Raw genomic sequence first — 72,089 nt, 5'->3', positions numbered from 1 at the left:
TCATCTTTAACTATTGGCTGGATAATTTAAACATGTAAGGGGGGAACAGTGCCCTGCTACAGCTCCACATTCAAATATCACTAATCTTTCACACTCATATAGGCTTTCTGAGATGGAAAGAAAGATATTGGAACGGGGATTGTCTTTTATCCCCACCCCCCAAATAATGGATAGGATGGAGCTTCGTAGGGACCTTCACCTATACCATAGGAGACTAAAATTGTTGGATCACTTTTAATTATGTAACTGACATTCCCTTTGTGCCATTTACAGATCCCTCTTTTTGGGAACCTAGAGTACAATCTATATCTCCATCCATTCAGACGTTGATCAGGAAGGATCTGGATGCATTTAGGAGGTTCCGACCTGGTCCAGTCACCAGGGGGAATAATACGCAATTGGAGCTAGATACTATTAAATCGTTTTGGTCCAATCAGAGTATAGTCATTAAACCTGCGGATAAAGGATCACAGATTGTAATCATGGACAGAGTACAGTATTTGTTGGAGGCTACCAGGCAATTGAATAATGTGAAAAATGATGTCCCATTAGACCACTATTCAATCTGAAACTCAATAAATGATTAAGAGGATATTGGTGGAATTACTTGAAAAGAAGTGTATTTCTTCCAAGCAATATACTTACCTGTTGGGTCCCGAGGTACCAAGACAATTCTATCTTCTTCCAAAAATTCATAAACCTTTGGAAGAGTGGTCTGTGCCCTTTCAGATCCCTAGTGCCCGCCCAATTGTTAGTGACTGTGGATCAGAATCGTATTGAATTGCTGAATATATTGATTATTTTATTAATCCGTTATCCCAGAAGCACGCTTCTTATGTTAAGGATACATATGATTTTGTTGACAAACTTAAAGGCCTCGAACTACCACTAGGGGCGTTCTTATTTTCAATAGATATTAACTCGTTATATACAAACATTGAATCCTCTTTGGGACTGCGGGCGATAAAACAGGCATTTGACAGGTTTCCTGACCCTCAGCGCCCGGACAAGGAAATCTTAGATCTGTTGGAGTTGAGTCTCTTAAGGAACGATTTCAATTTTAATGATGTGTTTTATCTTCAGATCCATGGGACTGCTATGGGTAAGACATTTGCTCCTGCCTTTGCCAATTTATACATGTGTTTATGGGAAGAGACAGCTTTTCTTAAATGCCAGATCCTTCCTTTTCTATATCTCAGATATTTGGATGACATCTTTGGAATTTGGTTGAGTTCTATGCAGGACTTTGAGGGTTTCTTACACATCATCCTGCCATTACAACCCCCCACAATATACAAAAGGAAAAACTAGAGTTTTTGGACACTCAGGTCTTATTTGTACCTTCTGATGGGTTAATTAAATCATTGGCCACTAAAGTCGTCTTCAAGGAGACTGATAACTTGCCTTTTTTGGAGCAAGGCATGCATATCATCCAAAACATACTTTCAGAGGGATTATTAAATCTCAGCTGATCCAGTTCAATAGAATCTGTACATCGGGTGAGCATGTGGAGGAGGCCATAACCATTCTTTTTAGAGCCTTGGGGCTACAGGGATATTCCAAACGTTTCCTTAGGGGGATAAAGGTAGAAGTACGGGAATTATTTGGCAGGGAAGGGGGATACAATAAAACAGTGGAAACACATAATCTGATACCATTTGTTACAACATACTCTGGGAGTTTGAGTGGATTTAGTAGGAACTTGAGGTCCAATTTCAGGGAGGCTCAACAAGCGGTGGAAGGACTGGTAGATTGTAGAGTAATCTCAGCGTATAGAAGAAACAAAAACCTCGGGGACAGTCTGGTCCACTCTGCCTTCCAGATGAAAGATGCACCTAATAAATTGGATGAATATTTGGGGAGACCAAAGTATATTGTTAATGCCTTCTCGGGGCTGGGGTCCCTCGTAAGACAGAGGATCGAATTGTCCACTGTAAACTTGATCTATGGAATTAAGTGCAAATTGTGCCAAAAGATTTACATAGGAGACACGAAGAATGCACTACAGGTCAGACTGAAACAACATCTATACCATATGACTAAAGGTAATAAGACTACGGTACTGTATTTACATTTTGGCATACATGCAGTGGACGGTTTGAGTATGGTCTGGAGACAAACGGGAGCTGGTCCAGGACACAACGACAGGGGATGGAAAGAACCTTAACCCCTAGCTCCTAAATCCTTTCCATAATTCCCAACCCTACCTTAAATCCCTAGACCCCCATACCTAATCCGAATCCCTGACTCCCTACATCTGTTTCAACCCCTAGATCCTCATACCTAACCTTTCCTCCTAGACCACCGCTCTGACCTTGGCACCTGGCCTCTATTCCTAGTTTAGAATCTCTGGTTCTTAACCTAAGCCCTATTATAATTTTTGATTTTGGCTTTCTTTTATAGCCCTTTTTTAGTCATCTAAAGTATGTTATACACAAGTCTTACCATTTATCCTAAAGGGGTTGCCTGTGCCAGTGCACATCAGATTCGTCTGTCATTTATCGAACCTAACCCTAAAAAACAATCCTTCATACAGGGATAGACAAACTGAATACCGGCCCACTTGTTATGGAACCAGATACGGTGGGTGGAAACCAAGGAGCTACCCCTACTCCAGGTAACCCTCCACCCCATCACATCCACCGGACACTCCCAAACGCCATGTATACAGGGATGGACATCACACACCGAAGCTTAACATTTGGGGCACACACCTTAAACCAATCTCCAGACACTCTACGGCTCGAACCCAACAAGCAGATCAGGTTGAGCAGCATACCCAACCCAGACCAATACCTTTACACACACAGCACCATAGAACCGAAACCCCTATACTCGGCACCACTCCTACGAGTACTGAGAGCCTAGCAGAACAGCAGGCCTCTACGGGCACCATCCCGAACCGCTCGGACAACCTGGTCTCACCAACCAGTTACAAAACCGGGGAACCACAAATCCCCTCCAGCCTTAACACAACAGCACGGACACTCTCCAAGCTCATTAGAGCAAGACCACCTGGAGACTATCAGCTTCTAACTCTCAGATAACGACCTACCTCCTGGTTACCTCCACAAGGCTAGAACACTCATGGCGGCCTTCACACCATCAGGAGCATCCGATACCACACTGGCGGCACTCTGTATGGCATCCTCACTCTGGATAAAAATCAGCCATGAGATCCTACAACGGCACTACAGGGAGGAAGTATCCAAAAGATACGCCGCACTCTGCAACAGACCATGCCCCGACTGGCAGGAAGCCTGGTACCTAAGCATCATTTGGGCCCAAAAGCTCCTCAGCGAACCACTCCTGGACCGCCTCCTACAGGACATTAGGGACTCACTCCCCAACTTCTACGGTAATTGGCTAACAAGGGACAACAGCCAATTCAAGCCACCACTTAACCACTGCCAACCTTACAGCGAGGACGAGGATGATGCAGCCACACTAGCTACGCACAACAGGAGGCCCTCTCCATCTCCACACACCAACAGACGCCTTACATCGGAACAATACCCCCTCGAAGGAGGTTAATACGCCCCCTTTTTGGGAATCATCACCCCACACCACTCCAGGGAAAAATATTTCCCCAACCCAACACAAAAAACCAAGGATACTTCCTACAAAAAGCGGCTTACCTCCACCACACCCAGAGACCCAGAGACCCAGCCATACCCTGACCAGGGTGGCACAGGGAGGGCCCCCGCCGGGAAACACAAACCCTCCTAACCCACCCCGAGATCATACCCTGAACCAGGGTGATTGAGGGAAAGGAGCAGAGGGAAAGTGCTAAGGTGACCTCTGATCGAAAGATCCCATACCCAAACCAGGGAGGAATGTCATGAAAATCAGCAGGAGCGGGTTACAACTAAGCCACGGAAATCCTCGGCTAGCCACGTACCACACAAAGACAAGAACCATCCTCCCCAATCAGCAGGGATTAAAGAGACCATAAACAAATGGGCAGCTACGGACAAAAACCTCCCCACCTTCCAGATGCTTACCACCAATCCACCTGCACTCTCAGGACCACCACTCTCACCACTACCACCACCCCCACAACACCTGTTGGAGATTAACATCATCGAGGACGAGGCACACAAATCGTAGGGTCTGCTGTCCGGACCTCTGGCAGTCTCTATGGGGGTGCCACAAGGTTCAATTCTTGGACCGACTCTCTTCTCTGTATACATCAATGATGTCGCTCTTGCTGCTGGTGAGTCTCTGATCCACCACTACGCAGACGACACCATTCTGTATACTTCTAGCCCTTCTTTGGACACTGTTAACAACCCTCCAGGCAAGCTTCAATGCCATACAACTCTCCTTCCGTGGCCTCCAATTGCTCTTAAATACAAGTAAAACTAAATGCATGCTCTTCAACCGATTGCTGATGCAGCATCTCAGGTGGAAAAACTCAACATCCTCTCAACCACCCCACACCAGAATAACACTCCAATCACTCCGATCAACGAACCCTCCCACCCCTACAGACAGATTCCTTCTCTCCAAACGACACCGCACCACAGGAAAATCCCATGGATTTGGGGTAACTTCCACTCCCCAACCCTCTACCAGCAGGACCTACACGTGGTGTGGTCACAACAATACAGGAACTCAAAGTCCTTCTGTTCACCTGATTTAGAATTCCTCACAATCATATGTCGACCGCATTATCTACCAAGTGAATTCTCTTCGATTAATCACAACCGTATATATTCCCCCCCAAGTAGACACATCGATGGCTCTGAACTAACTTTATTTGACTCTTTGCCAACTGAAATCCATATATCCTGAGGCTGCATTCATTGTAGCTGGGGATTTTAGAAGGCTAATCTGAAAACAAGACTCCCTAAATCATATCAGCATATCGATTGCGCAACCAGGGCTGGTAAAACCTTGGATCATTGCTATTCTAACTTCCACGATGCATATAAGGCCCTCCCCCGCCCTCCTTTCGGAAAAGCTGAGCACAACTCCATTTTGTTGCTCCCTGCCTACAGACAGAAGCTAAAACAAGAAGCTCCCACGCTGAGGTCTGTTCAACGCTGGTCCGACCGATCTGATTCCACGCTCCAAGACTGCTTCCATCACGTGGACTGGGATATGTTTCGTATTTCGTCAGACAACAACATTGACGAATACGCTGATTCGGTGAGCGAGTTCATTAGAACGTGCGTTGAAGATGTCGTTCCCATAGCAACGATTAAAACATTCCCAAACCAGAAACCATGGATTGATGGCAGTATTCGCGTGAAACTGAAAGCGCAAACCACTGCTTTTAATCAGGGCAAGGTGACCGGAAACATGACCGAATACAAACAGTGTAGCTATTCCCTCCGCAAGGCAAACAAGCTAAGCGTCAGTATAGAGACAAAGTAGAATCACAATTCAACGGCTCAGACACAAGAGGTATGTGGCAGGGTCTACAGTCAATCACGGATTACAAAAAGAAAACCAGCCCAGTCACGACCTACCAAATAGGTCCACAGACGATGCAATCTCAACCACACTGCACACTGCCCTAACCCATCTGGACAAGAGGAATACCTATGTGAGAATGCTTTTCATCGACTACAGCTCAGCATTTAACACCATAGTACCAACAACTCGTCATCAAGCTCGAGACCCTGGGTCTCGACCCCGCCCTGTGCAACTGGGTACTGGACTTCCTGACGGGCCGCCCCCAGGCGGTGAGCGTAGGTAACAAAATCTCCACCCCGCTGATCCTCAACACTGGGGCCCCACAAGGGTGCGTTCTGAGCCCTCTCCTGTACTCCCTGTTCACCCACGACTGCGTGGCCACGCACGCCTCCAACTCAATCATCATGTTTGCGGAACACACAACAGTGGTAGGCTTGATTACCAACAACGACGAGACGGCCTACAGGGAGGAGGTGAGGGCCCTCGGAGTGTGGTGTCAGGAAAATAACCTCACACTCAACGTCAACAAAACTAAGGAGATGATTGTGGACTTCAGGAAACAGCAGAGGGAACCCCCCCCCAACCCCCCCCCCCCCCCCCCCTATCCACATCGATGGAACAGTAGTGGAGAGGGTAGTAAGTTTTAAGTTCCTCGGCTTACACATCACAGACAAACTGAATTGGTCCATCCACACAGACCGCATCGTGAAGAAGGCGCAGCAGCGCCTCTTCAACCTCAGGAGGCTGAAGAAATTCGGCTTGTCACCAAAAGCACTCACAAACTTTTACAGATGCACAATCGAGAGCATCCTGTCGGGCTGTATCACCGCCTGGTACGGCAACTGCTCCCCCGACAACCGTAAGGCTCTCCAGAGGGTAGTGAGGTCTGCACAACGCATCACTGGGGGCAAACTACCTGCCCTCCAGGACACCTACACCACCTGATGTCACAGGAAGGCCATAAAGATCATCAAGGACAACAGCCACCCGAGCCACTGCCTGTTCACCCCGCTATCATCCAGAAGGCGAGGTCAGTACAGGTGCATCAAAGCTGGGACCGACAGACTGAAAAACAGCTTCTATCTCAAGGCCATCAGACTGTTAAACAGCCACCACTAACATTGTGAGTGGCTGCTGCCAACACAGACTCAACTCCAGCCACTTTAATAATGGGAATGGATGGGAATTGATGTAAAATATATCACAAGCCACTTTAAACAATGCTACTTAATATAATGTTTACATACCCTACATTATTTATCTCATATGTATACGTATATATTGTACTCTATATCATCTACTGCATCTTTATGTAATACATGTATCACTAGCCACTTTAAACTATGCCAGTTTGTTTACATACTCATCTCATATGTATATACAGTACTCGATACCATCTACTGCATCTTGCCTATGCCGCTCTGTACCATCACTCATTCATATATCTTTATGTACATATTCTTTATCCCTTTACTTGTGTGTGTGTGTATAAGGTAATAGTTTTGGAATTGTTAGCTAGATTACTAGTTGGTTATTACTGCATTGTCGGAACTAGATGCACAAGCATTTCGCTACACTCGCATTAACATCTGCTAACCATGTGTATGTGACACATAATTTGATTTGATTTAAAATCACAATTTCTGAGGTACCGCAGGATATGCACCCAACCCGAAGACCTCAAAATTGCCACGCGCACCCTCTCCAAAGCCCTCACCAAAATCAGAGGATACTCCCGCTCGGAGTTGAAAAAAATCTAACAACACTGGGGGACACACACGAATGGGACTAACTAAAGGGAACCACCATATCATACCCATCATCACAACCTACAACTCACCCAGCTACCGAGTGGCTACTCTCATCCAAAAAAGACTCCAGCACAAACAACTACTCCCTCTTCACATACCCATCCTGGCCTTCAAAAGGAAACAAATCTCAGGAATTCCTTGGTCAGCAGCTACCTCCAAAATAAACCACAGTGAAGAAACCAAACAAACTCTCCGGGACCCACGGACCAGGGCCGACCTCCCGAACCCCTCCAGGTCCAACACCACCACTACGGAATGGACCACCACTGAGGCATCAGTACTGTGGAGGAACGTCCAAACACACACTGCACTTGCACCTTACACACCCCACATCCCATACAAAAGATAGGGGGTCATTAAGACCAAAAAAATAGACCCCTTATATGCCCTTTAGAGTACCTTGACCACGGACCCTAAATAACACTTTACTTTAGCTACTTTACTAGCACTATAGCACTATAGAGTTACCGTGACCACGGACTCTCAAATTCTTACCTTTAGTTACTTTAATTCTGAAATAATATATATATATAGTCATGTTGTTTTATTTTTCAAGTCTCTTGAACTCGGGGTTACCATGACCATGGACCCTTGACGAAAATAAACTATAAAATAGAACACAAATTACAAAAATTACAAACTAATAACCCTCACCAACCCACCATCCTTCCAAATATACTTCTTTTAGAGACCCACCAGCACCCCCGACGGACGAGAACCTTTTTTCTCCAACTACTCTTGGGACCCCGACCTTGGTGAATCCCCCGAGGCGATTACACCCTAAGTAATTAGGCTCTTCCATACACCAAGCAAGAAGACTGGATGAAATGGATGGACCGGACTCCTCCGGGGCATTATGTTCAGTAGCGCGTGGCTCCGCCTAGCGAGTTGGGGTACCTTTTGGGTCGGGCGCCGCGGCAGGAGTATCGCCTCGGCCTTGTAATCCCTGGGGTGCCCAGATTATGTCTGGCGGAGAATTGGATCACACAGAACAAATTTTCACTGGGGGACCCCTTTCCCCGCCGCACTAAGCCTGGACAACCGATCAACCTTTTTACCTGGACTACGAATAAATTCACTGTCTAGAGAGGATATACCTCTGGAAACGTTACGATCCTGGAAGGGAGTAGCTCCACTGGTCACTATCACCCGAACCACTGAATCACCTACGACCAAGATGGTGGGGAAGGAACATGGCAATCGACTATGACTCCTGGCAGACGTACGATACAAAAGCCAGATGTTTGCCTGATCCTAAAAAAAACAAAAATACACCTACCGAAACGCAGGATGGAACTCCAAGGGCTGATGCATGACAGCTGTGAAGAGGGCTTGCCTTCTGGGTATTTGTCTGCTCAAACCTATGGCAGTTCAATGACTTACCATTCGACAGGGACACATGGCAACCAACTGAGGTCCGGACCTGCACAAGGTACGCAACTCGACGGTTTTGCCTGATCCTACGCCGAGTATACCCATACAGACCAGCTGCATTCTAAAAACTATACCTTACCCTAACCTTAACCATTCTAAAAACTATACCTAACCCTACAGACAGAGTCTATAACCCAACCAACGGGTTAATCTACAAGTTGGCAACCATGGGGTCTACTACTTTGGCCTACTACTTATACAGTCACATTCTGCTGTTGTCTATATACAGTCACATTCTGCTGTTGTCTATATACAGTCACATTCTGCTGTTGTCTATATACAGTCACATTCTGCTGTTGTCTATATACAGTCACATTCTGCTGTTGTCTATATACAGTCACATTCTGCTGTTGTCTATATACAGTCATATTCTGATGTCTATATACAGTCATATTCTGATGTTGTCTCTAGACAGTCATATTCTGATGTTGTCTCTAGACAGTCATATTCTGCTGTTGTCTCTAGACAGTCATATTCTGCTGTTGTCTCTAGACAGTCATATTCTGCTGTTGTCTCTAGACAGTCATATTCTGATGTTTTTTGACTCCAGTCATATTCTGTCGCCTATAGACAGTCATATTCTGCTGTCGCCTATGGACAGTCATATTCTGATGTGATATTAGACAACGATAGGACAAAGTGACAGTAACAGACGAGCGTAACAAAATTAATCATAATAATTATTATATAAACAAACATCCAATAAGAAATGAAAAAAAAACTATAACGAGACATTGGATCACCTGCCGTAGGCTACATATTATACATTACGTGTGAAACATTATGTGAGGATTCTATATAGATTCAATCAATGAGATGTGGGGGGAGATTCTCCATATAGTCAAAAGGTTGCCAAATTCTGTAAAATGTCTTTAACTTATTCCTCATGCATGAAGTGATTTTCTCCAAAGGGATACAACTATTAACTTCCGATAGCCACATTGCAACGGGCAGGGAGGAATCCAATTTCCATTTCAAGGCAATACATTTCTTGGCAATCGCTAGCAATATTTCTGTTAGCTTTATAGTATGGCTTTGCCTAAGATTAGTGTTAGTAAAGTTACCCAGTAGACAGATCTCAGGGTCTAAAGGGAATGCAACCCCGTGAATTGAGGATATGGTATCGCATACCCCCTGCCAGAAACCGTGTAGTTTTGAACACTGCCAAGTGGAATGGAGGAATGTTCCTTCATCTGAGCCACATCTAAAACATAGGGAGGAGATATCAAGGGTTGAACTTGTGCAGTCTAGATGGGGTGATATAGAGCTGATGGAGGAAATTAAACTGGATCAGTCTGTATCTGGAGTTCAATGTGGATGTAACACCATCCCTGCATAGGTCACTCCATAGATCCTCATCAAGATCAATACCCAGATCTTTTTCCCATCTAAGTCGGGGTTTATCTATCCCAGGCAGTGTTAGTCCTGAGATAAGAGCATCGTATACACGGGAAATGGTCTTGAACAGTGGTTGGTCTGCATGGCAGAGTTGTTCAATAGGTGACATCTTAGGTAGGTTCCATTGTCCCTTGAGAGTCACCCTAATAAAGTTTCGTAGTTGTATTCTGGAAAAACATAGGGATCAATCTATTGTTCCATAAAGGGGGTTTTAGGGGGAAGGAATCCTCCTCGTCCGAACAGCTCATGCAGTTTGCACCATGCCAGGACAGAATGTATGATTAAAGGGTTGTCTGTGATTGTTTTTATAGATTTTCTGTCCCATTTGTAAAACAAATCTGCCCCAGTGTCATCATTTACCTCAAGCTTTTCAATGTTCAACCATGAGGGAGAGGGACCATTGTCAAACCTCTGAGCCAGAAACCTAGACTGTGCAGCCCAGTAGTACAATCTAAAATTGGGGAGGTTTAAGCCCCCTTGACTGTAATCAAGGGTCAGTTTATCCAGGCCAACCCTAGGGGTTTTGCCATGCCAGATAAACCGTCTGGTCAGCTTGTCGAGAGAGGAAAAAAAAATGCTGCGGGAACAAGGATAGGGAGAGATTGAAACCGATATAGAAATCTGGGCAGGACATTCATTTTAATTACATTGATTCTACCCAGTAGAGTGAGAGGTAAGTCCATCCATTTACAAAGGTCAACCTCCACCTTTTGCAACAAACTGGCCAGATTGAGTTTATAGAGGTTGTTCAGATTACCATCCACCATTCTGCCCAAATATGTGAAGCCCATAGGCGACCATCTAAAAGGAAACTTGTGCTTGATGGTATGATGGTCAAAGACAGACAACAGTAAGATTTCGCTTTTATCAAAATTGACCTTATATCCAGAGAAAGAACTATAACACTGTAGTAGGATCTGCAAGTGAGAGAGGGAGTGTTCTGGGTTTGTTAGAAATAAGATAAGGTCGTCCGCAAAGAGTGATAATTTATGGGTATGGGGGCCCACCTCAAAGCCATGTATGTCAGGGCACGTTCTAATAGCCTCAGCCAACGGTTCGATGGCGAGGGCAAAGAGGTGGGGGCTAATTGGGCAACCTTGTCTGTTCCCCCTATAAAGAGGGAAAGAGGAGGAAGTAATCCCATTGGTAGCAATCCTAGCTTTAGGAGATTTGTAGAGTGATTTGATCAAATTTACAAACACAGTACCTAAACCAAACTTTTCCAAGACGCGAAAGAGGTATGGCCATTCAACCCTATCAAAGGCCTTTTCAGCGTCGAGGGAGACTGCGACAATAGGTATTTTGTTTTTGTTAGCAAGGTGAATTATATCAAAGAACCTTCTGAGATTATTGGAGGACAATCTTAATTATGAAGCCAGTCTGATCTGGGTTGGCCAACAGGGGAAGGCATGACTCCAGTCTCTTAGATAGCATCTTGGTGACCAGTTTACAATCTGTGTTAAGGAGAGAGATTGGTCTATAGGAGGCGCACTTTAGCGGGTTTTTCCCTTTCTTGTGGATTACAGTAATCACTGCTTGAGAGAAGGACTCTGGAAAGCAGTTGTCTTCTCTGGCTTTTTTAAGTACCTCCATAAGGTAGGGGACCAACAGCTCCCTAAATTCTTTATAGAACTCTGGAGGTAAGCCATCCTCCCCAGGAGATTTATTAGAAGGTAAGGATTTAATGGCCTCCAACAATTCAGGAACTGAGAAGTGTTCACTCTGGCGCTCGCTATCTTCCCCTGACAGGCATGGGAGGTTGAGAGAGGAGAGAAAGGAGTCGATCTCTGATAGATCATCGCTTGATTGGGAAGTGTAGAGGTCTTCATAGTATTTCTTAAAAGTATTATTAATTTCAGTAGAGTCGAAAGATCTCATTAGAAGAGTTTCTATGGCATTAATTGTCCTCTTACTTTCCTCTGCTTTCAGTTGCCATGCCAATACTTTGTGAGCTTTCTCTCCAAGCTCGTAATAATGCTGTTTTGATTTAGTGATGGCCCTCTCAGCTTGATATGTGTTCAGAATATTATATTGAAGTTTTTTATTTACCAAAAGCCTGTATAGATCTTTAGTCGGGCCTCTTTGGTAGGTTCTCTAGCTCGGAGATTTCAGATTCAAGGGCACTCAGTTCCGCACCGTGTTTTTTCTTCAGCCCTTTAGTATAGGAAATAATCTGTCCCCTCAGATAGGCCTTCAATGTGTCCCAAAGAATGAAGCTGTCAGGAGCAGAGGGTTTGTTTGTCAAAGTAAAAATATTGATCTGCTCTTTGATGAATGCACAAAAGTGTGTGAGTGTAGTGAAAAAGTGAGTGTAGAATTTAGTCTCCATCTATATGCTCCATTTACCTTGGTAGGAATGGAGATTGATAATACCAGAGGAAAATGGTCACTAAGCAATCTGGGGAGATACTCGACATCTAACACTCTATGAAACAGTTGTGTCGAAAGTAAAAAGTTATCTATGCGTGTGTGTCTTGTGTGGGTGTGAATAAAAAGAGTAGTCCTATCCTGTGGGTGCAACTGTCTCCAGATGTCTAGTAAATTGAGATCTTTCATGAATGACATGGTGAGCTTGCCGGCTTTGGTAAGAAGTGAGGGTTTATCAGAAGACCTATCAAGAACTGTATCTAAGCAAAAATTAAAATCTCCTCCAACCAGTAGCCATCCTGGTGGTGCTTGAGCAACTTTTTTTTAATTTTATTTTTTTATTTCACCTTTTATTTAACCAGGTAGGCTAGTTGAGAACAAGTTCTCATTTGCAACTGCGACCTGGCCAAGATAAAGCATAGCAGTGTGAGCAGACAACAAAGAGTTACACATGGAGTAAACAATTAACAAGTCAATAACACAGTAGAAACCAAAGGGGGAGTCTATATACAATGTGTGCAAAAGGCATGAGGAGGTAGGCAAATAATTACAATTTTGCAGATTAACACTGGAGTGATGAATGATCAGATGGTCATGTACAGGTAGAGATATTGGTGTGCAAAAGAGCAGAAAGTAAATGAATAAAAACAGTATGGGGATGAGGTAGGTGAAAAAGGGTGGGCTATTTACCAATAGACTATGTACAGCTGCAGCGATCGGTTAGCTGCTCAGATGGCTGATGTTTGAAGTTGGTGAGGGAGATAAAAGTCTCCAACTTCAGCGATTTTTGCAATTCGTTCCTGAAGGAAGACATTCTGATCATATGGTCATCAAAGTTAGGAGCATAAATATTCAATAGGGTCCAAGACTCTGAAAACATATGCCCCTGCACCAAAACAAACCTGCCAGAGGGATCAGAGATGGTGTTGTTGACGCAGATGGGGATGTGTCTACTTATCAAAACAAACCTGCCTGAGGGATCAGAGATGGTGTTGTTGATGCAGATGGGGATGTGTCTACTTATCAAAACAAACCTGCCTGAGGGATCAGAGATGGTGTTGTTGATGCAGAAGGGGATGTGTCTACTTATCAAAACAAACCTGCCAGAGGGATCAGAGATGGTGTTGTTGACACAGAAGGGGATGTTTCTACTTATCAAAATTGCAGTTCCTCTTGCTTTGGAGTTAAAAGAGGATGCAAAAACTTGTCCTGCCCATTCCCTCTTCAATTTCTTGTGTTCACTGGCTGTAAGATGTGTTTCTTGTATAAACACAATGTCAGCCTTTAATTTCTTACGGTATGTATAGACTCTTTTCCTTTTAATCGGGCTGTTAAGACCTTTTACACTGAATGTGACATATTTTAGTGGATTAAGCATTGGTTGGGTTTCAAATATGTAACTGAATAGAAATCTATCATATGCAGATTAGGAAATGTTTCAACTTTGATTTGAGCACAAAAGTGACCTGTGTGTCTCTTTAGGAAGGAAACAATAAACATAGAAAAAAGGAAGAAAAAAAGAATCAAAATCCCGCCCTGATTGTCAGACTAAAACAACAATCCCAACAATCAAACATGAATACACTTGTAGAGATACGTTGCTGCTCGCTTGCCATCTTGCTCTTACTAGCTAAACCTTGGCGTAAACTAAAACCTGCGAGCTCTCTAAATTGAAAACAAACGTTGTGAATAGATATTTATGGCTGAATATTTACTGCCCACGGTAAGGGCTGCTTGAGTCTCTTTTCGAAAGATTAACATAAATGAGGGGGAAAGCAGTGGGCCTAAGCCCACTTATTGCTTCGCCCAGTAGATATGGACTAAACCAAAATATACTCTGCTGTAAATGTAATAGAACTCAACCCGGGAAGATACGGTTAGTTGAAAATGTACAAATCAATTATAGTGACTGGGAGATACCAGCAGTTCAATCCGGATAAGAGAAAATAAACTAACTGCATTTTATCCCCCAGAGAGACTGTCCTGTCTCAGACGTTGCTCAGTTCTTTGAGAAAAGTGTGCACTTCTCCCGGTGTGTTGAAGAGATGGCTTCGGCCTTTGTACTGAACTTTAATCCGCGCAGGGTGGATGAGGTAGCCGGTGATGTTCTTCTCCTTCAGTGCTTTGGCGGCAGGTCTGAACTGCTTGCGACGTCTGGCGAGATCCGCGCTCATATCTGGGAAAAGGCTGACCCTCTTTCCATCGATGGTCCCCTTTGGCTCTTGCGAGTTGCAGTATCTTCTCTCTGTCTTGCAGGAACCTGATCAGGACGGCTCGTGGGGGCTCATCTGGCCGGGGTTTCGGCGCTGATGTTCTGTGGGCGCGTTCGATTTCCAGCGGCTTGGTGAAGTGGATTATGCCTAGGACCTCCGGGATCCATTGAGTGAAGAAACGGACCGGGTCACGGCCCTCGCTGTCCTCTTTCAATCCCACCACACGGATATTACTACGTCTACTCTGGTTCTCCATCTGATCTACCTTGTTTTTGAGGTAGGCATTGTCCTTTTGCAGTTGTCAAGACCTGGTCATGTCTAGTGATGGTATCTTCAACTGTGCTAATGCGCAACTCTGCCTCAGTCATTCTCAAAAGGAGATCATTCATGGAGGATTTCAGGTCGTCAATGGAAGAATGGAGTTCAGCCGATTTCTTATCAATTTTCAGAGAAAGACCTCTGTTACCATCCTGAATTTCCCGGAGGAGAGTAGCCAGCATGTCGGCAGGCTGGCAAGAGGCTGCTGAGAGCAACAGTCTGGAACTGTCGTCTGAGGGCTAATGCTAATCTTGCTAGCTGTAGCGTTATCATTATCTTGGGAATCAACAACGTTTTGGTCGTCCTTCTTGCCTCTGGGTCGGAGGTCCATGGCTCTTTGGGAAGGTAAGTACTTGACAATTTATCAGCCGATGTTAGAATATTGTTTCAACGTTGTTATTTAGGTAAAAATAGAATAACTTTGAAGAGCTCGGTTTGTCAACGTCTGCTCAGCTCCGCGGCATCACGTGCTCCCCCTGACTCCAGTCATATTGTGCTGTTGTCTATATACAGTAATTCTTACGGTTTTCTTCTGTCGAAAGAGAGGAGGATCAAAATGCAGCGTGGTTATCTTTATACATCTTTAATAAAGATGATAACGAACAATTACAAAAACAATAAACGTAACGTGAAAACTAAACAGCCCTATTTTTTTATAAATAATTTTTTATCTTCAATACCATTCATTCTTTACAACTCATAATTTTCATACATACTCAAATAATGGTATTTAAATTTAACTAAACAAAAACCCCAAACAAAACCTTAGGGGAGCATCTTCCCTCCCCGTCACCCTACAAACTACCTTTCCCTATCTCCCCGTCCCTAATCTATCCCCTTACAAATCTAAATGACACCCAGCCCTAAACCCCCCTTCCACCTCTCCCGAGCAGCATGCTGCCCCCACTTCCTCTCCTCCCTCTTCATCCTCCCCCTCAAATCTCCTTCCACCCTCCTCACTATCCCTTCCACCCCCCAATCTCTCCCTCCCTGTCTTCACCATGTTCTGCCTGGCTTCCCACAGCCCCCGTTTAAAGAGACTCATGAGAAGCCAGAGCAGAAACCTGTCCCTATCCGTCCCTCTCGCTCTCCCTACACCTCTCTCTAACCTGGCCCACGTCAATACAAAATCCCCCCTTTCCAAACCTAACAACACCCGTGCCCTAGCCCAAACTACTCCGGCAAAGGCACAGTCCCAAAACACATGGCGCACAGTCTCCTCCCTGCCACAAGGATCTTGGACAGGTGGGGGATTGCACCAAACTATACCGGTACATGATGGAACGTACCGGCAAGCACTTATGGAGGCTCAACCAATTCAGGTCCTTGAGCCTGTTGTCCAGACCCCGCGCCTGCACTCCCTCCCAGACCACTTCCGAGATGCCCACTACAGGCGCCGGACTTCCTGCCTTTCTGACCTCCTCGTACAGGTGCCTGTGATCTAAACCTACTCGGGCAACTTCAACCTCAGGGTGCGCACGCAGCCACTTGGCTGCATGACCAAAGTGCCAAGGCAACTGTTCCGCCTGAGGACCCGTGTTAGACCACACCATTACGCTTCTCGCCTGATACGAGAAGAACACCCGCAGGAGGTAACCGGACGGGTGTATCACTGGATGAGCAAGCTCCGTTAACAAGAAAAACAAATTGTGTCCAGCTTGAGGGGGAAATGTGGTACCCCCCCTACCTCCCTCCCCGATGGGACAGAGCATGCGTGCCCTGGCGACCCACTCGCACCTGCCACTCCACATGAACTGAAACACAAGCCTCACTAGAGGCCTCCTCAGACAAGCCGGCAATGGGTAGATGTACGCCAAATACAAAAGAGACGGCAACACATCCACCTTTAGGACCAGGACTTTGCCCATAAAAGACAAATAGCTAGCCTTCCACCTTGCTAGCTTCCTCTGTACCACTGCGATACGCATGTTCCAGTTTAGCGTCGCTGAGCCGGAGGTCTCAAAATGGACCCCGAGAATCCTCAGGGCCCCCACAGAGAACCCCCCCCCCCCCCAGGCACATCCGTTCTACCGCGCCATCTTCCGAAAAACTTGACGGAAGACTTTGCATGGTTCAGAACCGCTCCCAACACTCGGCTGAAATCCCCAAAGATGGCAAGGGACCTTGTCAGGCACGAGTCCTTGCACAGCAGCAAGGAAGTGTCGTCGGCGTACTGCGTCATCTTAACACGCAGCCCACCACTTCCAGGGATCAACAAGCCTTCCACCCCTGTGTCTGCCCTAATGACAGCCCCCAGAGGCTCCATGTACAGAACGAAGAGGAGAGCCGAGAGTGGGCACCCCTGCCTGACCCCAGACGAGAGGTCAAAAACGTCACCCAATTGACTATTTACACTAACTCGGCACCCCGCTCCGACATATAATGTACGAATCCATCCTATGAACTTCTCCCCAAATCCTAATCGACCTAACACTCTGAATAAAAAGGATCTATTCACGCGATCAAAAGCGTTCGTCTGATCTAGCGCTGCTACCATTAAAGGCAGTCCTCTATCTTCAACCCAAGCGATGGAGTCCCTGATTAACTGTAGGTTCCATCTAATAGAGCGGCCCTCTACCCCGCACGTTTGATCCTCATGGACGACGTAGGGAAGGGCTGTGCGCAACCGGTCTGCTAAAATCTTTGCAAGTAGCTTGTAATCTACACACAGCATGGTCAACGGCCGCCAGTTGCCAAGGTCTGTTACTTCCCCCTTCTTATATAAAAGTGACAGCACACCAACAGCCATTGATCCCCCCGGGACCCCCATCTCAAGGATGGCCTTCAAGACTTCGAGGACCACTGGTCCAAGTATACCCCAAAACTTGAGATAAAACTCAGCCGGCAGCCCATCCATCCCAGGCACCTTCCCTTTTCCCATCCTCCTAAGAGCGCTCTCAACCTCTTCTACTGAAATCTGGGCCTCCATCACCTCTCTAATGTCCTCCGGCAACCGCCTGGACAAGTGTTCTAAAAACATCTATTTCCCTTTCCTTAAATAAACCTTGGAAATGATCAGTTGTCACTGAGACCTCGTACTCGAGTTCAATTAACCTTTGGATACGATCCACCTCCCTCCACTCCTCCCTTTTTTTCCTCTTGCAATACCCTATTATAAAAGCCCTAATCCTCACTTTAACTAATTCCCACCACTCTAACACCCCCTCACACATGGACCGGAGACCTTCAAGCCTCCAAAAGAAACCATAAAACCCGTCAACAAAAGCCTGCTCCTCCAGCACATCCCGATCTAACTTCCAGTACCCCCTACCAAAGAGGCAGACTGGCGACCCCGTCGTGATCCGAAAAGAAAACAGGCAACAGCCTCCCAGACAACTTACCCAAAGACCTGGGTACAAAAATATAGTCGATCCTCCGCTCAACCCCCCTGGAGTTGCACCATGTAGGACCGGCCATTTTCGGAGTAGTGTGCAGACCACCATCAACCAGACCATGGCAAGCCATTAGCCCGGTAATGGCGCCTGCACTGCTATCCCCCCCTATTCCTAAATCTGTATTAAAATCCCCCCCTATCACTAATTTCCTATTTGTGACACACAGGGGCGTCACAGTCCACCATCTCCCTCCTGTCTGCCACCACCTGTGGCCCATACACCACCACTAATCTAAATTTACAATCCCTTATCGTGACATCCACCCCTATAACCCTCCCCTGCATTACCACAAAAGAATCCTCCACTTTTACCTCCCTGTGCCCACACAAAATCCCTACCCCCGATGAGTGCACCCCCCCAATACCCCAAACCGACTCCCCCTTATCCCACTCCCTCTTAAACCTACTAACATCCCCTCCATCCCTCAGGTGAACCTCCTGTAAAAAACAAAAATCAAACCCCACACCCTCCAAATAACTAAAAACCGCCCTCCTCTTAACAAAATCCCTTAAACCCCTTACATTTAAACTAACAAAAGTAAAATTAGACCCCATGAAAGAATTAAATAAAAACATGTAATACACTCAAATTCTAAACCCAGACAGAAAAAAATTTATTTTAAAAAATAACAGGAGACTCACCCGACGCTCCCCTGCTCCATTTCTACCGGTGAAAACACCATCCGTACTCTCGACATCCCCCCCTCTTCTTCCATCTCACCAACCCAGGATGCAGGAATAGTGTTTGGCTCCGGGGTGCCCTGCACCCTGGGTCTACCCCCACACTCCTCCCCCTCCCCAGTGCTGCAGCTGGTTTGGAAAAAAAATCGGGGAGGCTGAGTCCCCAAACAAAAAACTCCCCACCTCCTCCTGTACCCAGTCCTGAGTCTTGTTAGATGTGTCCCCACCCAACAGAAGTTGAGGGCCTGGGGAAACCAGCAGCAACCCAGAGGTTTCTCCCACCCCCATCACTCTCTTGACCATCCTCTCACTGTCTGCCAATCGCACCCTCCTCTTCATTCTCTTCTTTGGTGATGGCGGCAGTGGAGAGATACCACCCCCCCCCCCCCCGCCAGCTCCTCCACCATACCCCTCATCTCATCCACCAGGGCACTTTCCCCCCACTCCACTTGCTCTTCCACCGTCTCCTTCTCCACCACTCCTCCCTCGCTTTCTTCTCTCTCATGCTCCTCCACTCGGTTGCCTTCTTCCGCTGCTTTTCCTGGTTCTTCTACTCCCGTGCCTTCTGTTTCCTTCTCTCTTCCATCCGCCGCTTCTTGCTCCTCCTCCTTCCTTGCGGCCTTCCCCTCTGGACCTGTACTCTGGTCATGAGGCGTGCTTCCTTCCCCTCTTCTTCCCCCATCCCCCACTCCTGCCCCCCCCCCCCAGCCGCAGACGCATATGACCTCTGATGAGCCGGGCACCCCCGCCACAGGTGTGCTGACGAGCCACACCCGTGGCACGCCTTAGGCTTGTCACAATCCCTCGCCTCGTGTTCCTCAGATCCACAAAATCTGCATTTTCTTGTGCTGCACGAGGCGCCAGCCCCTAGGGAGAACATAGCAGGAGGATGGAGGTAGCCACCAAGTCCCTTTGGGTCCTCCTTGAGGAGGGCCTGGAAGCCTCTCCTCCCATTCCAAAACCCAAGGGAGTCTTTGAGGTGCCTTGCTGAGGAGACGTTATCCATGTATCTCCCCAGAAATGCCCTCACCTCTTCGTCCTTAACGTATGGGTTGTAAATGTTGACAGTTACAACCCTAAAGTTGTTCTTCGCCAGGCTTGTTATTTCATAGTGGCTCATCGGCCTCTCACCTCCCACTGCTCTTGCCCTTCTCAGGATATCATCGTGTTTCTCCTCTGTATATAGTGCCACGTCGTATGCTCCTTCCAACGAGTTGCCTTGGAAACAAAACACGTCCTTCACCGTCAGCTTTAGAATCCCCATCAATATTATCCTTCCAAAAGTTTCCCGTCCTAAAGGCTCCAACTCCTTTTCCTTCCAAGCAAACCGAATCGTGTTGGCCAGCCCAATCCCAGGGACCGACCGTGTTGATGGATTTAGCACCATCTCCGCAAGGAGAATGGCGCACGTTCTCTTCTCTTCCAAAACAAGGAAAAAAGAAAAACCAAAGTGACTGAGCCTATCTGGTGACAACTAACACAGAGACAGGAACAATCACCCACGAAACACTCAAAGAATATGGCTGCCTAAATGTGGTTCCCAATCAAAGTCAACGATAAACACCTGCCTCTGATTGAGAACCACTCTAGGCAACCATAGACTTTCCTAGACAACTCCACTAACCACAATCCCATAACCTACAATAAACCCCTAGACAAAACACACCACATAAAAACCCATGTCACACCCTGGCCTGACCAAAATAATAAAGGAAATACTAAGGCCAGGGCGTGACAGTCATATTCTGCTGTTGTGTGTCTATATACAGTCATATTCTGCTGTTGTGTGTCTATATACAGTCATATTCTGCTGTTGTGTGTCTATATACAGTCATATTCTGCTGTTGACTTTAGACAGTAATGTTCTGCTGTTTTTGACTCCAGTAATATTCTGATTTTGTCTTTAGACTCATTAATATTCTGCTGTTATCTTTAGACTCATTAATAGAGCTCTATCCTAACAAGGAGTGATGGGGAGGACAGACCAGAGAGCTACAGCTCTATCCTAACATGGTGTGATTTTTAGGAGAGACCAGAGAGCTACAACTCTCTCCTAACAGGCAGTGATGGGGAGGAAAGACCAGAAAGCTACAGCTCTATTCATGCAAGCAGTGATGGGGAGGAGAGACCAGAAAGCTACAGCTCTATTCATGCAGGGAGTGATGGGGAGGACAGACCAGAGAGCTACAACTCTATTCATGCAGGGAATGATATGGAGGAAAGCTCCGAGATCTACTGGAATGACAACAAAGATTTTCAGGAGAATCATAATGACTTCCAGTAAACAATGCTCTTTAGTGACCAGATGGTCTGGTCTGAACATGAAGAAAAAGAGGCTTGGACTGGCATTCAATTCATAGCACAAAGACATTTTCCCTGACGTTCGTGGAGATTGCATTCACGATAAACATTGTGGAGGTCAGCTCAATCGGCTATTACCTTTTAATGTCAAGCACGCTATAACATATTTAACTAACGCAAATCATACTGAATCCTAGAAGAGGCTTGGTCATATTCAGTGGTAAAGTGGTAGATAAACAATGTCATAAAGAGATGGGGCAACACTAAACCATAGAATTGGGAGTCAAACTCATTACCACACACTTCAACCGTCTATCAGATCCCCATAACCATGGCAGATTCTTAAATGGGTTTGCTCACGTCCTCCGTCGTCCATCCTCCACTCCTTTTGAAAAAGGTCAAAGGTAACCGAGGAGAAGTAGGGAGGAGAGGAAATGGGGATGAAATTAGAATCTCTTTCTCTCATGCATCATCATGTTAATTACGTTTACAAAGATGGCATCCCAAAATAAATGTGTAAAATCAAAAGAAATGTTGCTAGACATGAACTGTGCTAGACATGATCTCGATAAAAAGATTAGCATATTGTTTTAATAGGTACACTACCGTTCAAAAGTTTGTGGTCACTTAGAAATGTCCTTGTTTTTGAAAGAATTAAAAAAAATATTATCCATTAAAATAACATCAAATTGATCAGAAATACAGTGTAGACATTGTTAATGTTGTAAATAACTATTGTAGCTGGAAATGGCAGATGTATTATGAAATATCTACATAGACGTACAGAGGCCCATTATCAGAAACCATCACTCATCTTTTCCAATATTAGTTGTGTTAGCTAATCCAAGTTTATAATTTTTAAAAGGCTAACAGTTCATTAGAAAACCTTGAGACTGGTGTTTTGAGCATACTATTTAATGAAGCTGCCAGTTGAGGACTTGTGTCTGTTTCTGAAATTAGACACTCTAATGTACTTGTCCTCTTGCTCAGATGTGCACCAGGGCCTCCCATTCCTCTTTCTATTCTGGTTAAAGCCAGTTTGTGCTGTTCTGTGAAGGGAGTAGTACACAGCGTTGTTCGACATCTTCAGTTTCTTGGCAATTTCTCGCATGGAATAGCCTTCATTTCTCAGAACAAAAATAGACTGAGTTTTCAGCTGTGCTAACATAATTGCAAAATGGTTTTCTAGTGATCAATTAGCCTTTTAAAATGATCAACTTGGATTAGCTAACACATCATGCCATTGGAACATAGGAGTGATGGTTGCTGATAATGAGCATCTGTACGCCTATGTAGATATTCCATAAAACATCTACAATAGTCATTTACAACATTAACAATGTCTACACTGTATTTCTGATGAATTTGATGTTATTTTTATGGACAAAAACAAGGACATTTCTACGTGACCCCAAACTTTTGAATGGTTGTGTACATGCTTTTCTTTTCCAAGTACACAACAGTTGATTCAAAGGGGTTTTTCAAAAACTCTTACGTGAAGGACTCAGCTAGGATACTGATATGCTTCCTTAGCGGGAGGAGGTGAGAACACTCCTCGATTCACCTACTAATTGAATCTCTCCTTGACCATTTCTGGGTCAGGGAGGAGAGAGGAGAGGACGTACTTTTGTAAAATTGAGAATCTCCCCATTGCTCCCACTAGAGATCCACTGATACCTATAACCACACACTGTCTTCCGATGGAGTAAACCACTTATACACTAATGATGTTTGTATAATAATGCTCATTACTGTAATGTTGCTGTTGGTCCTGGGTGCCAGTCAGCCTGAGTGTTAAGGCTCTCTGTCCCTACCTCCCCCTCCCTGGGATGTATAACTGTATAACAGTTGTCTCTCTGTAAGACTGAGTTGTAACTGAATTACCACTTTCCACAACAGAGAACTGGTTTCTCATTTCCTCTGTATCTGCTACTCCATGACCTAACATCCTCTAAGTACTGTAGCCAACACACAGCAACTCATTAAGAGGAAATGTCCTTCTAACCACTTGAATCCCAGCCCAGGCCAGAAGGTTGTGTTGTACTCGGACCAGGTCAGAAGGTTGTGTTGTACCCAGCCCAAGCCAGAAGGTTGTGTTGTACCCGGACCAGGTCAGAAGCTAAGTAGGATAAATACCGGCTGAGCAGAACACCATGTCAACAACCTTACTGTGCTGCAATGTGCAAAAACTGCCAATCTGTTGTAATGTCCTGTTGTTATTTAGTTCCCTGACATAAAAACAAGCCAGACAATCAGAATAAAAAAATGTATCTTTGACTGGACAGATTTCGCAGTTAAATATTTTATGTATTTACTGCATTGCCTTTGTAGGGTAGTTAAGTGGAGTACATACAGGGCAACATGCCAAAGACCTACTCATGAGAACATAATATGAGGTTATGTCCCATATCTGATCTGGATGTTTGAGTGTTCTCACCCCTCTGCCAAATGTGGTGCCAGTGGAGCTACCAGGAGGTAATGTGGTGCTACCAGGGGGTAATGCGGAGCTACCAGGAGGTAATGTGGTGCCAGTGGCGCTACCAGGAGGTAATGTGGTGCCAGTGGAGCTACCAGGAGGTAATGTGGTGCTACCAGGGGGTAATGCGGAGCTACCAGGAGGTAATGTGGTGCCAGTGGAGCTACCAGGGGTTAATGTTGTTACAGTGGTGCTACAAAGGGGGGTAATGTGGTGCCAGTACAGTTACCAGGGGGTAATGTGGTGGCAGTTGAGATACCAGGGGGTACTGTGGTGCCCGTAGAGTTACCAGGGGGTGATGTGGTGCCAGTAGAGCTACCATGGGGTAATGTGGTGCCAGTAGAGCTACCAGGGGGTAATGTGGTGCCAGTAGAGCTACCAGGGGGTGATGTGGTGCCAGTACAGTTACCAGGGGGTGATGTGGTGCCAGTAGAATTACCAGGGGGTAATCTGGTGAGAGTAGAGTTACCAGGGGGTAATCTGGTGCGAGTAGAGTTACCAGGGGGTAATGTGGTGCCAGTAGAGTTACCAGGGGGTAATGTGGTGCCAGTAGAGTTACCAGGGGGTAATGTGGTGCCAGTAGAGTTACCAGGGGGTAATGTGGTGCCAGTAGAGTTACCAGGGGGTAATGTGGTGCCAGTAGAGTTACCAGGGGGTAATGTGGTGCCAGTAGAGTTACCAGGGGGTAATGTGGTGCCAGTAGAGTTACCAGGGGGTAATGTGGTGCCAGTAGAGTTACCAGGGGGTAATGTGGTGCCAGTGGAGCTGAGAACACACCTGAGACCTGTTAACTACCATAACTAATGCCTATGCTTTTTCTGAGTGGACAGATGCAGTTTTGAGTTTCATGGATGACGTCGGTTCAATAGACAGACAGACAGACAGAATGAAGAAAAGGGTTAATCTGGTTTAAATACATTACCATATGGTGTGAAGAGACTGACTGGCTGACTGGCTGCTTGACAGACTGACTGGCTTCTTTACTGACAGACTGGTTGACTGGATAACTGGCTGCTTGAATGGCTGACTGGCTGACTGACTGGCTGCTTGACTCGCTAACTGGCTGGCTGTTTGACTGGTTGACTGACTGGTTGACTGGCTGGCAAAGGGAGGGAGGGGACATCCATAAAGATCTTTACAGTAAATTGATGATGCCCTCACACACTGGACATCTTGTCTTTTCATTCTTCTTCTCTAGAAGTGGGTTTTGCAGGAGATTATTGACATGGGATCTGCTATAATAACAGATGCTGAGGTCATCATCAATTTACTGTAAAGAACTGTATTGATGTTACTGTGTGGTCTCCCTCCCTCTGACAGGCATCATCACTCAACATTATTACAACAAAAACACAGAGAGTCCGAGAAAACATGTGAGAGCGAAAGAGTGTGAGAGAGAGAGTGTGTGTGTGAGAGTGAGAGAGAGAGAGTGTGTGTGTGAGAGAGAGAGAGAGAGAGAGAGAGAGAGAGGAGTCTGAGTGTATCCCACAGCAGCAGTACTCAGAGGCTGAAGCAGAGCAGCAGGTTCTGTCATCTATCAGGCAATATTCTGCAGGTTACGGTAAGAAACTCTGTTTATATGAACAAACCTCTTTATACGGAATGGAATTAAATGAGTTACTTCATATTTACCATTGATTGAGCTGCCCTTCTTGAACAGGGCTCCCTTGTGGTCTGCTGACTTCAATAGGAAACCCTTAAACACAACTTCTTCATCAGCAGCAGGTAAAGTGTCTGAGCAGCGATCAGATCATTGTAGATAACAGGTCTATTCAAGGCCATAAATGTGTCAACATCGAGAGAGCAATGCTTACTGGTTCACACACAGTGTTAGTAAACAGATAGGTTTGTATAAACAGGTGTTCGTGTGGGCTACATGTGTGAGATTAGAAAGGGAAGATGTGTGAGTCTGACCTGGGACAGACAGACAGAAAGACAAGTATTGGTATCGTACATAGGTGTGAAGGGCCACAGTTCAGCATTATAGACAGACAGTAAAAGTATGTTCAACATTGTTCAACATATGATAGTAAAATGACACGTTGCCGCACTGCTGTATAACCACCAATTAGATATCAACAGGGTTGTGCTCTGCTGTAAAACCACCAATCAGATATCATCATCTGAACACATCTTTGTTATGCGTCCGTCTGTCCGTCTGTCTTATCCTCCCTTATTCGGCTGAACCTCTCTCTTTCTCTCTCTCTCTCTCTCTCTCTCTCTCTCTCTCTCTCTCTCAGCCTCTCTTATCCTCCCTTATTCTGCTGAACCTCTCTCTTTCTCTCTCTCTCTCTCTCTCTCTCTCTCTCTCTCTCTCAGCCTCCCTTATCTTGCTGGACCTCTCAAACTGGACCTCTCTTGAGGAGGGAGAAGGACCATCTTCAGTATTGTTTTGCAAATATAAATCCCTTGTACAACCGGGAAAGGTAGGTCATTGTTCAGGCCATAATGTTCCCTACATAATGATACAAAGCATGACATGTTCTCCTTGAAATAGAGAGAAGTTATTCACAAAGGGGAAAATACACAGGGAGAGAAGATGTGTATTGGGTACGGTCTGCCAAATGCTAGGCATTTGGAATTGGCCTGGTCTTTCATCAGCACACGTCCATACAATAGAGAGCAGAACCCTGCTGATATCTGATTGGTGGTTTTACAGCAGAGAGCTGGAGCTGAACTCAGACCTTAGAGTGGCAATCAGCAGTTGCTGCATCCATTTTTGGACATAAAATTGAATGATACTGTATATTCCCTTTGATTCTTGAAGAATATAACTTATAAGTGCCTCATGAGCTTAGTTCTACAATCGTACCTCATCAGAACCCAAAATATTAGCTTGTTTTACTCCAATGTTTATAAACAAAAGCAAATGTAAACACATCTATATAGCCTCAACATATTGTTAAACCTATACTGTTGATATCATGGTCAGTACTTGCATCCATACCTGTGTCTTTGAATTTGATAGTGGTTCCATTTCTCCAGGCCCATCCAAATCACATCAAATTTATTTATATAGCCCTTCGTACATCAGCTGATATCTCAAAGTGCTGTACAGAAACCCAGCCTAAAACCCCAAACAGCAAGCAATGCAGGTGTAGAAGCACGGTGGCTAGGAAAAACTCCCTAGAAAGGCCAAAACCTAGGAAGAAACCTAGAGAGGAACCAGGCTATGTGGGGTGGCCAGTCCTCTTCTGGCTGTGCCGGGTGGAGATTATAACAGAACATCCCCCTGCTTTTTACTGAAGCAGTGTTGGGGAGACGGCTTTGTTATTGTTTCAACTAATGATTGGCGCTTTAAGAATGTTACGAAAAATGATTAGCTTTGCTAGTAAGGTGCAAGGGGTCAAGCAGTCAGGTCTGGAGGTCATTTATGAAGGTGCTAGGGGTCAAGCAGTCAGGGCTGGAGGTCATTTATGAAGGTGCTAGGGGTCAAGCAGACAGGTCTGTAGGTCATTTATGAAGGGGCTAGGGGTCAAGCAGTCAGGTCTGGAGTTCATTTATGAAGGTGCTAGTGGTCAAGCAGTCAGGGCTGGAGTTAATTTATGATTGAAAAAGCCCACAAGGTATTGATGGAACCAAGACACTCTTTACCAGGAGTTGGAGCTACTCCCTGTATAGGAACATTCCAGGGAACCAGAGCAGAAAATAAATAACATTAACATTGAAGTTAAACTACCAGGAGAACCAGTGGTCTGGACTACAGCTAACATTGTAGTTAAACTACCAGGAGAACCAGTGTTCTGGACTTCAGCTAACATTGTGGTTAAACTACCAGGAGAACCAGTGTTCTGGACTTCAGCTAACATTGTGGTTAAACTACCAGGAGAACCAGTGTTCTGGCCTACAGTGAACATTGTAGTTAAACTACCTGTGTTCTGGCCTACAGCTAACATTGTAGTTAAATGACCAGAAGGAACAGTGTTCTGGACTACAGCTAACATTGTAGTTAAACTACCAGGAGGACCAGTGTTCGGGACTCCAGCTAACATTGTAGATAAACTTCCAGGACTACCAGTGTTCTGGCCTACAATTAACATTGTAGGTTAACAACCAGGAGGACCAGTGTTCTGGCCTTCAGCTAACATTGTAGGTAAACTACCAGGAAGACCAGTGTTCTGGACTACAGCTAACATTGTAGTTAAATGACCAGTAGGAACAGTGTTCTGGACTACAGCTAACATTGTAGATAAACTACCAGGAAGACCAGTGTTCTGGCCTCCAGATAACATTGTCGGTAAACTACCAGGAGGACCAGTGTTCTGGCCTACAGCTAACATTGTAGGTAAACTACCAGGAAGACCAGTGTTCTGGCCTACAGCTAACATTGTAGTTAAACTACAATGAGGACCAGTGGTCTGGGATACAGCTAACATTGTAGGTAAACTACCAGGAAGACCAGTGTTCTGGACTACAGCTAACATTGTAGATAAACAACCAGTAGGAACAGTGGTCTGGCCTCCAGCTAACATTGTAGTTAAACTACCAGGAGGACCATTGTTCTAGATGACAACTAACATCGTAGTTAAACTACTAGGAGGACCAGTGTTCTGGCCTACAGCTAACATTGTCGGTAAACTACCAGGAGGACCAGTGTCCTGGCCTACAGCTAACATTGTAGGTAAACTACTAGGAGGACCAGTGTTCTGACCTACAGCTAACATTGTAGTTAAACTACCAGGAGGACCAGTGTTCTGGACTACAGCTAACATTGTAGTTAAACTACCAGGAGGACCAGTGTTCTGGACTCCAGCTAACATTGTAGTTCAACTACCAGGAGGACCAGTGTTCTGGCCTACAGCTAACATTGTAGGTAAACTACCAGGAAGACCAGTGTTCTGGCCTACAGCTAACATTGTAGTTAAACTACAATGAGGACCAGTGGTCTGGGATACAACTAACATTGTAGGTAAACTACCAGGAAGACCAGTGTTCTGGACTACAGCTAACATTGTAGTTAAACGACCAGGAGGACCAGTATTCTGGACTACAGCTAACATTGTAGTTAAACTACCAGGAGGACCAGTGTTCTGGACTCCAGCTAACATTGTAGTTAAACTACCAGGGGGACCAGTGTTCTGGACTACAGCTAACATTGTAGCTAAACTTCCAGGACTACCAGTGTTCTGGCCTACAGCTAACATTGTAGGTAAACTACCAGGAAGACCAGTGTTCTGGACTACAGCTAACGTTGTAGTTAATGACCAGTAGGAACAGTGTTCTGGACTACAGCTATCATTGTCGTTAAACTACCAGGAGGACCAGTGTTCTTGACTACAGTGAACATTGTAGTTAAACTACCTGTGTTCTGGCCTACAGCTAACATTGTAGTTAAATGACCAGAAGGAACAGTGTTCTGGACTACAGCTAACATTGTAGTTAAACTACCAGGAGGACCAGTGTTCGGGACTCCAGCTAACATTGTAGATAAACTTCCAGGACTACCAGTGTTCTGGCCTACAATTAACATTGTAGGTTAACAACCAGGAGGACCAGTGTTCTGGCCTTCAGCTAACATTGTAGGTAAACTACCAGGAAGACCAGTGTTCTGGACTACAGCTAACATTGTAGTTAAATGACCAGTAGGAACAGTGTTCTGGACTACAGCTAACATTGTAGATAAACTACCAGGAAGACCAGTGTTCTGGCCTCCAGATAACATTGTCGGTAAACTACCAGGAGGACCAGTGTTCTGGCCTACAGCTAACATTGTAGTTAAACTACCAGGAGGACCAGTGTTCTGGCCTTCAGCTAACATTGTAGGTAAACTACCAGGAAGACCAGTGTTCTGGCCTACAGCTAACATTGTAGTTAAACTACAATGAGGACCAGTGGTCTGGGATACAGCTAACATTGTAGGTAAACTACCAGGAAGACCAGTGTTCTGGACTACAGCTAACATTGTAGATAAACAACCAGTAGGAACAGTGGTCTGGCCTCCAGCTAACATTGTAGTTAAACTACCAGGAGGACCATTGTTCTAGATGACAACTAACATCGTAGTTAAACTACTAGGAGGACCAGTGTTCTGGCCTACAGCTAACATTGTCGGTAAACTACCAGGAGGACCAGTGTCCTGGCCTACAGCTAACATTGTAGGTAAACTACTAGGAGGACCAGTGTTCTGACCTACAGCTAACATTGTAGTTAAACTACCAGGAGGACCAGTGTTCTGGACTACAGCTAACATTGTAGTTAAACTACCAGGAGGACCAGTGTTCTGGACTCCAGCTAACATTGTAGTTCAACTACCAGGGGGACCAGTGTTCTGGACTACAGCTAACATTGTAGGTAAACTTCCAGGACTACCAGTGTTCTGGCCTACAGCTAACATTGTAGGTAAACTACCAGGTAGACCAGTGTTCTGGACTACAGCTAACATTGTAGATAAGCTACCAGGGAGACCAGTGTTCTGGCCTACAGCTAACATTGTAGTTAAATGACCAGAAGGAACAGTGTTCTAGACTACAGCTAACATTGTAGATAAACTACCAGGAAGACCAGTGTTCTGGCCTTCAGCTAACATTGTAGGTAAACTACCAGGAAGACCAGTGTTCTGGACTACAGCTAACATTGTAGTTAATGACCAGTAGGAACAGTGTTCTGGACTACAGCTAACACTGTAGATAAACTACCAGGAAGACCAGTGTTCTGGCCTACAGCTAACATTGTAGTTAAACTACCAGGAGGACCAGTGTTCTGGCCTTCAGCTAACATTGTAGGTAAACTACCAGGAAGACCAGTGTCCTGGCCTACAGCTAACATTGTAGTTAAACTACAATGAGGACCAGTGGTCTGGGATACAGTTAACATTGTAGGTAAACTACCAGGAAGACCAGTGTTCTGGACTACAGCTAACATTGTAGTTAAACGACCAGTAGGAACAGTGTTCTGGACTACAGCTATCATTGTCGTTAAACTACCAGAAGGACCAGTGGTCTGGACTAGAACTAACATCGTAGTTAAACTACTAGGAGGACCAGTGTTCTGGCCTACAGCTAACATTGTCGGTAAACTACCAGGAGGACCAGTGTCCTGGCCTACAGCTAATATTGTAGGTAAACTACTAGGAGGACCAGTGTTCTGACCTACAGCTAACATTGTAGTTAAACTACCAGGAGGACCAGTGTTCTGGACTACAGCTAACATTGTAGTTAAACTACCAGGAGGACCAGTGTCCTGGCCTACAGCTAACATTGTAGGTAAACTACAAGGAGGACCAGTGTTCTGACCTACAGCTAACATTGTAGTTAAACTACCAGGAGGACCAGTGTTCTGGACTACAGCTAACATTGTAGTTAAACTACCAGGAGGACCAGTGTTCTGGACTCCAGCTAACATTGTAGTTAAACTACCAGGAGGACCAGTGTTCTGGACTACAGCTAACATTGTAGGTAAACTTCCAGGACTACCAGTGTTCTGGCCTACAGCTAACATTGTAGGTAAACTACTAGGAGGACCAGTGTTCTGACCTACAGCTAACATTGTAGGTAAACTACTAGGAGGACCAGTGTTCTGACCTACAGCTAACATTGTAGTTAAACTACCAGGAGGACCAGTGTTCTGGACTACAGCTAACATTGTAGTTAAACTACCAGGAGGACCAGTGTTCTGGACTCCAGCTAACATTGTAGTTAAACTACCAGGAGGACCAGTGTTCTGGACTACAGCTAACATTGTAGGTAAACTTCCAGGACTACCAGTGTTCTGGCCTACAGCTAACATTGTAGGTAAACTACCAGGTAGACCAGTGTTCTGGACTACAGCTAACATTGTAGATAAGCTACCAGGGAGACCAGTGTTCTGGCCTACAGCTAACACTGTAGTTAAACTACCAGGAGGAACAGTGTTCTGGACTACAGCTAACATTGTCGGTAAACTACCAGGAGGACCAGTGTTCTGGACTATAGCTAACATTGTCGGTAAACTACCAGGAGGACCAGTGTTCTGGACTACAGCTAACATTGTAGTTAAACTACCAGGAGGACCAGTGTTCTGGACTACAGCTAACATTGTAGTTAAACGACCAGGAGGACCAGTGTTCTGGACTACAACTAACATTGTGGATAAAATACCAGTAGGAACAGTGTTCTGGACTACAGCTAACATTGTAGTTAAACAACCAGTGTTCTGGCCTACAGCTAACATTGTAGTTAAACTACCAGGAAGAACAGTGTTCTGGACTACAGCTAACATTGTCGTTAAACTACCAGGAGGACCAGTGGTTTGGACTACAACTAACAGCGTAGTTAAACTACCAGGAGGACCAGTGTTCTGGACTACAACTAACATTGTGGATAAAATACCAGTAGGAACAGTGTTCTGGACTACAGCTAACATTGTAGTTAAACAACCAGGAGGAACAGTGTTCTGGACTACAGCTATCATTGTCGTTAAACTACCAGGAGGACCAGTGGTCTGGACTACAACTAACATCGTAGTTAAACTACCAGGAGGACCAGTGTTCTGGACTACAGCTAACATTGTCGGTAAACTACCAGGAGGACCAGTGTCCTGGCCTACAGCTAACATTGTAGTTAAACTACCAGGAGGACCAGTGTTCTGGACTCCAGCTAACATTGTAGGTAAACTACCAGGATGACCAGTGGTCTGGCCTCCAGCTAACATTGTATTTAAACTACCAGGAGGACCATTGTTCTGGACTACAACTAACATCGTAGTTAAACTACCAGGAGGACCAGTGTTCAGGACTACAGCTAACATTGTAGTTAAACTACCAGGAGGACCAGTGTTCTGGACTACAGCTAACATTGTAGTTAAACTACCAGGAGGACCAGTGTTCTGGCCTACAGCTACCATTGTAGTTAAACTACCAGGAGTACCAGTGTTCTGGCCTACAGCTACCATTGTAGTTAAACTACCAGGAGTACCAGTGTTCTGTCATGTATAGTTCGTGTAGTGGACAGATGATCATTGATCTCTCTGTACACTTTCTACAAGTTTTTACAATATTTGTCTTATTATCTTATTATGTTATTATGTTTTCCCTATGAACCCTCATCAAAATACCTGCACTTTAGCTGCAACGACTTGGGGAATATTTACAGGGTAGAAAAGGGATAATGAATGAGACAGTTGTAAGCTGGTGATGATTAGGTAGCCATGATCGTATGCGGGCCAGTTTGGGAATTTAGCCAGTACACCAGGGTTAACGCCTCTACTCTTACAATAAGTGCCATGGGATCTTTAGTGACCACAGAAAGTCAGGACAACCGCTTAACGTCCCATCTAAAAGACTGCACCCTACACAGGGCAATGTCCCCAATCACTGCCCTAGGATATGTTTCTTTAGACCAGAAATAGTACCTCCTACTGGCCCTTCAACACCACTTCCAGCAGCTTCTGGTCTCCCATCTAGAAACTGGCTGGTCTCTCATCTAGAAATTGGCGTTTCAACACCACTTCCAGCAGCTTCTGGTCTCCCATCTAGAAACGGGCCTTCCAACACCACTTCTGGTCTCTCATCTAGAAATTGGCGTTCCAACACCACTTCTAGCAGCTTCTGGTCTCTCATCTAGAAATTGGCGCTCCAACACCACTTCTAGCAGCTTCTGGTCTCCCATCTAGAGACTGGCCCTCCAACACCACTTCCAGAAGCTTCTGGTCTCCCATCTAGAAACTGGCCCTCCAACACCACTTCCAGAAGCTTCTGGTCTCCCATCTAGAGACTGGCCCTCCAACACCACTACCATCAGCTTCTGGTCTCCCATCTAGAGACTGGCCCTCCAACACCACTTCCAGCAGCTTCTGGTCTCCCATCTAGAGACTGGCCCTCCAACACCACTACCAGCAGCATCTGGTTTCCCATCTAGAGACTGGCCCTCCAACACCACTACCATCAGCATCTGGTCTCCCATCTAGAGACTGGCCCTCCAACACCACTACCATCAGCATCTGGTCTCCCATCTAGAGACTGGCCCTCCAACACCACTTCCAGCAGCTTCTGGTCTCCCATCTAGAGACTGGCCCTCCAACACCACTACCAGCAGCATCTGGTTTCCCATCTAGAGACTGGCCCTCCAACACCACTACCAGCGGCATCTGGTCTCCCATCTAGAGACTGGCCCTCCAACACCACTACCAGCAGCATCTGGTCTCCCATCTAGAGACTGGCCCTCCAACACCACTACCATCAGCATCTGGTTTCCCATCTAGAGACTGGCCCTCCAACACCACTACCAGTAGCATCTGGTTTCCCATCTAGAGACTGGCCCTCCAACACCACTACCAGTAGCATCTGGTTTCCCATCTAGAGACTGGCCCTCCAACACCACTACCAGCAGCATCTGGTCTCCCATCAATCATATTTCTCAAATACTGGAGCCTCTGAGTTCAAATAGACTTTAATTACAGCATAATAAAAGTCGAGCTGGTTCAGTCTTGGCACTTACTTGTTATACATTTTTCCTCGTTACGTCACACCAACAGTAACTCCTCTTAATGACTCCTCCTCTCTGGCATTTAGCCACCGTTATCTTATTGCCTTGCATTCATTTTAGTTTGGTTTCATATTAGGGCATGGAAACTGTAGAGCCACACCATTAGTTCAAAAATACAGACATGTACTTGCCTTAAGACAGCTTCATGCATGTAGGACCATAGCAACAGTCCAAATTAGGCCATAACACCGTTACAGGAATAACCAGTTGTTTCCACACCCCAGACAGGTGCATGTCTAATGGTGTCTAATGACCCAGAGCACATATAGAGTGCACCCATCTTACTTGCTCTTCTGCAATTAATAATTAACATACATGGTCTGGACAATTCTCAATAAGACTGACCAGGACCAAGCCAGCAGTGGGATGTAGGGTGGTATGCTGCTGGGGATAGGGTGCAGATCTAAATACTTGAAACACTTTCACTTCTCTGACCTGCTGGATATTTGCATAACTTCACTTGGTAAACTTTTTGGCAGAAACTGTTCATACACATATTAGACACACACGTATGGGCGCACACACACACAAACAGGATGTTTGTCAGTGTCTTATATTTCCCAGCCAGTTAGTGACAAGCTTAACTGTAATCTTAGAGGTGAAATCAATTGAAAAGTGAAGTGATTGTGTTTGACATAGCTACTAGTAGGATGTCTGTCAGGTCAGGTGTTTAACAAAGCTACTAGCAGGATGTTTTTCAGCTGGTACTGACAGAACAGTCCTGACCCAATAACTGATATTGACAGAACGTAAAAGTTCTGACGCAATAGCTGGTACTGTCAGAACAGTCCTGACCCAATAGCTGGTACTGTCAGAACAGTCCTGACCCAATAGCTGGTACTGTCAGAACAGTCCTGACCCAATAGCTGGTACTGACAGAACAGTCTTGACCAAATAGCTGGTACTGTCAGAACAGTCCTGAACCAGTAGCTGGTACTTTCAGAACAGTCCTAACCAATAGCTGGTACTGACAGAACATACAGTTCTGACCCAAATGCTGGTACTGTGAGAACAGTCCTGACTCAATAGCTGGTACTGACAGAACAGTCCTGACCCAATAACTGATATTGACAGAACATAACAGTTCTGAACCAATAGCTGGTAATGACAGAATATAACAGTCCTGACCCAATAGCTGGTACTAACAGAACATAACAGTCCTGACCCAATAACTGTTATCTTATTGTCTGCAGCAGGGAGGGTTAGGGTGTTCTGTGGTATTCTCTGCAGCAGGGAGAGTTAAAGCCAATTTATGCTTTATCCCGGAGCGTAGGTTCAGTGGCTACGTGTGGATTGTGTGACGCAATTGCGAAAGCCCCGGAGTCATGCTGAGGCTAAATCAAGCTCCGTACCGCATGGCCGAGTGCCTCTAAAATTTTGGAACAATGTGGAGGGCTCTGTTGGTGTTCTGTGGAATCTCTTCTCCTGAGAACTGACGGACAATCAACAGAAAATTATCAGATTAGTATCTGCTTCATAAACAGCAAAGCTTTACGACAAACAAATCTTAGATAACACGTTTTGTAGGTTGCCATCAAAGCAAACATAAAACTACTCTGTATTACTGTAGTACTGGAAGGCTTCCTGGTTCTGCCCTAGTACGGGATTCCTGTCATTGTTGTTGAAAACTCCTCCAACGTTCTTTTCTTTCATGCAGAGGCGTACCTGAACTCTGTGGAAAAGTATTTTCTTTCATGTAGTGCAGAGTCGTACCTGAACTCTGTAGAAACGTGTTTTTTCTTCTCTTCTCATACTGTCTGGCTGTTTTCCTCTCTTTTTATACTGTCTGTCTGTGTTCCAGACATGCAGACATGCATCTAGCGGAGTTTGACAACGTGACTCTGAGGGACAACACTACCAACTGTCTGTCTATCGATGACTTCCGTAACCAGGTAACCATATCTGTCTGTCTGCGTGCCTGTCTGCCCCCCCGCTCCCCCTTTCGTCCATGCATCACGCAAAGGGTGGATGACCACTCATTTATATACTTCTATGCTATGGGAAAGCTGTGCAATGAGAGAGATTGATTGGTTAGTGGTATCTAACAGAAGCAGTGTGTTACAGTCAAGGCACAGCATAGTACAGGGAGAGCTCTGCAGTGCTGATTTATGACATCTGAATGTGCATCAAATGGCAACAAGATCATATTGTACAGCAATTTCAACAGGTAACATGTTTGAAGTAACCCTGGATCAACCCTGGATTGTAAACTGTCATGGTCAAAACATATTGATACAACAGTAGCTAAAATGGGGAGAAGTCTGTCCATAATAAAGAGTTGCTCTACCTTCTTAACAGCACAATCAACACGGCAGGTCCTACAGGCCCTAGTTTCTACCTTCTTAACAGCACAATCAACAAGGTAGGTCCTACAGGCCCTAGTTTTGTCTCACCTCGACTACTGTTCAGTCGTGTGGTCAGGTGCCTCAAAGAGGAACTTAGGAAAACTGCAATTTGCTCAGAACAGGGCAGCTAGGCTGGCCCTTGGATGTACACAGAGGGCTAATATTAAGAATATGCATGTCAATCTCTCCTGGCTCAAAGTGGAGGAGAGATTGACTTCATCACTACTTGTATTTATGAGAGGTATTGACAAGTTGAATGCACCAAGCTCTCTGTTTGAGCTGCTGGCGTACAGCTTCTACACCCATGCATACCTCACAGAACAGACTATGGGAGGTGCACAGTACTACATAGAGCCATGACTACGTGGAACTCTATTCCACAGTACTACATAGAGCCATGACTACATGGAACTCTATTCCACATCAAATAACTGATGCAGCAGTAGAATCAGATTTAAAAAAACAGATACAAATACCTTGTCATCAACTGTTCACACTGCTATGCTTTATCTTGGCCAGGTCGCAGTTGCAAATGAGAACTTGTTCTCAACTAGCCTACCTTGTTAAACAAAGGTGAAATAAAAATAAATGAGTGATGGAGTGCTGAATCAGATGACCTGGCCTCCACAATTACCCGACCTCAACCCAATTGAAATGGTTTGGGATGAGTTGGACCGCAGAGTGAAGGATAAGCAGCCAATAAGTGCTCAGCATGTGGAATGGTTAGACCAGATGCTGCTGGAAGTGGTCTCGGAGGGCCAGTAGTAGGTACTCTTTCCTCTGGTCTAAAGAAACATATCCCAATGCCCTCGGGCAGTGATTGGGGACATTACCCTGTGTAGGGCGATGTCTTTCGGATGGGACGTTAAACGGGTGACCTCACTGTCTGTGGTCACAACTTCCCATGGCGCTTATTGTAAAACTAGGTGTGTTATCCCCGGTGTCCTGGCTAAATTCTCAATCTGGCCCTCATACAATCATGGCAACCTTATCATCCCCAGCTTCCAATTGACTCATTCATACCCCTCATACCCCTCTACCCAGAAGGTTGTTGCTGTAAATGAGAATGCTCTCTGTCAAATGACCTGGTAAAATAAGGGTAAAAAGTTTAACCATGTGTATGTACTGTATGCGTTAGCATGTAAATACACCTGGTATCTCTCGATTGGCACAGTGGTCTAAGTGCAGCTGTGCCACTAGAGATTCAGGGTTCGAGTACAGGCTCTGTCGCAGTCGGTCGTGCCTGGGAGACCAATGGGGTGGCACACAATGTAGTCTGTAGTCACAATGTAGTCCAGTGTAGTCTGGGTTAGGGAAGGTTTTGGCCGGAAGAGATGTCCTTGTCCCATCACGCACTAGCGACTCCTGTGGGTGGCCGGGCGCAGTGCATGCTGACATGGTCGCCAGGTGTACGGTGTTTCCTCTGACACATTGGTGCGGTTGGCTACCGGGTTAAGTGGGCATTGTGTCAAGAAGCAGAGCGGCTTGGTTGGGTTGTATTTCGGAGGAAACACGGCTCTCAACCATCGTCTCTCCCGAGTCCGTACAGGACAGGTAAATCTACTGTATGTGTTACCAGGTGTATTCAAATCCAAATTGTATTAGTCACATGTGCCGTATATGACAGGTAAACGCTTACAGTGAAATTATTACCTACGAGCCCCTAACCAACAATGCAGTTAAATAAATAAGAATAAGAATAAGAAATCAAGTAATTAGAGTAGCAGTAAAATAACAATGTACAGGGGGGTACCGGTACATATTCAATGTGCGGGGGCACCAGTTAGTTGAGGTAATATGTACATATGGGTAGAGTTATTAAAGTGACTATGCATAGATGATAACAACAGAGAGTAGCAGCAGTGTACAAGAGGGGAGGCAATGCAAATAGTCTGGGTAGCCATTTGATTACATGTTCAGGAGCCTTATTGCTCTGGGGTAGAAGCTTTTTCGAAGGCTTGGCGCTCCGGTACCGCTTGCCATGCGGTAGCAGAGACAACAGTCTATGACTAGGGTGGCTGGAGTCTTTGACAATTTTTAGGGCCTTCCTCTGGCACCGCCAGGTGTAGAGGTCCTGGATGAGAGGAAGCTTGGCCTCAGTGATGTACTGGGCCGTACGCACTACCCTCTGTTGTGCCTTGTGGTCGGAGGCCGAGCAGTTGCCATACCAGGCAGTGATGCAACCATGCTCTCGATGGTGCAGCTGTATAACCTTTTGCGGATCTGAGGACCCATGCCAAATCTTTTCAGTCTCCTGAGGGTGAATAGGTTTTTTGTGCCCTCTTCAAGACTGTCTTGGTGTGATTGGACCATGTTTTTAAAAATATATTTATTAAAAAAATTTTTTTTTATGTCTGTTGTCCCCAGCCGCTAACTCAGGCTCTATGTGTAGTTAACCAACCCTCTCTGCCCATTCATCCCCATTTTACCTGTTGTTGTTTTAGCTAATTAGCTGTTGTTGTCTCACCTGTTGCTGTCTTAGCTAGCTCTCCAAATCAACAGCTGTGGTTACTTTATGCCTCGCCGTATGTCTCTCTCATGTGTCAATATGCCTTGTATACTGTTGTTCAGGTTAGTTATCATTGTTTTAGTTTACAATGGAGCCCCTAGTTCCACTCTTCATACCTCCGATACCTCCTTTGTCCCACCTCCTACACATGCGGTGACCTCACCCATTATAACCAGCTTATCCAGAGATACAACCTCTCTTATCATCACTCAGTGCCTGGGCTTACCTCTTCTGTACCCGCACCCCACCATACCCCTGTCTGCACATTATTCCCTGAATCTATTCTACTGTGCCCAGAAATCTGCACCTTTTATTCTTTGTCCCCAACGCTCTAGGCGACCAGTTTTGATAGCCTTTAGCCGTACCCTCATCCTACTCCTCCTCTGTTCCTCAGGTGATGTGGAGGTAAACCCAGGCCCTGCGTGTCCCCAGGCACCCTCATTTGTTGATAAAAAAACCTTGGTTTCATGCATGTCAACATCAGAAGCCTCCTCCCTAAGTTTGTTTTACTCACTGCTTTAGCACACTCCGCCAACCCTGATGTCCTTGCCGTGTCTGAATCCTGGCTTAGGAAGGCCACCAACAATTCTGAGATTTCCATACCCAACTTCAACATTTTCCATCAAGATAGAACAGCCAAAGGAGGAGGAGTTGCAGTCTACTGCAGAGAGAGCCTGCAAAGTTCTGTCATACTTTCCAGGTCTATACCCAAACAGTTTGAACTTCTAATTTAAAAAATGAACCATCTCCAGAAATAAGTCTCTCACTGTTGCCGCTTGTTATAGACCCCCCTCCGCACCCAGCTGTGCCCTGGACACCATTTGTGAATTGATCACCCCCCATCTAGCTTCAGAGTTTGTTCTGTTAGGTGACCTAAACTGGGATATGCTTAACACTCTGGCAGTCCTACAATCTAAGCTAGATGCCCTCAATCTCACACAAATCATCAAGGAACCCACCAGGTACAACCCTAAATCCGTAAACTTGCCCTCCAAATACACCTCCGCTATTTTCAATCAGGATCTCAGCGATCACTGCCTCATTGGCAGTGATCGCTGTCAAACGCTCTCAATCACTGTCAATCACTGTCAAACGCTCCCTAAAACACTTCTGCGGGCAGTCCTTTCCAATCGACCTGGTCCGGGTATCCTGGAAGGAAATTTACCTCATCCCGTCAGTCAAGGATGCCTGGTCATTCTTTAAAAGTAATTTCCTCACCATCTTAGATAAGTATGCCCCGTTCAAAAAATGCAGAACCAAGAAAAGATATAGCCCTTGGTTCACTCCAGACCTGACTGCCCTTGACCAGCACAAAAACATCCTGTGGTAGACTGCAATAGCATCGAATAGTCCCCAAAATATGCAACTGTTCAGGGAAGTCAGGAACCAATACCCGCAGTCAGTCAGGAAAGCAAACGCTAGCTTTTTCAAGCAGAAATTCACATCCTGTGGCTAACTCCAAAACGTTTTGGGACACTGTAAAGTCCATGGAGAACAAGAGCAGCTCCTCCCAGCTGCCAACTGCACTGAGGCTAGGTAACACTGTCACCACTGATAAATCCATGATAATCAAACATTTCAATAAGCATTTCTCAACGGCTGGCCATGCCTTCCTCCTGGCTACTCCAACCCCGGCCAACAGCTCCGTCTCCCCTGCAACTACTCGCCCAAGCCTCCCCAGCCTCTCCTTCACCCAAATCCAGACAGCAGATGTTCTGAAAGAGCTGCAAAACCGAGCAACAGTACAAATCAGCTGGGCTAGACAATCTGGACCCTCTCTTTCTAAAACTATCCACCGCCATTGTTGCAACCCCTATTACCAGCCTGTTCAAACTCTCTTTTTTATCGTCCGAAATCCCTAAAGATTGGAAAGCTGCCGCGGTCATCCCACTCTTCAAAGGGGGTGACACCCTAGACCCAAACTGTTACAGACCTATATCCATCCTGTCCTGCCTATCTAAAGTCTTCGAAAGCCAAGTTAATAAACTGATCACTGACCATTTCGAATCCCACCGTACCTTCTCCGCTGTGCAATCCGGTTTCCGAGCCGGTCACGGGTGCACCTCGGCCACGCTCAAGGTACTAAATGATATCATAACCGCCATCGATAAAAGACAGTACCATGCAGCCGTCTTCATCGACCTGGCCAAGGATTTCGACTCTGTCAATCACCATATTCTTATCACCAGACTCAATAGCCTTGTTTTTTTTAATGACTGCCTCGCCTGGTTCACCAACTACTTTGCAGACAGAGTTCAATGTGCCAAATCGGAGGGCGTGTTGTCCGGACCTCTGGCAGTTTCTATGGGGGTACCACAGGGTTCAATTCTCGGGCCAACTATTTTCTCTGTATATATCAATGATGGCGCTCTTGCTGCGGGCGATTCCCTGATCCTATGCAGACGACACCATTCTGTATACTTCAGGCCCTTCCTTGGACACTGTGCTAACTAACCTCCAAACGAGCTTCAATGCCATACAACACTCCTTCCGTGGTCTCCAACTGCTCTTAAACGCTAGTAAAACTAAATGCATGCTTTTCAACCGTTCGCTGCCCGCACCCGCCCACCCGACTAGCATCACCACCCTGGACGGTTCTGACCTAGAATATGTGGACAACTATAAATACCTAGGTGTCTGACTGTAAACTCTCCTTCCAGACTGATATTAAACATCCCCAATCCAAAATCACATCTAGAATCGGCTTTCTATTTTGCAACAAAGACTCTGTCACTTAACCCTACCCTAAAACTGACTATCCTACCGATCCTCGACTTCGGCGATATCATCTACAAAATAGCTTCCAACACTCTACTCAGCAAACTGGATGCAGTCTATCACAGTGCCATCTGTTTTGCTACCAAATCCCCTTATACCACCCACCACTGCGACCTGCATGCTCTAGTCGGCTGGCCCTCGCTACATATTCGTCACCAGACACACTGGCTCCAGGTCATCTATAAGTCTATGCAAAAAACTCTGTCTTATCTCAGTTCACTGGTCCCGATAACAACACCCATCCGTAGCACACGTTCCAGCAGGTATATCTCACTGATCATCCCCAAAGCCAACACCCCATTTGGCAGCCTTTCCTTCCAGTTCTCTGCTGTCATTGACTGGAACGAATTGCAAAAATCGCTGAAGTTGGAGACTTATTTCCCTCACCAACTTTAAACATCAACTATCTGAGCAGCTAACCGATCGCTGCAGCTGTACATAGTCCATCTGTAAATAGCCCACCCTTTCTCACCTACCTCATCCCCATACTGTTTTTGTTTGATTTACTTTTCTGCTCTTTTGCCCACAAGTATCTCTACCTGCACTTCATTATCTGCTCATTTATCACTCCAGTGTTAATCTGATAAATTGTAATTATTCGCTCCTATGGCCTATTTATTGCCTACCTCCTCATGCCTTTTGCACACACTGTATATAGACTTTCTTTTTTCTACTGTGTCATTGACTTGTTTATTGCGTTATTGGCTTGTTTATTGTTTACTCCATGTGTAACTCTGTGTTGTTGTCTGTGTCACACTGCTTTGCTTTATCTTGGCCAGGTCACACAACTTTTTCTCAACTAGCCTACCTGGTTAAATCAAGGTTACATTTTTTTTTTTTAAGAATGTTAGTTTGTTGGTGATGTGGACACCAAGGAACTTGAAGCTCTCAACCTGCTCCACTACAGCCCAGTCGATGAGAAAGGGGGTGTGCTCAATTCTCTTTTTCCTGTAATCCACAATCATCTCCTTCGTCTTGATCACGTTGAGGGAGAGGTTATTGTCCTGGCACCACACGGCCAGGTCTCTGACCTCCCTATAGACTGTCTCGTCGTTGTCGGTGATCAGGCCTACCACTGTTGTCTCATCGTTAAACTTAATGATGTTATTGGAGTCATGCCTGGCTGTGCAGTCATGAGTGAACAGGGAGTACAGGAAGGGACACAGCATGCACCCCTGAAGGGCCCCTATGTTGAGGATCAGCGTGGCGGATGTGTTGTTACCTAACCTTACCACCTAGGGGCGGCCCATCAGGGAGTCCAGGATCCCAGTTGCAGAGGGAGGTGTTTAGTTCCAAGGTCCTTAGCTTATTGATGAGCTTTGAGGGCAATATGGTGTTGAACGCTGAGCTGTAGTCAATGAATAGCATTCTCACATAGGTGTTCCTTTTGTCCAGGTGGGAAAGGGCAGTGTTGAGTGCAATCGAGATTGCATTATCTGTGGATCTGTTTGGGCGGTATGCAAATTGGAGTGGGTCTAGGGTTTCTGGGATAATGGTGTTGATGTGAGCCGTGACCAGCCTTTCAAAGCACTTCATGGCTACAGACGTGAGTGCTATGGGTCGGTAGTCATTTAGGCAGGTTACCTTAGTGTTTTGGGCACAGGGACTATGGTGGTCGGCAGGGTAGCCTAGTGGTTAGAGCGTTGAACTAGTAACCGAAAAGTTGCAAGTCCGAATCCCCGAGCTGACAAGGTAAAAATCTATCTTTCTGCCCCTGAACAGGCAGTTAACCCACTGTTCCTAGGCAGTCATTGATAATAAGAATTTATTCTTAACTGACTTGCCTAGTTAAATAAAGGTAAAATAAAAAATAAAATAAAAATTACAGACTCGGACAGGGATAGGTTGAAAATATTAGCAAAGATTCTTGCTAGTTAGTCAGCTCATGCTCGGAGTTCACATTCTGGTATTCCGTCTGGCCTTGTGAATGTTGATCTGTTTAAAGGTCTTACATCGGCTGCAGAGAGCGCGATCACACAGTCTTCCGGAACAGCTGGTGCTCTCATGCATGTTTCAGTGTTATATGCCTCGAAGCGAGCATAGAACTAATTTAGTTTGTCTGGTAGGCTTGTGTGACTGGGCAGCTCTTGCCTGTGCTTCCCTTTGTAATCTGCAATGGTTTGCAAGCCCTGCCACATTCTACGTTCTGTCTATAACCAGGTGTATCTACTGTATGTGTTACCAGGTGTATTCTACTTTCTGTCTGTAACCAGGTGTATCTGTGTGTTACCAGGTGTACTCTGTCTGTAACCAGGTATCTATGTTTTAACAGGTGCATTCTACTGTCTGTAACCAGGTGTTTGTCTCTCCAGGTGTACTCTACGGTGTACTCTATCATCACGGTGTTCGGCCTGGCCGGTAATGGTTTCGCCCTGTTGGTTCTGGTTAAAACGTTCCGTCAGCGTTCTGCGTTCCACATCTACATGTTGAACCTGGCCGTGTCCGACCTGCTGTGTGTCTCCACGTTGCCGCTACGGGTCCTCTACTACGTTAATAAGGTAGGACCATTTCTACTTCTTGTTTTTTGGGGGGTTGTGCACTGTAACATCGTTTTGGACGAACTCAATCAAAGGTGAGTTGTCGACAAGCGCATTTCACTTGACTTTTACCGATAATTTACTTCGGGAGAAATTGCCTTTTAAAAGGCACATTGCCGACAAAGCACCTTTTGAATGAATCCAGGTCTTTGAGATGCTATTCAAATAGATTATTGTTGTTTTTAACCCTCTCCCTCAGGGTCAGTGGAACCTGGGAGACTTCCTGTGCAGGGTTTCGTCCTATGCCCTCTACGTGAACCTCTACTGCAGCGTGTTCTTCATGACCGCCATGTCCGTCACACGCTTCCTCGCCATCGTGTTTCCCGTGCAGAACCTGCGCCTGGTCTCAGAGCGTCGCGCCCGTCTGGTGTGTGTCTGTATCTGGGTGTTCATCTGCACTGTCTCCTCCCCCTTCCTCATGACTGGTCAGCACCTCGACCCAGCCACCAATAAGACCAAGTGCTTCGAGCCTCCAGAGCGCAGAACAGGGGGCGGGCTTAGCAAGCTCATCATGCTCAACTACTTCTCATTGGTCGTGGGCTTCGTGCTTCCTTTCTTGGTCATCCTGCTGTGCTATGCCGGGATTATCCGGGCTCTGCTGTCACGGCAACACACTGCGCAGCGCCAGAAGGGGGCGGGGTCTAAGGCCATCAGAATGATTGTCATAGTGATGCTAGCATTCCTGCTGTGCTTCATGCCATACCACATCCAACGCTCCGTCCACCTCAGCTTCCTGTCCCAGACTGCCACTTCCTGTTCGGAGCTGGTGTACATGCAGAAGAGTGTGGTGGTGACACTCTGTCTGGCTGCCTCCAACTCCTGCTTCGACCCCTTGCTCTACTTCTTCTCTGGAGAGGGCTTCAGACGACGCCTGTCAACCTTCAGGTCCACTAGCAGGACACAGAGACAACCGGCCACAGAGACAGGGGCACAGCCACCGTTAGGGAGGGGAACACGCTTTGAGTGAGTGAGTGAGTGGGGCACACGAGCCTAAGATCACGATGCACAATGTCAAGCTCTGTTTTTCATGGTTTGGGCTATGCCCCTTAGTTCTAGTAAAGGGAAATCTTAACGCTACAGCATACAATGACATTCTAGACAATTCTGTAGTTCCAACTTTGTGGCAACAGTTTGGGGAAGGCCTTTTCCTGTTTCAGCATGACAATGCCCCTATGCACAATGCATATGGAGTTGGTACCCCTTTGCTGCAATATTGACCTCAACTCTTCTGGGAAATCTTTCCACTAGAACATTGGTTGCTTGCTTCCATTCAGCCACAAGAGCATTAGTGAGGTTTGGCACTGATGTTGAGCTATTAGGCCTGGCTCGCAGTCGGCATTCTAATTCATCCCAAAGATGTTCGATGGGGTTGAGGTCAGGACTCTGTGCAGGCCAGTCAAGTTCTTCCACAATGATCTCGACAAACCATTTCTGTATGGGCCTAGCTTTGTGCACTGGGGCATTGTCATGCTGAAACAGGGAATGGCCTTCCCCAAACTAAGTTGGAAGCACAGAATTGTCTAGAATGTATTTGTATGCTGTAGCATTAAGATTTCCATCGCTGGAACTAAGTGGCCTAGCTCGAACCATGAAAAACAACTAATTATTCCTCCTCCCCCAAACTTTACAGTTGGCACTATGCATTGGGGCAGGTAGCGTTCTCCTGGCACCCGCCAAACCCAGATTCGTCCGTCGGACTGCCAGATGGTGAAGCGTGTTTTTTTGCGCCTACCTAGGTCAAATTCTAGATGGCGGATTAAAACAAGGCTATACCCTCCAAAAAGTGACCATTGGATTTAAAAAATGGCTGATTGACTAACAGTTTTTGTTAAATTTATAATTTAAAATCGGCCTCACGTGCACATTTCTGTCCGTTAAGAAACAACGATGTGCTACCTTTTGGTAGCATTTCAGACAATGGTAAACAATTTTTTTAGCTGAAACTCAGAGTTCTAACACTGGGTCAGTTGCTTTTAACAACACCATGCTGCCAGTCATAAGAAGTGTATGGAACAAACCAAGACTACTGTATATAGATAGCTTTGATACCACCATATAGCTGAGGTTAATCAATACATTTAAAGAGATATTTTGATTAGCTAGGTAGCTAAATAGCTAATGCTACCTAGCTAACATTAGCTTGCTTGTACAAAGTCCAGCAGCTAGCCTCTGTAGCTAGCTATCACCAGTCAGCAGAAAGCTAGCTAGCAAACAGAGGCAAATAAATGTAGCTAGCCGATGAATGTGCTTTTGTTTTGATTAGCTAGCTAGCTAGCTAGCTAACATAATGTTATACCAGTCAAGTGAGCGCTAACATTGGCTAGGTAGTTAACCAATAAGTAGGGAATGCTAGCTAGCAAGCTATATTTTGCCAATAAGATTTTTCACATAATGCTGAAATCATCTTGTGTAAACTAGACACTTAGATGTAACCAGAGCACAAACAAAGATGCACAAATAAATTAGCTAATGTCCTTGGCTAAATTAACTTTAGCTAGCTAAGTAACCTTAGCCAACGTAAGACTTAACATTAGCTAACGTGTATGGCCAGTTCATGCACAACAATATATCATACTTTCTTACACAAAACATTACTATTTAGTTAATGTTAGTTACGTTAAGTCTAAAACCACCAAACTTTGGGAAACTGCCATACTTATAGCCAGCAGCATACCACTGCTGGCTTGCTTCTGAAGCTAAGCAGGGTTGGTCCTGGTCAGTCCCTGGATGGGAGACAGATGCTGCTGGAAGTGGTGTTGGAGCGCCAGTAGGAGGGCACTCTTTCCTCTGGTCTAAAAATGTCTCAATTCCTGAGGGCAGTGATTGGGGACACTGCCCTGTGTAGGGTGCTGTCTTTCGGATGGGATGTTAATGTCAGGAGACCCGTAACTAACATTCCCAAACCATCACAGTCACCTAATAATCCCCAGTTTTAAATTGGCTCATTCATCCCCCTCTCCCCTGTAACTATTCCCCAGGTTAATGAGAATGTGTTCTGAGTCATCTTACCTGGTAAAATAACGGATAAATAAAAATACTCATGTTTATTTGCATTGCTATGATCAAATGTGTCAGACAGGACTAACATTGCAGTTAGCTATGCTACATTTCCTAAGAAGAACCAATACCACAACACAAACCATAGCCAAGAAAACAAATTACTTTGTTGAGATACAGTAAGTTAGCGATGTTGAACTACATAAAATTAAGAACCCCAAACGCACATGGAAACCAAACCTCAGTTGTGCATGCTTACCAGACAGCATTGCTGTTTCAAACATTTGTCGAATAAATGACCGCTCCGGCATAAACTCCCTCTCCTGCCGTCTTGGCATTTATAATCCAAATGTGTGCTGACTGATCAACTTAGGTGTCAAATTACTTTTCAGTGTGTTCACAGAAAATCTGAAATCGCTATCTGCAAGTAAAACATAGTCAGGGGACTCCACACACTGCACCAGGTTAAAATAACAATATCAGAATCAATGCTTGGTGACTTGCTGTCTACCAGCCTGGTCTCATAGACTAGACGTAATATAGTAAACATAGTCAGGGGGCTCCACACACTGCACCAGGTTAAAACATCAGAATCATTGCTTGGTGACTTGCTGTGTACCAGCCTGGTCCTCCCACTGGAACATCCAACTCCTCCACTGTGTGATGTTGACCACCGTTCTCTCTGAGAACATTCTGATGACTACCTCCAAATCAGCGCTCATCTGACGCACCAGGGCTGTCCCCTTTGTGTGGCCCAAGTAATTTCCACCGAGTTTGATGAATATGACATACTCACAGTCACATTTTGCCTTGGCGAGAAAGAATATTTCAGAACTCTTCCATTGAACAGCTCATCCATATTTCTCGCTCCTGTAGTCATCCAGCCAGATACATTGTGTAATCCCTCCTGTAGTCATCTAGTCAGCCACATTGTGTAATCACATAGTAAACGTTCACTTCAGTTTGTGTTTCCTTGCTCTCGCCAATTTGCTTCGAGCAATGATCAGTAGGATTATGAGCTAGGATCTTATCAATAAATCAAATCAATAAAACGCATGACATTGTGAGGAGAGCATGTGCTGTTTTATAATGTTGTATAATAATGTTGGATAATCACCTTCCGGTGTAAAAAAACATAGAAATGAAAAACAAAAAACAAAAAAGTTAAGTGAGAATAGTCATTGGTTTGAAGCTGAAAAAGAAAGGAAATTCATGAGCATCACAATGAATACTCCGCCCATGCTCATTCAACACTTCTCAAACAGTCTATACTCTTCAGAAAAATAATGGACTTTACTATACCCTGCTATTAACATTATGTATATCAAATCTAATTTATTTATACAGCCCTTCTGACATCAGCTGATATCTCAAAGTGCTGTACAGAAACCCGCCTAAAACCCCAAACAGCAAGCAAATGCAGGTGTAGAAGCACGGTGGCTAGGAAAAACTCCCTAGAAAGGCCAAAACCTAGCAAGAAACCTAGAGAGGAACCAGGCTATGAGGGGTGGCCAGTCCTCTTCTGGCAGGCCAGGGTTCCATAGCCGCAGGCAGAACAGTTGAAACTGTTCTAGATATACGCGTATTGTATATATGTGTTAATGTTGCATCACCATCTTTGTTGCAAAAATAAATACAAGTACAAACAACTTTAACCTACATATTATTTTGACAGAGGAAATAAACTGTCCATTGTTCAAAACAGCAATTGATAAAACAGAACCATGTTTGAAACACAAGTGGTTCTGAGTTTGTGAATATTACAATATTACACAATATTACAGGTAATCTAACAGTTACAGAAATCAGGAATGCAGACAGGCTCTATCTATCTGAGCTACTGTGTCCAACACACTATCACCTGCTATGCTATGTTGGGCACCTACTAACCAAAAAATGAATAAAAAAAATGTAATGACATGTTTTGCTAAAGTAAAGGTTTAAGGAAATACAGGCAGGCACCACATTACTACAAGAGAAATCAAACCTGATGGTCTTATAAGTATAAAAGGAAAGCTTGCTTTCATTTAATACAAAAAGCATGAAAAGATAGCATAATGGGATAATGTCTTACTGTGGTGTGTGAAGAATCCAATACTTTATCTTGCACAAGGTAAAAAACACATTATTGTTGGCACACCTCTGACTATGAATTAGTCTGTTTGAGAATATTTGAATCCTAAGCAACCTACCTACACATAGTTTGACGTACAATACCAACATAGCTACTGTAGTAGGTCAAAGCTGTGTGCTGGAAAACCTTGGTAGAGCATGGGTGGAGTTGGCAATGTGGTGCTCATGTGAATTTCCTATCTTCTTTGGATTCATACCAATGCCTATTCTCACTTAAAACCTAGTTTAAAAAAATATATAGTATAGTATAGTGTATACTATATAGTGTATAGTGTATGTACATATTATTCATATATATATATATATGGCACAGCCATATACACGGCATATACACGGCACAGCCATATATATACATATGTATGTGTATATATATGTGTATGTGTATATATATATGTATGTGTGTGTATATATATGTATGTATGTATGTATGTATGTATATATATATATATATATATCTCATACATACATACATACATACATACATACATACATACATACATACATATATATATGTATATATGGCTGTGCCGTGTATATGGCTGTGCCGTGTGTATGTATATATATATATATATATATGTATGTGTATATATATATATATGTGTGTATATATATATATATATGTATGTGTATATATATATATATGTGTATATATATATATATATATATGTATGTGTATATATATATGTATGTATATATACACGGCACAGCCATATATACATATATATATATATGTATGTGTGTGTATATATATATATATGTATATATACATACATACATACATACATACATACATACATACATACATACATACATACATACATACATACATACATACATACATACATACATATATATATACACATACACATATATACACATACATATGTATATATATGGCTGTGCACTTCATGATTGTGTCCCACTTGTTGTTGATTCTTCACAAAAAAATACAGTTTTATATCTTTATGTTTGAAACCTGAAATGTGGCAAAAGGTTGCAAAGTTCAAGGGGGCCGAATACTTTCGCAAGGCACTTATATATATATATATATAATGTGTATATATGTATGTAAATATGTATATAATGTATGTAAATATATATATATATATATATAGTGTATGTAAATGTATATATATATATACACTATATATATATATATATATATATAGTGTATGTAAATGTATATATATATATACACTACATACACTATATATATGTTTACATACACTACAGTTCAAAAGTTTACGGTCACTGAGAAATGTCCTTGTTTTTGAAAGAAAAGCTATTTCTTTGTGCACTAAGATAACATCAAATTGATCATAAATACAGTGTAGACATTGTTAATGTTGTAAATGACTATTGTAGCTGAAAACGGCAGATTTTTTTATGGAATATCTACATAGGCGTACAGAGGCCCATGATCAGCAACCATCACTCCTGTGTTCCAATGGCACGTTGTGTTAGCTAATCCAAGTTTTTCATTTTAAAAGGCTAATTGATCATTAGAAAATAATTTTGCATTTATGTTAACACAGCTGAAAACTGTTGTTCTGATTAAAGAAGCAATAAAACTGGCCTTCTTTAGACTAGTTGAGTATCTGGAGCATCAGCATTTGAGGGTTCGATTACATGCTCAAAATGGCAATTCGTTCCAGTCATAGGCAGCAGAGAACTGGAAAGAAAGGCGGCCAAAGATGTGTTGGCTTTGGGGAAGACCAGTGAAATATACCTGCTGGAGCGCTCTACGGGTGGCTGTTGCTATGGTGACCAGTAAGTTGAAATAAGGCGGAGCTTTACCTAGCAAAGACTTATAGATGACCTGGAGCCAGTGGGTTTGGTGACTAATATCTAGCGAGGACTAGCCAACGAGAGCATACAGGTCGCAGTGGTGGGTAGTATATGGGGCTTTGGTGACAAAACGAATGGCACTGTGATAGACTGCATCCAATTTGCTGAGTAGGGTGTTGGAGGCTATTTTGTAAATGACATCGTTGACGTCAAGGATCGGTAAGATAGTCAGTTTTACGAGGGTATGTTTGGCAGCATTAGTGAATTAGGATTTGTTGTGAAATAGAAAGCCAATTCTATATTTAACTTTGGATTGGAGATGCTTAATTATGTAAGTCTGGAATGAGAGTTTACAGTCTAGCCATACATCTAGGTATTTATAGTTGTCCACATATTGTAAGTCAGAACTGTCCAGAGTAGTAATGCTAGTCGGGCGGGCGGGTGCGGGCAGCAATCGGTTGAAGAGCATGCATTTCATTTTACTAGCATTTAATAGCAGTTGGAGGCCATGGAAGGAGTGTTGTATGGCATTGAAGCTCATCTGGAGTCTGATTGAGCTCATCTGGAGTCTGACACAGTGTCCAAAGAAGGGCCAGATGTATACAGAATGGTGTCGTCTGCGTAGAGGTGGATCAAAGAATCACCCGCAGCAAGAGCGACATTATTGTTACATACAACGAAAACAGTCGGTCCAAGAATTGAACTCTGTGGCACACCCATAGAGACTGCCAGAGGCAGACAACAGGCCCTCCGTTTTGACACACTAAACTCTGTCTGAGAAGTAGTTAGTGAACCAGGTGAGGCAGTCATTTGAGAAACCAAGGCTGTTGAGTCTGGCGATAAGAATACGGTGGTTGACAGAGTCGAAAGCCTTGGCCAGGTCGATGAAGACGGCTGCACAGCACTGTCTTTTATCGATGGCGGTTATGATATCATTTAGGACCTTGAGCGTGGCTGAGGTGCACCTGTGACCAGCTCGGAAACCAGATTGCATAGTGGAGAAGGTATGGTGGGATTCGAAATTGTTGGTGATCTGTTTTGTTCACTTCCGAAGACTTTAGAAAGGCAGGGCATGATAGATGTAGGTCTGTAACAGTACGGGTCTAGAGTGTCTCCCCCTTTGAACAGGGGGATGACCGCAGCCGCTTTCTAATCTTTAGGAATCTCAGACGATACAAAAGAGAGGTTGAACAGGCTAGTAATAGGGGTTGCAACAATGGCAGCAGACAATTTTAGGAAGAGATGGTCCAGATTGTCTAGCCCAGCTGATTTGTAGGGATCCAGTTTTTGTCTACACTGTATTTCTGATCAATTTGATGTTTCTAAAGTGACCCAAAAGTTTTGAACTGTAGTGTACACACACACACACACACATTAAATATGGAGCATGGGGCGGCAGGGTAGCCTAGTGGTTAGAGCATTGGGCTAGTATTCAAAAGGTTGCAAGTTCAAATCCCTGAGCTGACAAGGTGCAAATCTATCCCTGAACAAGGCAGTTAACCCACTATTCCAAATTTTTGTTCTTAACTGACTTGCCTAAAGGTAATCAAAAAAAAACTATGGAATAATGAAGTTACTAAAAAAAGTTTTAAATATATTTTTTATTCATCCTTTTCCTTGACAGCTTTGCACACTCTAGGCATTCTTTCAGGGGGCGTTGGTTACTACATGAATCCATGGGTTATTTCATAGGTTTGATGTCTTCACTATTATTCTGCAATGTAGAAAACAGTAAAATATAGAAAAACCCTTGAATGAGTAGATATGTCCAAAATGTTTGACTGGAATATATAGCGGCCAGGTTATTAGGTACACTCATCTAGTACTGGGTTGGACCTGCCTTTGCTCCAGAACAGCCTGAATTTTTCGGGGCATGGATTCTTCAAGGTGTCTCGTTAAAATGTTGCTCAGTTTGTATCGAGGGACCTAACATGTGCCAGGAAAACATTTCCCACACTATTACACCACCGCCACCAGCCTGTACCATTGACACCAGGAAGGATGGAGCCATGGACTCATGCTGCTTATGCCAAATCCTGACAACAGAAACTGTGATTCGTCATATCAGGCAATGTTTTTTCACTCCTCAATTGTCCAGTTTTGATGATCGTGTGCCTACTGGAGCCTCTTCTTCTTGTTTTTAGCTGATTGGAGTGGAACCTGGTCTGGTCATCTGCTGCAATAGCCCATCTGTGACAAGGACTGAAGAGATGTGCTTTCCAAGACACCGTTCTGCACACCATTGCTGTACTGCACCGTGCTGCTTTGATGTACAGCATTTGCCTTTTTGTGGCCCACCTGTTAGCTTGTACGGTTTTTGCCATTCTCCTTCAACCTCTCTCATCAACGAGCTGTTTTTGCCCACGGGATTTCCGATGACTGGATATATATGCATGCAAAGAGTAAACAACAAGCTGCACAAGAACTCACTACTGTAATGGTCCAGGTTACAAAGTGGCTCAGTGACTAATGTTTGCATCTCAATGTGAAATGTGAAAACAGTCTGCATGTTCTTCACAAAGAGGGTAACTGATGCTACTGAGCCAGATGTTTATGTGTCAGGGGAGAAGCTCCAGGTGGTATCTGATGCTACTGAGTCAGATGTCTGTGTGTCAGGGGAGAAGCTCCAGGTGGTATCTGATGCTACTGAGTCAGATGTCTGTGTCAGGGGAGAAGCTCCAGGTGGTATCTGATGCTACTGAGTCAGATGTCTGTGTCAGGGGAGAAGCTCCAGGTGGTATCTGATGCTACTGAGTCCGATGTCCATGTGTCAGGGGAGAAGCTCCAGGTGGTATCTGATGCTACTGAGTCCGATGTCCATGTGTCAGGGGAGAAGCTCCAGGTGGTATCTGATGCTACTGAGCCAGATCTCTATGTGTCAGGGGAGAAGCCCCAGGTGGTATCTGATGCTACTGAGCCAGATGTCTATGTGTCAGGGGAGAAGCTCCAGGTGGTATCTGATGCTACTGATCCAGATGTTTATGTGTCAGGGGAGAAGCTCCAGGTGGTATCCGATTTGAAGTATTTTGGCATCATACTTGATTCCAACGGGTCTTTTAAAAAGCAGGTACAAAAGGTAACTCAAAAAACCAAATTCAACCTAGCGATTCATCCGAAATTGTTTGACTACAGAGCTAGCAAAACTATATTTTAATGCTATGATACTCCCCCACTTAACATACGGCTTGACTAGTTGTACAACATTAAAACCCATTCAGTCTGCCTACAAACAGGCTGAGAGCCTGTTGCTTGATAGGAAGCCCAAAAGCCATCATTACTGTTATATCCTCAGAAAGCATGAGCTCCTGTGCAATACACCAATTCATGTCTTGTATTCCAGATCATAAATGGCCTGGCTCCCCCTCCACTTAGTATTTTTGTAAAACAGAAAACCCAAACATATAGCAGCAGATCTGCCAAGGTCTGCCATGAGAGATGACTGTATAGTTCCTTTACGGAAAAGCACCTTTAGTCAATCTGCTTTCTCTGTAAAAGCTTCCCATGTCTGGAATACACTGCTATCAGACACACAACTGTACCACCTATCATACCTTCACAAAAAACATGAAGACACGGGAAAAGGCAAATCAGACTAGTAAACATGAAGACCAATCAGACTAGTGAACATAAAGACAAGGCTAAAGGCTAATTCAGACTAGTGAACATAAAAACACAGCTAAAGGCCAAATCAGACTAGTGAATACGACTAAAGACCAATCAGACAAGTTAACATATAGACACGGCTAAAGGCCAATCAGACTAGTGAACATAAAGACACGGCTAAAGGCCAATCAGACTAATGAACATAAAGACAAGCCTAAAGGCCAATTCAGACTAGTGAACATAAAGACACGGCTAAAGGCCAAATCAGACTAGTGAACATAAAAACACGGCTAAAGGCCAAATCAGACTAGTGAACATGACTAAAGACCAATCAGACTAGTGAACATAAAGCCACGGCTAAAGACCAATCAGACTAGTGAACATAAAGACCAATCAGACTAGTGAACATAAAGACCAATCAGACTAGGGAACATGACTAAAGACCAATCTGACTAGTGAACATAAAGACATGGACAAAGACCAATCAGACTAGTGAACATAAAGACACGGCTAAAGGCCAATCAGACATGGACAAAGACCAATCAGACTAGTGAACATAAAGACACGGCTAAAGGCCAATCAGACATGGACAAAGACCAATCAGACTAGTGAACATAAAGACACGGCTAAAGACCAATCAGACAAGTGAAAATATAGACACGGCTAAATGCCAATCAGACTAGTGAACATAAGACACGGCTAAATGCCAATCAGACTAGTGAACATTAGACATGGATAAAGTCCAATCAGACTAGTAAACATGACTAAAGACCAATCAGACTAGTGAACATAAAGACATGGCTAAAGGCCAAATCAGACTAGTGAACATAAAGACATGGCTAAAGGCCAAATCAGATTAGTGAACATGACTAAAGACAAATCAGACAAGTAAACATAAAGACATGGACAAAGGCCAATCAGACAAGTGAACATAAAGGCACAGCTAAAGGCCAATCAGACTTGTGAAAATAAAGACATGGCTAAAGACCAATCAGACAAGTGAACATATAGACACGGCTAAAGGCCAAATCAGACTAGTGAACATAAAAACACGGCTAAAGGCCAAATCAGACTAGTGAACATGACTAAAGACAAATCAGACTAGTGAACATAAAGACACGGCTAAATGCCAATCAGACTAGTGAACATAAGGCACGGCTAAAGGCCAAATCAGACTAGTGAACACGACTAAAGACCAATCAGACATGTTAACATATAGACACGCCTAAAGGCCAATCAGACTAGTGAACATAAAGACACGGCTAAAGGCCAATCAGACTAGTGAACATAAATACACGGCTAAAGGCCAATCAGACTAGTGAACATAAAGACATGGACAAAGGCCAATCAGAATAGTGAACATAAAGACATAGCTAAATGCCAAATCAGACTAGTGAACATGACTAAAGACCAATCAGACTAGTGACCATAAAGACACGGCTAAAGGCCAATCAGACAAGTGAACATAAAGACATGGACAAAGGCCAATCAGAATAGTGAACATAAAGACCAATCAGACTAGTGAACATAAAGACATAGCTAAAGGCCAAATCAGACTAGTGAACATGACTAAAGACCAATCAGACTAGTGAACATAAAGACACGGCTAAAGACCAATCAGACTAGTGAAAATAAAGACTCGGCTAAAGACCAAATCAGACTAGTGAACATAAAGACACGGCTAAAGGCAGGCCAATCAAACTAGTGAACATAAAGACACGGCTAAAGGCCAATCAGACAAGTGAACATAAAGACATGGACAAAGGCCAATCAGACTAGTGAACATAAAGACCAATCAGACTAGTGAACATAAAGACACGGCTAAAGACCAATCAGACTAGTGAACATAAAGACATAGCTAAAGGCCAAATCAGACTAGTGAACATGACGAAAGACAATTCAGACTAGTGAACATAAAGACACGGCTAAAGGCCAAATCAGACAAGTAAACATAAAGTCCAATCAGACTTGTGAACACAAAGACACGGCTAAAGGCCAAATCAGACTAGTGAACATGAAGACACGGCTAAAGGCCAATCAGACAAGTGAACATAAAGACATGGACAAAGGCCAATCAGACTAGTGAACATAAAGCCCAATCAGAATAGTGAACATAAAGACACGGCTAAAGACCAAATCAGACTAGTAAACATAAAGACACGGCTAAAGGCCAAATCAGACAAGTAAACATGAAGTCCAATCAGACTAGTGAACACAAAGACACGGCTAAAGGCCAAATCAGACTAGTGAACACGACTAAAGACCAATCAGACAAGTGAACATATAGACACGGCTAAAGGCCAATCAGACTAGTGAACATAAAGACAAGGCTAATTGCCAATTCAGACTAGTGAACATAAAGACACGGCTAAAGGCCAAATCAGTCTAGTGAACATAAAGACACGGCTAAAGGCCAAATCAGACTAGTGAACATAAAGACACGGCTAAAGGCCAAATCAGACTAGTGAACATAAAAACACGGCTAAAGGCCAAATCAGACTTGTGAACATGACTAAAGACCAATCAGACTAGTGAACATAAAGCCACGGCTAAAGACCAATCAGACTAGTGAACATAAAGACCAATCAGACTAGTGAACATAAAGACCAATCAGACTAGTGAACATAAAGACCAATCAGACTAGTGAACATGACTAAAGGCCAAATCAGACTAGTGAACATAAAGACATGGACAAAGACCAATCAGAATAGTGAACATAAAGACCAATCAGACTAGTGAACATAAAGACATAGCTAAAGGCCAAATCAGACTAGTGAACATGACTAAAGACCAATCAGACTAGTGAACATAAAGACACGGCTAAAGGCCAAATCAGACTAGTGAACATGAAGACACGGCTAAAGACCAATCAGACTAGTGAAAATAAAGACTCGGCTAAAGACCAAATCAGACTAGTGAACATAAAGACACGGCTAAAGGCAGGCCAATCAAACTAGTGAACATAAAGACACGGCTAAAGGCCAATCAGACAAGTGAACATAAAGACATGGACAAAGGCCAATCAGACTAGTGAACATAAAGACCAATCAGACTAGTGAACATAAAGACACGGCTAAAGACCAATCAGACTAGTGAACATAAAGACATAGCTAAAGGCCAAATCAGACTAGTGAACATGACGAAAGACAATTCAGACTAGTGAACATAAAGACACGGCTAAAGGCCAAATCAGACAAGTAAACATAAAGTCCAATCAGACTTGTGAACACAAAGACACGGCTAAAGGCCAAATCAGACTAGTGAACATGAAGACACGGCTAAAGGCCAATCAGACAAGTGAACATAAAGACATGGACAAAGGCCAATCAGACTAGTGAACATAAAGCCCAATCAGAATAGTGAACATAAAGACACGGCTAAAGACCAAATCAGACTAGTGAACATGACTAAAGACCAATCAGACTAGTGAACATAAATACACGGCTAAAGGCCAATCAGACTAGTGAACATAAAGACATGGACAAAGGCCAATCAGAATAGTGAACATAAAGACATAGCTAAATGCCAAATCAGACTAGTGAACATGACTAAAGACCAATCAGACTAGTGACCATAAAGACACGGCTAAAGGCCAATCAGACAAGTGAACATAAAGACATGGACAAAGGCCAATCAGAATAGTGAACATAAAGACCAATCAGACTAGTGAACATAAAGACATAGCTAAAGGCCAAATCAGACTAGTGAACATGACTAAAGACCAATCAGACTAGTGAACATAAAGACACGGCTAAAGGCCAAATCAGACTAGTGAAAATAAAGACTCGGCTAAAGACCAAATCAGACTAGTGAACATAAAGACACGGCTAAAGGCAGGCCAATCAAACTAGTGAACATAAAGACACGGCTAAAGGCCAATCAGACAAGTGAACATAAAGACATGGACAAAGGCCAATCAGACTAGTGAACATAAAGACCAATCAGACTAGTGAACATAAAGACACGGCTAAAGACCAATCAGACTAGTGAACATAAAGACATAGCTAAAGGCCAAATCAGACTAGTGAACATGACGAAAGACAATTCAGACTAGTGAACATAAAGACACGGCTAAAGGCCAAATCAGACAAGTAAACATAAAGTCCAATCAGACTTGTGAACACAAAGACACGGCTAAAGGCCAAATCAGACTAGTGAACATGAAGACACGGCTAAAGGCCAATCAGACAAGTGAACATAAAGACATGGACAAAGGCCAATCAGACTAGTGAACATAAAGCCCAATCAGAATAGTGAACATAAAGACACGGCTAAAGACCAAATCAGACTAGTAAACATAAAGACACGGCTAAAGGCCAAATCAGACAAGTAAACATGAAGTCCAATCAGACTAGTGAACACAAAGACACGGCTAAAGGCCAAATCAGACTAGTGAACACGACTAAAGACCAATCAGACAAGTGAACATATAGACACGGCTAAAGGCCAATCAGACTAGTGAACATAAAGACAAGGCTAATTGCCAATTCAGACTAGTGAACATAAAAACACGGCTAAAGGCCAAATCAGACTAGTGAACATGACTAAAGACCAATCAGACTAGTGAACATAAAGCCACGGCTAAAGACCAATCAGACTAGTGAACATAAAGACCAATCAGACTAGTGAACATAAAGACCAATCAGACTAGTGAACATAAAGACCAATCAGACTAGTGAACATGACTAAAGGCCAAATCAGACTAGTGAACATAAAGACATGGACAAAGACCAATCAGAATAGTGAACATAAAGACCAATCAGACTAGTGAACATAAAGACATAGCTAAAGGCCAAATCAGACTAGTGAACATGACTAAAGACCAATCAGACTAGTGAACATAAAGACACGGCTAAAGGCCAAATCAGACTAGTGAACATGAAGACACGGCTAAAGACCAATCAGACTAGTGAAAATAAAGACTCGGCTAAAGACCAAATCAGACTAGTGAACATAAAGACACGGCTAAAGGCAGGCCAATCAAACTAGTGAACATAAAGACACGGCTAAAGGCCAATCAGACAAGTGAACATAAAGACATGGACAAAGGCCAATCAGACTAGTGAACATAAAGACCAATCAGACTAGTGAACATAAAGACACGGCTAAAGACCAATCAGACTAGTGAACATAAAGACATAGCTAAAGGCCAAATCAGACTAGTGAACATGACGAAAGACAATTCAGACTAGTGAACATAAAGACACGGCTAAAGGCCAAATCAGACAAGTAAACATAAAGTCCAATCAGACTTGTGAACACAAAGACACGGCTAAAGGCCAAATCAGACTAGTGAACATGAAGACACGGCTAAAGGCCAATCAGACAAGTGAACATAAAGACATGGACAAAGGCCAATCAGACTAGTGAACATAAAGCCCAATCAGAATAGTGAACATAAAGACACGGCTAAAGACCAAATCAGACTAGTAAACATAAAGACACGGCTAAAGGCCAAATCAGACAAGTAAACATGAAGTCCAATCAGACTAGTGAACACAAAGACACGGCTAAAGGCCAAATCAGACTAGTGAACACGACTAAAGACCAATCAGACAAGTGAACATATAGACACGGCTAAAGGCCAATCAGACTAGTGAACATAAAGACATGGCTAAAGGCCAATCACACTAGTGAACATAAAGACAAGGCTAAAGGCCAATTCAGACTAGTGAACATAAAGACACGGCTAAAGGCCAAATCAGACTAGTGAACATAAAGACACGGCTAAAGGCCAAATCAGACTAGTGAACATAAAAACACGGCTAAAGGCCAAATCAGACTAGTGAACATGACTAAAGACCAATCAGACTAGTGAACATAAAGCCACGGCTAAAGACCAATCAGACTAGTGAACATAAAGACCAATCAGACTAGTGAACATAAAGACCAATCAGACTAGTGAACATTTTTTTTTTTTATTTCACCTTTATTTAACCAGGTAGGCTAGTTGAGAACAAGTTCTCATTTGCAACTGCGACCTGGCCAAGATAAAGCATAGCAGTGTGAGCATACAACAAAGAGTTACACATGGAGTAAACAATTAACAAGTCAATAACACAGTAGAAAACGAAGGGGGGGTCTATATACAATGTGTGCAAAAGGCATGAGGAGGTAGGCAAATAATTACAATTTTGCAGATTAACACTGGAGTGATAAAAGATCAGATGGTCATGTACAGGTAGAGATATTGGTGTGCAGAAGAGCAGAAAAGTAAATAAATAAAAACAGTACGGGGATGAGGTAGGTGAAAAGGGTGGGCTATTTACCAATAGACTATGTACAGCTGCAGCGATCGGTTAGCTGCTCAGATAGCTGATGTTTGAAGTTGGTGAGGGAGATGAAAGTCTCCAACTTCAGCGATTTTTGCAATTCGTTCCAGTCACAGGCAGCAGAGTACTGGAACGAAAGGCGGCCAAATGAGGTGTTGGCTTTAGGGATGGGTGTTGCCATCGTGACCAGTGAGCTGAGATAAGGCGGAGCTTTACCTAGCATAGACTTGTAGATGACCTGGAGCCAGTGGGTCTGGTGACGAATATGTAGCGAGGGCCAGCCGACTAGAGCATACAAGTCGCAGTGGTGGGTAGTATAAGGTGCTTTAGTGACAAAACGGATGGCACTGTGATAGACTGCATCCAGTTTGCTGAGTAGAGTGTTGGAAGCCATTTTGTAGATGACATCGCCGAAGTCGAGGATCGGTAGGATAGTCAGTTTTACTAGGGTAAGCTTGGCGGCTTGAGTGAAGGAGGCTTTGTTGCGGAATAGAAAGCCGACTCTTGATTTGATTTTCGATTGGAGATGTTTGATATGAGTCTGGAAGGAGAGTTTGCAGTCTAGCCAGACACCTAGGTACTTATAGACGTCCACATATTCTAGGTCGGAACCATCCAGGGTGGTGATGCTAGTCGGGCATGCAGGTGCAGGCAGCGACCGGTTGAAAAGCATGCATTTGGTTTTACTAGCGTTTAAGAGCAGTTGGAGGCCACGGAAGGAGTGTTGTATGGCATTGAAGCTTGTTTGGAGGTTAGATAGCACAGTGTCCAAAGACGGGCCGAAAGTATATAGAATGGTGTCGTCTGCGTAGAGGTGGATCAGGGAATCGCCCGCAGCAAGAGCAACATCATTGATATACACAGAGAAAAGAGTCGGCCCGAGAATTGAACCCTGTGGCACCCCCATAGAGACTGCCAGAGGACCGGACAGCATGCCCTCCGATTTGACACACTGAACTCTGTCTGCAAAGTAATTGGTGAACCAGGCAAGGCAGTCATCCGAAAAACCGAGGCTACTGAGTCTGCCGATAAGAATATGGTGATTGACAGAGTCGAAAGCCTTGGCGAGGTCGATGAAGACGGCTGCACAGTACTGTCTTTTATCGATGGCGGTTATGATGTCGTTTAGTACCTTGAGTGTGGCTGAGGTGCACCCATGACCGGCTCGGAAACCAGATTGCACAGCGGAGAAGGTACGGTGGGATTCGAGATGGTCAGTGACCTGTTTGTTGACTTGGCTTTCGAAGACCTTAGATAGGCAGGGCAGGATGGATATAGGTCTGTAACAGTTTGGGTCCAGGGTGTCTCCCCCTTTGAAGAGGGGGATGACTGCGGCAGCTTTCCAATCCTTGGGGATCTCAGACGAGATGAAAGAGAGGTTGAACAGGCTGGTAATAGGGGTTGCGACAATGGTGGCAGATAGTTTCAGAAATAGAGGGTCCAGATTGTCAAGCCCAGCTGATTTGTACGGGTCCAGGTTTTGCAGCTCTTTCAGAACATCTGCTATCTGGATTTGGGTAAAGGAGAACCTGGAGAGGCTTGGGCGAGGAGCTGCGGGGGGGGCGGAGCTGTTGGCCGAGGTTGAAGTAGCCAGGCGGAAGGCATGGCCAGCCGTTGAGAAATGCTTATTGAAGTTTTCGATAATCATGGATTTATCAGTGGTGACCGTGTTACCTAGCCTCAGTGCAGTGGGCAGCTGGGAGGAGGTGCTCTTGTTCTCCATGGACTTCACAGTGTCCCAGAACTTTTTGGAGTTGGAGCTACAGGATGCAAACTTCTGCCTGAAGAAGCTGGCCTTAGCTTTCCTGACTGACTGCGTGTATTGGTTCCGGACTTCCCTGAACAGTTGCATATCACGGGGACTATTCGATGCTATTGCAGTCCGCCACAGGATGTTTTTGTGCTGGTCGAGGGCAGTCAGGTCTGGGGTGAACCAAGGGCTGTATCTGTTCTTAGTTCTGCATTTTTTGAACGGAGCATGCTTATCTAAAATGGTGAGGAAGTTACTTTTAAAGAATGACCAGGCATCCTCAACTGACGGGATGAGGTCAATGTCCTTCCAGGATACCCGGGCCAGGTCGATTAGAAAGGCCTGCTCACAGAAGTGTTTTAGGGAGCGTTTGACAGTGATGAGGGGTGGTCGTTTGACTGCGGCTCCGTAGCGGATACAGGCAATGAGGCAGTGATCGCTGAGATCCTGGTTGAAGACAGCGGAGGTGTATTTGGAGGGCCAGTTGGTCAGGATGACGTCTATGAGGGTGCCCTTGTTTACAGAGTTAGGGTTGTACCTGGTGGGTTCCTTGATGATTTGTGTGAGATTGAGGGCATCTAGCTTAGATTGTAGGACTGGCGGGGTGTTAAGCATATCCCAGTTTAGGTCACCTAACAGAACAAACTCTGAAGCTAGATGGGGGGCGATCAATTCACAAATGGTGTCCAGGGCACAGCTGGGAGCTGAGGGGGGTCGGTAGCAGGCGGCAACCGTGAGAGACTTATTTCTGGAGAGAGTAATTTTCAAAATTAGTAGTTCGAACTGTTTGGGTATGGACCTGGAAAGTATGACATTACTTTGCAGGCCATCTCTGCAGTAAACTGCAACTCCTCCCCCTTTGGCAGTTCTATCTTGACGGAAGATGTTATAGTTGGGTATGGAAATCTCTGAATTTTTGGTGGCCTTCCTGAGCCAGGATTCAGACACAGCAAGGACATCAGGGTTAGCAGAGTGTGCTAAAGCAGTGAGTAAGACAAACTTAGGGAGGAGGCTTCTGATGTTGACATGCATGAAACCAAGGCTTTTTCGAACACAGAAGTCAACAAATGAGGGTGCCTGGGGACATGCAGGGCCTGGGTTTACCTCCACATCACCCGCGGAACAGAGAAGGAGTAGTATGAGGGTGCGGCTAAAGGCTATCAAAACTGGTCGCCTAGAGCGTTGGGGACAGAGAATAAGAGGAGCAGGTTTCTGGGCATGGTAGAATATATTCAGGGCATAATGCGCAGACAGGGGTATGGTGGGGTGCGGGTACAGCGGAGGTAAGCCCAGGCACTGGGTGATGATGAGAGAGGTTGTATCTCTGGACATGCTGGTAGTAATGGGTGAGGTCACCGCATGTGTGGGAGGTGGGACAAAGGAGTTATCAGGGGTATGAAGAGTGGAACTAGGGGCTCCATTGTGAACTAAAACAATGATAACTAACCTGAACAACAGTATACAAGGCATATTGACATTTGAGAGAGACATACAGCGAGGCATACAGTAATCACAGGTGTTGAATTGGGAAAGCTAGCTAAAACAGTAGGTGAGACAACAGCTAATCAGCTAGCACAACAACAGCAGGTAAAATGGCGTAGACTAGGCAACGGGGCCAACAGATAAAACAAACAAGCAGAATGGAGTACCGTGATTTATGGACAGTCCAGCGTGCATCAGCTATGTAGCCAAGAGATCAGTGTCCAGGGGGCAGCGGTGGATGGGGAAGGGAAGCTGGACTGGCGAGTGTTATCCAGGTTAAAAAAACGAACAATGACTAAATAGCTTGTAGCTAGTTAGCTGGTTAGCTTCTGGAGGTTCTTGAGTGTGTTCTAAAAATAAATAAAAAATAATAGCGATTCCGTATCACATTGGGTGAGGCAGGTTTCCGGAAGGTATAAACAAATTAAAAGTCAAAAGAGATAGAAAGTAAATATGGGTCCGGTGGGCGTTTGGGACGCGGCGATTCAGGCGGTTAGCAGGCCTGTGCTAACAAGCTAACAGTTTGTAGGCCCGGGCTAGACAAAGTAGCAGTTAGCGGACCGGAGCTGGACAAGCTAGCAGTTAGCAGGCCGAATTAGCAAGCAGGGAGATAGCAAGGGCTAGAGAGTTAGCCTTTGGGGGACGTCGCGATGGGGTGAGTCTGTTTATTCCTCTTCATGCGGTGACATCGATAGACCGGTCGTGGGCCCGGGTATTGTAGCTCAGGAGTATGCTACGGTGGTAGCGCAGGCCGGGCTAGCTTCAAGCTAAGTGGGTGGAAACGCTAGCCAGGGGTAATCATCCAGGGTTGCAGTTTAGCTAGATAGCTAGTTGTGAAGATCCAGCGTATTTGGAAGCTTAGGTTTAGCAAAATGTTTTTAAAGGGATAGCTATGTAAAAAACGAAAAATATGTAAAAAAACGAAAAATAAACAAAATATAAACAAAATATACAGGGACACGACACGACAGGACGACTTACTGCTACGCCATCTTGGAGACTTTCAGACTAGTGACCAATCAGACTAGTGAACATGACTAAAGGCCAAATCAGACTAGTGAACATAAAGACATGGACAAAGACCAATCAGAATAGTGAACATAAAGACCAATCAGACTAGTGAACATAAAGACATAGCTAAAGGCCAAATCAGACTAGTGAACATGACTAAAGACCAATCAGACTAGTGAACATAAAGACACGGCTAAAGGCCAAATCAGACTAGTGAACATGAAGACACGGCTAAAGACCAATCAGACTAGTGAAAATAAAGACTCGGCTAAAGACCAAATCAGACTAGTGAACATAAAGACACGGCTAAAGGCAGGCCAATCAAACTAGTGAACATAAAGACACGGCTAAAGGCCAATCAGACAAGTGAACATAAAGACATGGACAAAGGCCAATCAGACTAGTGAACATAAAGACCAATCAGACTAGTGAACATAAAGACACGGCTAAAGACCAATCAGACTAGTGAACATAAAGACATAGCTAAAGGCCAAATCAGACTAGTGAACATGACGAAAGACAATTCAGACTAGTGAACATAAAGACACGGCTAAAGGCCAAATCAGACAAGTAAACATAAAGTCCAATCAGACTTGTGAACACAAAGACACGGCTAAAGGCCAAATCAGACTAGTGAACATGAAGACACGGCTAAAGGCCAATCAGACAAGTGAACATAAAGACATGGACAAAGGCCAATCAGACTAGTGAACATAAAGCCCAATCAGAATAGTGAACATAAAGACACGGCTAAAGACCAAATCAGACTAGTAAACATAAAGACACGGCTAAAGGCCAAATCAGACAAGTAAACATGAAGTCCAATCAGACTAGTGAACACAAAGACACGGCTAAAGGCCAAATCAGACTAGTGAACACGACTAAAGACCAATCAGACAAGTGAACATATAGACACGGCTAAAGGCCAATCAGACTAGTGAACATAAAGACAAGGCTAATTGCCAATTCAGACTAGTGAACATAAAGACACGGCTAAAGGCCAAATCAGTCTAGTGAACATAAAGACACGGCTAAAGGTCAAATCAGTCTAGTGAACATAAAGACACGGCTAAAGGCCAAATCAGACTAGTGAACATAAAGACACGGCTAAAGGCCAAATCAGACTAGTGAACATAAAAACACGGCTAAAGGCCAAATCAGACTAGTGAACATGACTAAAGACCAATCAGACTAGTGAACATAAAGCCACGGCTAAAGACCAATCAGACTAGTGAACATAAAGACCAATCAGACTAGTGAACATAAAGACCAATCAGACTAGTGAACATAAAGACCAATCAGACTAGTGAACATGACTAAAGGCCAAATCAGACTAGTGAACATAAAGACATGGACAAAGACCAATCAGAATAGTGAACATAAAGACCAATCAGACTAGTGAACATAAAGACATAGCAAAAGGCCAAATCAGACTAGTGAACATGACTAAAGACCAATCAGACTAGTGAACATAAAGACACGGCTAAAGGCCAAATCAGACTAGTGAACATGAAGACACGGCTAAAGACCAATCAGACTAGTGAAAATAAAGACTCGGCTAAAGACCAAATCAGACTAGTGAACATAAAGACACGGCTAAAGGCAGGCCAATCAAACTAGTGAACATAAAGACACGGCTAAAGGCCAATCAGACAAGTGAACATAAAGACATGGACAAAGGCCAATCAGACTAGTGAACATAAAGACCAATCAGACTAGTGAACATAAAGACACGGCTAAAGACCAATCAGACTAGTGAACATAAAGACATAGCTAAAGGCCAAATCAGACTAGTGAACATGACGAAAGACAATTCAGACTAGTGAACATAAAGACACGGCTAAAGGCCAAATCAGACAAGTAAACATAAAGTCCAATCAGACTTGTGAACACAAAGACACGGCTAAAGGCCAAATCAGACTAGTGAACATGAAGACACGGCTAAAGGCCAATCAGACAAGTGAACATAAAGACATGGACAAAGGCCAATCAGACTAGTGAACATAAAGCCCAATCAGAATAGTGAACATAAAGACACGGCTAAAGACCAAATCAGACTAGTAAACATAAAGACACGGCTAAAGGCCAAATCAGACAAGTAAACATGAAGTCCAATCAGACTAGTGAACACAAAGACACGGCTAAAGGCCAAATCAGACTAGTGAACACGACTAAAGACCAATCAGACAAGTGAACATATAGACACGGCTAAAGGCCAATCAGACTAGTGAACATAAAGACATGGCTAAAGGCCAATCACACTAGTGAACATAAAGACAAGGCTAAAGGCCAATTCAGACTAGTGAACATAAAGACACGGCTAAAGGCCAAATCAGACTAGTGAACATAAAGACACGGCTAAAGGCCAAATCAGACTAGTGAACATAAAAACACGGCTAAAGGCCAAATCAGACTAGTGAACATGACTAAAGACCAATCAGACTAGTGAACATAAAGCCACGGCTAAAGACCAATCAGACTAGTGAACATAAAGACCAATCAGACTAGTGAACATAAAGACCAATCAGACTAGTGAACATAAAGACCAATCAGACTAGTGAACATGACTAAAGGCCAAATCAGACTAGTGAACATAAAGACATGGACAAAGACCAATCAGAATAGTGAACATAAAGACCAATCAGACTAGTGAACATAAAGACATAGCTAAAGGCCAAATCAGACTAGTGAACATGACTAAAGACCAATCAGACTAGTGAACATAAAGACACGGCTAAAGGCCAAATCAGACTAGTGAACATGAAGACACGGCTAAAGACCAATCAGACTAGTGAAAATAAAGACTCGGCTAAAGACCAAATCAGACTAGTGAACATAAAGACACGGCTAAAGGCAGGCCAATCAAACTAGTGAACATAAAGACACGGCTAAAGGCCAATCAGACAAGTGAACATAAAGACATGGACAAAGGCCAATCAGACTAGTGAACATAAAGACCAATCAGACTAGTGAACATAAAGACACGGCTAAAGACCAATCAGACTAGTGAACATAAAGACATAGCTAAAGGCCAAATCAGACTAGTGAACATGACGAAAGACAATTCAGACTAGTGAACATAAAGACACGGCTAAAGGCCAAATCAGACAAGTAAACATAAAGTCCAATCAGACTTGTGAACACAAAGACACGGCTAAAGGCCAAATCAGACTAGTGAACATGAAGACACGGCTAAAGGCCAATCAGACAAGTGAACATAAAGACATGGACAAAGGCCAATCAGACTAGTGAACATAAAGCCCAATCAGAATAGTGAACATAAAGACACGGCTAAAGACCAAATCAGACTAGTAAACATAAAGACACGGCTAAAGGCCAAATCAGACAAGTAAACATGAAGTCCAATCAGACTAGTGAACACAAAGACACGGCTAAAGGCCAAATCAGACTAGTGAACACGACTAAAGACCAATCAGACAAGTGAACATATAGACACGGCTAAAGGCCAATCAGACTAGTGAACATAAAGACAAGGCTAATTGCCAATTCAGACTAGTGAACATAAAGACACGGCTAAAGGCCAAATCAGTCTAGTGAACATAAAGACACGGCTAAAGGCCAAATCAGACTAGTGAACATAAAGACACGGCTAAAGGCCAAATCAGACTAGTGAACATAAAAACACGGCTAAAGGCCAAATCAGACTAGTGAACATGACTAAAGACCAATCAGACTAGTGAACATAAAGCCACGGCTAAAGACCAATCAGACTAGTGAACATAAAGACCAATCAGACTAGTGAACATAAAGACCAATCAGACTAGTGAACATAAAGACCAATCAGACTAGTGAACATGACTAAAGGCCAAATCAGACTAGTGAACATAAAGACATGGACAAAGACCAATCAGACTAGTGAACATAAAGACACGGCTAAAGGCCAAATCAGTCTAGTGAACATAAAGACACGGCTAAAGGCCAAATCAGACTAGTGAACATAAAGACACGGCTAAAGGCCAAATCAGACTAGTGAACATAAAAACACGGCTAAAGGCCAAATCAGACTAGTGAACATGACTAAAGACCAATCAGACTAGTGAACATAAAGCCACGGCTAAAGACCAATCAGACTAGTGAACATAAAGACCAATCAGACTAGTGAACATAAAGACCAATCAGACTAGTGAACACGACTAAAGGCCAAATCAGACTAGTGAACATAAAGACATGGACAAAGACCAATCAGACTAGTGAACATAAAGACACGGCTAAAGGCCAATCAGACTAGTGAACATAAAGACATTGACAAAGAACAATCAGACTAGCGAATATAAAGACATGGACAAAGACCAATCAGACTAGTGAACATAAAGACACGGCTAAAGGCCAAATCAGACTAGTGAACATAAAGACACGGCTAAAGGCCAATCAGACAAGTGAACATAAAGACATGGACAAAGGCCAATCAGACTAGTGAATATAAAGACCAATCAGACTAGTGAACATAAAGACATGGCTAAAGGCCAAATCAGACGAGTGAACATAACTAAAGTCCAATCAGACTAGTTAACATAAAGACCAATCAGACTGGTAAACATAAAGACATGGACAAAGACCAATCAGACTAGTGAACATAAAGACACGGCTAAAGGCAGGCCAATCAGAGTAGTGAACATAAATACACGGCTAAAGGCCAATCAGACTAGTGAACATAAAAACATGGACAAAGGCCAATCAGACTAGTGAACATAAAGACCAATCAGACTAGTGAACATAAAGACATAGCTAAATGCCAAATCAGACTAGTGAACATGACTAAAGACCAATCAGACTAGTGACCATAAAGACACGGCTAAAGGCCAATCAGACAAGTGAACATAAAGACATGGACAAAGGCCAATCAGACTAGTGAAAATAAAGACTCGGCTAAAGACCAAATCAGACTAGTGAACATAAAGACACGGCTAAAGGCAGGCCAATCAAACTAGTGAACATAAAGACACGGCTAAAGGCCAATCAGACAAGTGAACATAAAGACATGGACAAAGGCCAGTCAGACTAGTGAACATAAAGACCAATCAGACTAGTGAACATAAAGACACGGCTAAAGACCAATCAGACTAGTGAACATAAAGACATAGCTAAAGGCCAAATCAGACTAGTGAACATGACGAAAGACAATTCAGACTAGTGAACATAAAGACACGGCTAAAGGCCAAATCAGACAAGTAAACATAAAGTCCAATCAGACTAGTGAACACAAAGACACGGCTAAAGGCCAAATCAGACTAGTGAACATGAAGACACGGCTAAAGACCAATCAGACTAGTGAACATAAAGACACGGCTAAAGACCAAATCAGACTAGTAAACATAAAGACACGGCTAAAGGCCAAATCAGACAAGTAAACATGAAGTCCAATCAGACTAGTGAACACAAAGACACGGCTAAAGGCCAAATCAGACTAGTGAACACGACTAAAGACCAATCAGACAAGTGAACATATAGACACGGCTAAAGGCCAATCAGACTAGTGAACATAAAGACAAGGCTAATTGCCAATTCAGACTAGTGAACATAAAGACACGGCTAAAGGCCAAATCAGTCTTGTGAACATAAAGACACGGCTAAAGGCCAAATCAGACTAGTGAACATAAAGACACGGCTAAAGGCCAAATCAGACTAGTGAACATAAAAACACGGCTAAAGGCCAAATCAGACTAGTGAACATGACTAAAGACCAATCAGACTAGTGAACATAAAGCCACGGCTAAAGACCAATCAGACTAGTGAACATAAAGACCAATCAGACTAGTGAACATAAAGACCAATCAGACTAGTGAACATGACTAAAGGCCAAATCAGACTAGTGAACATAAAGACATGGACAAAGACCAATCAGACTAGTGAACATAAAGACACGGCTAAAGGCCAATCAGACTAGTGAACATAAAGACATTGACAAAGAACAATCAGACTAGTGAATATAAAGACATGGACAAAGACCAATCAGACTAGTGAACATAAAGACACGGCTAAAGGCCAAATCAGACTAGTGAACATAAAGACACGGCTAAAGGCCAATCAGACAAGTGAACATAAAAACATGGACAAAGGCCAATCAGACTAGTGAATATAAAGACCAATCAGACTAGTGAACATAAAGACATGGCTAAAGGCCAAATCAGACGAGTGAACATAACTAAAGTCCAATCAGACTAGTGAACATAAAGACCAATCAGACTAGTGAACATAAAGACAAGGCTAAAGGCCAATTCAGACTAGTGAACATAAATACACAGCTAAAGGCCAAATCAGACTAGTGAACATGACTAAAGACCAATCAGACTAGTGAACATAAAGCCACGGCTAAAGACCAATCAGACTAGTGAACATAAAGACCAATCAGACTAGTGAACATAAAGACCAATCAGACTAGTGAACATGACTAAAGACCAATCAGACTAATGAACATAAAGACATGGACACAGACCAATCAGACTAGTGAACATAAAGACACGGCTAAAGGCCAATCAGACTAGTGAACATAAAGACATGGACAAAGAACAATCAGACTAGTGAACATAAAGACATGGACAAAGAACAATCAGACTAGTGAACATAAAGACATGGACAAAGACCAATC

General features: G+C 44.1%; 1 protein-coding gene across 1 annotated transcript; it reads left to right on the top strand.

Annotated features, from left to right (window-relative positions):
- Positions 1 to 25,272: 25,272 nt before the first annotated feature.
- Positions 25,273 to 48,510, top strand: cysltr1 (cysteinyl leukotriene receptor 1). The gene is made up of 6 exons (XM_031798663.1): positions 25,273 to 25,378; positions 25,478 to 25,542; positions 26,058 to 26,243; positions 36,079 to 36,169; positions 44,222 to 44,407; positions 44,646 to 48,510. The coding sequence occupies exons 4-6, from the start codon at positions 36,089 to 36,091 to the stop codon at positions 45,411 to 45,413; spliced, it is 1,035 nt and encodes a 344-aa protein (XP_031654523.1). The 5' UTR covers positions 25,273 to 25,378; positions 25,478 to 25,542; positions 26,058 to 26,243; positions 36,079 to 36,088; the 3' UTR covers positions 45,414 to 48,510.
- Positions 48,511 to 72,089: the final 23,579 nt, after the last annotated feature.

Source organism: Oncorhynchus kisutch, linkage group LG19 (assembly GCF_002021735.2).
Source record: "Oncorhynchus kisutch isolate 150728-3 linkage group LG19, Okis_V2, whole genome shotgun sequence".
NCBI lineage: Eukaryota > Metazoa > Chordata > Actinopteri > Salmoniformes > Salmonidae > Oncorhynchus > Oncorhynchus kisutch.
The sequence above is the reverse complement of the archived record's forward strand: the minus strand, read 5'-3'. Positions and strand labels throughout refer to the sequence as shown.

Bases quoted from the DNA above. Each gene is read 5' to 3' on its own strand.
- cysltr1 (XM_031798663.1), top strand. From the start codon at position 36,089: ATGCATCTAGCGGAGTTTGACAACGTGACTCTGAGGGACAACACTACC. The intron at 36,170-44,221 runs GTAACCATATCT...TTGTCTCTCCAG, and splicing joins TCGATGACTTCCGTAACCAG to GTGTACTCTACGGTGTACTC. The intron at 44,408-44,645 runs GTAGGACCATTT...CCTCTCCCTCAG, and splicing joins TCCTCTACTACGTTAATAAG to GGTCAGTGGAACCTGGGAGA.